We start from the raw sequence: 60,948 nt of genomic DNA, 5'->3' as shown, positions 1-60,948 counted from the left end.
CCTCATCGGTCCTCCTAACTTCACTAAGCCCTATGACACCTCAATTAATACCCTTTAGTCCCTTGAAAAACGTTGCTAGGCTAGCCTCACTGGATAAGGTTCCTTGCTATAGTCAGTGTGTCGCTTATCTGCTTATGTTACTGCTTATTCTTATGTTACTGCTTTTCATGGCTTTAGAAAACAACATAATATATTCTGCAATAATGTTACATATTTGTAGCGAAGCCTTCGAGCAGTGCTTTAATTGCTTTTAGAGTGAAGCAGCTACATTATTTCGGCATGACATAAACTGGTCCCAAAATCGCAGAATACGTTCAGTGGCCGCATGGCAAAGCTCTAATTACCTTCATACAATCAAAAAACAAAGAAGTTAGAGCCTTTGTGTGCCCACGAGAACGATTCCTCTACGTGCCCAATCTCATAATCTGAATGAAAAGCATCTGGCCCCTCTCTTTCCAGCATCCTACAGACTTCTCGCCGGTCAACGCCTTTCATTACTGACTTCCTTCGTAGACCTGTTAGTCTAATTGGCTTCCGTCGCCATGGCTGTCGAAGGCGTTAAAATTTTTCAGGCCGTTGGATGCAAGGAATGAAAAGAATTGATGTGGCTGCAGCAGAGGGCGGAAAGCGCGTATCTCAGCGGTGCATGGCCGCAGATCAACAACATGCTCACCACGAGCAAGAACACGTAGGCAAAAGGCCAGAAGAAGAACAAATAACTCGATACTCCGCGTCTGTTTTTACAAAGATACAGTGGACATCCGTTGTTAACTGCGGGGGCAGAAAAAAGGCAAATCCTGTGATGAAAGAAGATTGTTTTCTTTTGACACGTGCAGGGCCTCGCACTGGTACAAGGTCAGCTTTATAAAGGCAGACCACAGAATACGTATCGCCACTTATCCTGGGGTGTCGGAACGAAAGCTTTGAAGCTGCGAAGATGAAGACCTTTCTTGTCCTGCTGGCAGTTGCGGTTGCGGTATGTTCCGCCGACACAGGTGAGCGAATTCGACTCTGCCAGATGTCGATTTTCATTGCATATGTGTGGGTTCCATTAGTTGAGTCCGGAAACCATAGCGAGTCTATCAGTCCTACATTTGCGATATTGTTTAGCTTTTGTGTTGTAAGAGGAGAATGATAGCAGGGAACAGCCGTCTCTGCGGAGCCCATGGGTAACGTTGAAAATTGCTTTTTCGAGGAAAGAAAATGACGCAGTAATTGTCTGATATATCTCTGTGGACACCCGAACCGCGCCGTAAGATAAGAGATAAAGGAGGTGTGAAAGAAGAATTGAGGAAAGAGGTGTCGTAGTGGAGGTCTCCGGGATAACTCGACCACTTGGGTATCTTTACCGTGCACTGACATCGCACAGCACACGGGCGCCCCTTGCGTTTCACCTCCATCGAAACGCGACCGGCGCGGTCGGGTTCTAGCCAGGGCTCTCCGGCTTAGTAGATGAGTTCCCTAGCCACTGAGCCACCGTGACGGGTGGGTAAAAAATTTAGGTTTTTTTTCCCTTTTCTAAATCGGCGAAGTGAAGGGCTCACGAAAACGCAAAGACGTCGTAACACCATACGAGCTTTATAAGCCCTGAGAAAAGTGCCTTCATTTGTTTCGCTAGAGCCTGTGATGATCGGAATAAACACAAATATTTTAAATCGCTCATTTTCTTCATTACGCTGTAAGTGTACAACTATGTGAACGGTTGTATCGAGCGCTTGAACACTGTCCTCGGGCACAATAGGGAAGTTAACATTTTAAGCACTTCATCATTATCATCATTCTGATTACGCCCGCTGCAGGGTAAAGGCCTCTCTTATGTCTCTCCAATTAACCCGGTCTTTTTCCAGCTTCTACCGCCATATCCCAGTAAACTTCTTAATCTCATCCAGCAACCTAACTCTCGGCCGCCCCCTGCAACGCTTGCCTTCGCTTGGAATCCACTCCGTTACCCTTAAGGACCAGCGGTTATCTTTCCTTTGCATTACATGCGCTGCCCAAGCCAATTTATTCCTCTTAAATTCGACTAGGATGTCATTGACCCGCGTTTGCTTCCTCACCACTCTGCCCGCTTGCGGTCTCTTAGCGTTACACCTAGCATTTTTTTCTTTCCATGGCTCGCTGCATTGTCCTTAATTTAGGCTGAACCCTTTTCGTTAGCCTCCTCGTTTTTTTCCCTATAGGTGAGAGCAGGAAAGATACAGCTTCGATTTATACTTTTCTCTTCCACCATATTCGCAAACCGCCATTCATGATCTGAGAGAATCTGACAGAGGAGAACTAGGTGTGAGATTCTTCATCAATCGGCATATGGACGACAATATAGAGGAATTCTGCAGTATTAACGAGAGGGTGGCAGCTATCCTAATTGGGATTAATAAGAGGTAGAAGCTGAAGGTGGTGCAGGCCTGCGGACCTACTTCCAGCTATGATGACCAGATCGCTGAGAGCTTTTATGAAGGCGTAGAATAATGGGCAATGAACAATGTAAAATCTCGGCATCCACTGGACTGATGAGCGACTTGAATGCGAAGGTAGGACAGATGCAGGCTGGAGACCAAACGGTAGGCGACTATGGCATAGGCTCTAGGAATAGCAGGGGAGAGTTATTAATAGAGTTCACAGAAAGAGCAGCCACTAGGCTCGGAGCATAATTTTATGCGACAGCGTTGAGCTCTCGTTCAGCAGATAAACCACCGTAGTTGTTGGCGTTGACATGTGCAGGAAATCTCGAATTGTCGAGAATGTGTTGATGTCATACTTAGAACTGTGGAACGAAAATCAATTAAACTTGATTGAAATACTGATTACGTACTCATAGCATGACTAAAATGTGGTCATAACATGGAAGCCATGTAAATGATATAACTGCGGTGAAATGAACATTAGGGCAATTGGTTGGGAATCAAACCCATCAACCTATAATTGCTGGTCAGACGTGCTACCCTTACGCCATTCAGGAAAGTTCATTCGACTGTGGTTAAATGGGAGACCCCTTTTGTGCCTTGGGGTGTATCACGTGGTATAATATACCTGCTGATCTACGCTAATAACGGTGTCTAATTAGAAAGAGGTACGAATTGAGAAATTATGCAGCAAATAAATAACCGTTCACGCTGTCGCATCATACCTTAAGGCGGAGCGTAGCTGTCCCTCTAATCTTTTGAGATGGAGCTAAGGCGAATAGACGTAAAAATTACCCTGGCAACGGCACTGCAGCAAAACGGCAGTTGAGTCAAGAGTTTAGGTCTCTTGCTGCCCAGCACAGTTCCCTGGTGCTCTAGAGACGCGTAATCACGGCGGTACATTGGCTTTACGCTCTACTCTTCGTCTAGTCCGGCCATGCCTAACTCTCAGAAACGAGCCTTTAGATGGAATTTTTACAGCTGTGATATTTACGAGCAAATTGAAATTGAAAATTTTTGTTAGGATCTCCATGCCTGGTCTGTATAATTTTCTGAGTGCGCCGATAAGCTTCATTAGGCCGCACAGACTTGTTTTGACACAAATACATCCTATTCAGGAATGTGTCTCTTAGCTTTCATTGACAGCACTAATTTTTCTGCCTTGCCGCATAATTCGCTTTAATCACAACCGAATATTGGGCGAGTTCGTAAATGTCTGCGAAGAAATATGGCACGAAGGAAACAAGAACACGGAAAGCACTCTTCGATGTCTTTCTGTTCGTATGTCGTCTTTCCATCGGCTCCAATTCATCGCGCACAACTGGCTGCTTCTGAGGAGTGTTTGGCGCAAATCTTGAGTTCGTGAAACCGCTTGGGGTGCCAGGTGACAGGGACGTAAACAGTTTGGTCACCACAGCGGTGGCCTAGTGGTTTCAGCATCCGCCTCGCATGGGGGAGGTGCGGGGTTCCATCCCCTGTGCCGTCGGGTACCCACCGGTGATAGAAATGGTACAAAGTTTCCCCTTCCTGGTGTTTGGCTTCTTTAGGGTCAAATGTCTGGGAAATGGGTCTTTGTCCCCACCTTGAGTTCAAGGAGAAACATTGCGCCATGGCGCTCTTTGGCCGCAGGTGCCCTTGTGCCACAAAAAACCATCATCACCATCAGTATGGCCAGAATGGCTGCACATATCATTCAGTTCTACAGGGTGTAGTACTGTAAATGCATTGCTCATAATCACCGACTCCATCTCAATCCCACATTTCTTGACATATACCATTCTTGTTTAGGAGATGCAATCAATTTTGTACTTAAGAAAAGTGTGGTTCAGTTAAGCTTGACATCACGTTTTAGTGAAACGGAGACAAAGTCCAAATTGAAGTTGGCTCGTACAGATAGATTATCGAGTTCAAACGATAAACACTCTATTCTCGCTAAAAACGGTGCTTTCAAAGACTCAAAAATTTAAAAAAATAAAATTCCTTAATCACCGCCACCTCCGCCTGATTATCCAACCAGTGTACTGTGGCATCAAGAAATTTGTCGCACCCGTCTTCTTGGCGGAAAGAGATTCAATGTAGTGGCTGACACACACACATATATATATATATATATATATATATATATATATATATATATATATATATATATATATATATATATATATATAAAACAGGAAAATTTACGATTTTTTTCGCTGTTTTCGGTTTTATCGCAGAACAGTGTGTGACAAAACACGTGTAATAAATACCATGCTGAAAAGAAAAAAATAGTCAGAGCGGGGTGGAAGCGCCCTGTGTCGCATGCCGGAGGCCTGGGTTCCATTGCCAGCTATACAGATATTTTCTTGAGTTTTTTTTTTATCAATTGGGGCCACTTCGAGGTCAAAACTGCTCCGTGAAATGACCTTCAAGGTTTGTACGCGAGAAGTAGAGCGTTGGCTCCAAAACATCATAAAAGAGCATACCCAGTCGCGGAAACGCGCATGAGTTCGCCCGGCTTGTGCAGATGATGCCGAGCGGCCAGTGTTCAAGTTCCCACCCGATCCTCAGCCCTGCGGCACCAACGAGGAATGGAAGCAGTGTGTGAGTGGAAGCTGTGCTGAGACCAAGTGTTGGAAGCGCACCATCGGGCCCGCCTGTACTGCTGACTGCCGTTACGGCTGCTACTGTTCCGAGGGCTTCTACAGGAACGCCGAAGGCAACTGCGTCACACTGGACCTTTGTCCGCCTGCAGAAAGTGAATCAGGTATGTCCCATCACAAAATACGGACGAAAGTTCCAAAATATGTCGGCCATTTAATATCTAATTTCAACAACGCTTCCGCGTTTGTGGACCCGACGTTTCAAATTTATATTTTGACCTTCTAGAACTCTGTTGGCGAATTCAGTGATGCCGCAAACATCCAAACTCCTGTAGTTTTCGTGGCGGAAACAGTTTAGGTTCATAAAGAACATATTAACTCGGCATAAATGTGTTTTCTCGAAATAGTACGGCTGCAATTCCGTGAGCGTGGAAGTGGGCCCCGATCATTTTTTTTTAAGATCTTAAATGAGCCATTGATGTTGTTTTATCAAAACGTGGTTCCAAATATGCGCGCACCAACTTTTAAATTTTCTTTCGACAATATGAAGTAGTGTGTATCTGAAAGGGATATCAATATGCTATTTCTTCACCAACGCCCACTTAGGTTGACAGAGGGGATCCTGTTGCGTTAGCGTGTTAATGATAATGTTATCAGGTTGGAATACAGCAACAACGGTGACAGAACAGTAAGAATTCCCAGCTGAAATAAAGAAGAGGAGATGATCATGTCTGAGAAATTAACGTTGGCGAGAGAACAAATAACAAAGTGTCTCATAGGCTGGCGGAGTGGATTCCACGTGGAAAAAATCGTGGCCGGCTAGCGCGGGAATCAGATGCCACAGGGAAATTTTGCTGTCAAAAAAAGATCGCGGCTGGTTCAGGCTTTACTGGAGATCGCTACAAACCGTTTTTTGTGCTGCAAACGCTATACTGACTGATCCTACTGGTGATGTTTATTCGTATGACGTTGAAGAGCTGAATAATGAGGGCTATCAGCGCAACAGAACGATGGCGGTCTAGGCACCACCTCTGGTATAACGCTTTAGAGTATTAAGATAACATTTCCAAAGTGCCGGCGTGAGCGAATTAGGAACCGTTTTTAGGTGCGCTGTTCCCTGCGGGAAAAAACTGTTCCTTCACTTCATACAAGCAAGTATTTTCTTTTTGTGTGGATATTTTTGAGGTAACGGCCGCACACGCCTACGCCACACCGAGGGCAACAGTAAACGTTTCGGCCGTAGGATTTGAGAACCAGTCGCTTAACATAAAAGCTTTTTTGGCCTTTTGTTTCGCCGATCATTATTAAGCATTTTTTATCCTAAAATCCCAACCACTCTTGCAAACACCACCCAGGTTGATATATTCCTGACCAAGCAATCGATCGTAATTCGAAGAGTGAGAACGACCAGTAGGAATTCGAACCAGCTAATAATACGAAAACTGGACCGTGACCAAATTGTCTACATTCTGCACTCTCGAGGTGAAGGACTCCGGGGGTCACCCTGTGAGGTTCGTGAGCCTTATATTGGTTTTGAAAGTATGATTGAAGAACAGCTATGTCTGCATGTGATATTTCGAAACTGAACATGGCAAAGACCCGCCGCGGTGGCCCAGTGGTTAGGGTGCTCGACTACTGATCCGGAGTTCCCGGGCTCTAACCCGACCGCGGCGGCTGCGTTTTTATGGAGGAAAAACGCTAAGGCGCCCGTGTGCTGTGCTATGTCAGTGCACGTTAGAGATCCACAGGTGGTCGAAATTATTCCGGAGCCCTCCACTACTGCACCTCTTTATTCATTTCTTCCTTCACTACCTCCTTTATCCCTTCCTTTATGGCGCGGTTCAGGTGTCCAACGATATATGAGTCAGATACTGCGTCATTTCCTTTCCCCCAAAACCAATTATTATTATTATTATTACATGGCAGAGATCCGACGGCACAGCTCCTGCGTTTTTTATTGTGAAGTCAGCACAAAATTAAAAATTACTGGGTTCCTGGCACTTCATTAGAGATTGTCAAAAAAGGAATACTCGATTATGTTTTCTGGTTTGTTGTTTAAGATAGGCCCTGCACGCGGGCTCAATGTGAGTTCCTTTTCTGAGAGGATTTAGGAATGTAAAAGATATTAGTGACTCTTTCGACCTTTTCGCCATTAATTGGCACTTGGATTCAGCACGCCTTGACGTTCCTGGCGTCAGCATAAAAACATTCCTTGTGATAAAATACACTCCAAAACGCCTTATATGAGTCATCTAGATGCAGCCACACCAGTAGTCACTAAGAGCCAATTACTCCTTGACGCCTGCACGCATTGATGAGTGAGTGAATCAACAACGTTTATTGACGAGGATGGGGATTGGAGTGCATGTGCATGGGCCCTGCTTCACGTTAAAAACAACATGTCATCCTTTCTAAAAAAAAGTTATGTGCGTATCACTGTTGCGATGTGCTAGATTTCTCAATATCTAACACGTGTGGTTTCTGAAATTCTCCGAAACTGTGTGCCATAAGCTATCTTCGATAAGCAGTGGTAATTATCCCTGAATACGTTAAAGGCGCACGTACAATCATCAAACGAAAACTTATATGCAGCGTCGGAGCGTCGATGATCGGGACAGAAACCTCGTGGAATGCACCACACGGGAACATCCTGACAAATTTTCTGTAATTGGCTTCCCACCGATTCCAATCTACATCGCCTCTTCCACAGAGGGGTCACGCAGACCGTGCGGTACCAACGAGGAGTGGAAAGAGTGCGTGAGCAGCACCTGTGCTGAGACCACCTGCGAGAAGAGGACCCTCGGCCCCGAATGCACCTTCGACTGCCGGCGGGGTTGCTACTGCTCCACCGGTTTCTTCCGCAACTCCGCGGGCAACTGCGTCACAGTGGATCAGTGCCCGGCTTAACTCTGGCACTGCACCTTTTATGGGTGAATATTGCTGAATACCCTGACTCTGCCTCCCCTAAAGCCAATAACCATAGCCTGCAGTCCCCGGCCTCCTGAAAACGGCAGGGCAAATTTTTGTACCAGTTTTTAAACTGATGAGGACGTAACCATATCGATCCGCAAAGAAGAGGGAAATAATTTTTGCTTCTTTAAATAATACGGTTTTGGCTCTGGAATGTCGAATACGGAGGTAATGATCTATGTGAAGCGTACACATAAGTCAGCGCCCTTTCTTTATTTGAATGCCTGCTAGGGACAGCTGCACGGTTACGGAAAGTGCTCGAAAAGGTTTTATCTCCTGTTGAAATGCACGCTAATCACCTTTTTTTTATCGCCATTGTAACACGTGTAGGCTATCTCCAGTTTTTTTTCTTTATCTCCCTAAACAGTTGCGAAGCACAGTTGTTTGGCTCCCTGACTTGATGGTAGCTCATGTTCTGAAAGTAACCAGGAAACTGCTTTTTATGGTGTTAAGCTGCGCCTCTAAACTATCTCAGGAGCAAGCTATCTCAGTAGAAGAAATGTCTGATTAAGAAACACCAATACATGAGGGCGCGTCTAACGCTGCAGACAGAATAGAACTGGCAGAACTATCGAAGTTAATAAAGAGCGCAAGGTAGCTGACATAAGGAATAATAATATGGAGACAATCAAGCATGGTCTAAAGAACGGAGGCAACCTAAAAGCGGTGAAGAGAAAATTAGGCGTAGGCAAATTTCAGATGCATGGGTTAAAAGACAGGGAGGGCAATGTCTTTAGCAATATGGATAAGATAGTTAAAGTAGCGAAGAGTTCTACACAAAACTATACAGTAGTGAATTCAATCAGAACGTTAATGATGGCGACAGTAGCGCAGAGCAATGCGTCATCCCGCCAGAAACGAAGGAGGAAGAAAGCCTCAGGAGCCATGCAATGGGGAAGAGGAGCTGGTGAGGATCAGGTAACAGCAGATCTATTGAAGGACGGGGGAGATTGTGCTAGAAAAACTAGCTACATTGTACACGCACTGCCTTACGACCTCGACCGTACCAGAACCTTGGAAGACGCAAACATTATCTTAATTCATAAGAAAGAAGACGCCAAGGACTTCAAATACTACAGACCGATCAGCTTAATGTCCGTTGCCTACAAGGCATTTGCCAAGGTAATCGTTAATAGAGTTATGGCCACCTTAGACATTAATCAGCCAAATTATCAGGCAGGCTTTCGTAGAGAAGATTGCACTATAGATAATATTCACTTTTAATCAGGTTATACAGAAATTCTCAGAATATAACAATCCCCTATATATAGCCTACACTGAATGTGAGAAAGCATTCGGCTCCGTGGAAACCTCAGCAGTCATACAGGCGTTCTGAATGAGGGTGTAGAAGAGCCTTATGTAAAATTGCTGGAAGATATATATAGGAACTAGACAGCTACCATAGTTCTCTATGAAGTCAGCAATAAAATTCCAATGAGGAAGAGCGTCAGGCAAGGAGACACGATCTCGCCAATGCTATTCACCGCCTGTTTACAGGAGATATTCCGAGGCATGAATTGGGAACAGTTAGAGATAATAGTTAATGAAGAATACATAAGTAATTTGCGATTCGCTGATGACATTGCCTTGCTAAGTCCCTAAGGATATGGGCTTCAAAGAATGATAAATGAGTTAGACAAACAGAGGAGAACGCTGTGCCTAAAAATTAACCAAAGTATGTTCAACAGTCTAGTAAGGGAAGAGCAGTTGACAATTGGCAGCGAGGTGCTGGACTTGGTAAGGGAATACGCCTACTTAGGGAGGGTAGTAGCCGCTGATCCATATCATGACAGTGAAATAACTAGAAGGATAAGAATAGAGTGGAGCACATATGGCAGGTTCTCTGAGATCATGAATGGCAGTGGACTAATATCCCTCAAGAGAAAAGTGTACAAGAGCTGTATCTTACCGGTACACACCTTCGGGGCAGAAACGTGGAGGCTAACGAAAAGGGTTCAGCTTAAGTTAAGGACCACGCAGCGAGCCATGGAAAATAAATTATATGTGTAACATTAAGAGACTGGAAGCGGGCAGAGTGGGTGAGGGAGCAAACGCGTGGTAATGACATCCTAGTCGAAAACTAAAGGACGAAATGGGCTTGGGCAGGGCATGTGATGCGAAGGCAAGATATCCGCTGGTCCTTGAGGGTAACTGAGTGAATTCCAAGAGAAGGCAAGCGTAGCCGCGGGCAGCAGAAGGTTAGGTGGGCGGAAGAGATTAAGAAGTTTGCAGGCATAGATTGGGGGCAACTAGTAAAGGGCATGGTTAATTGGAGTGACATGGGAGAGGCCATTGCCCTGCAGTGGGTGTAGTCTGGCTGATGATGATGTTCATGAAGCTGTGCCTACGATGGCGTTCACCAGTATAATGGACAAATTGTACATGTACTGCAGAGGACATTCATTCACAAGACTCGTGCCTTAATACCAATGAAGATATTGAGTTTCATCTACAATCCACATTTTGAATTGTTTACGCGCTACCAGAACTGTGGGTGAGTATATTCTGCTTATTTTGGCTGTCATGCGCTGAGATAACGCACACTGCTGCCCACGAAATCGTGCTAGAGGGAATTAAGGCGAAACATTAGGCCTAGGCTTGGCATGTACTGAATGCTTGCAGACAACGGCTGGCCCAGTGAAGTAGCAGAATAGAATCCGAGAGAGTGGCAACGTAACCCCAATAATTTTTCGCCAGCTTTTTTTTCACTATGATCAATTTCCAGGGCATGAAGACAGAACTCGCACCTCGCACAAACCGATTTGCTGCCGGCCCAGTCCAAGAAGCCGGGAAGGAAGTGGTACCGCACGCTATCACAAGACGCTGAAGACGGTGATGCACTGAATAAAATTCGAATTTCTTGCCCATGCATCTGAACATTTTGTTTCGTGAGCTGAGAAGAGGCAGGTCTATACAAGGTGTTTTTTTTTTTCGAGGATCCTAATTTTTATGTTGCGTTCTGGCGTTTTTTTTATCTTGGTCGTAACCCCATGCTAGGGGACTATGGTGGGCAAAGAGGAAAGGGTAGAATGTTTAAGTAATTAATTACCGAACCTATTTAAAACGCATTTCTAAAAAAATATTTTCGGCGGCTTGTCGCATCTGCAGAGTTGGAGCACGCTACAACCATCACAATGCAAAAAAGAAGTCCCCATGATTGGCAGCTTCTCAACGCCACAGAGCGGCTGCAAGCGCCTCTGACCTAGTCTGCATCACCGTTGTGTAGAGCCCTCGAGCAGTCTGCACCACACATTCAAAAGTGAAATTAGAAGGCACTCGTTGGCTTATGGGCAAATTGCTTGCACCCGCCTTGCTTGCAGGTTCACTTCGCTCTACTTCCGTGCTAGCGTAGCATTTAAAAATTGAACGCTATTACGAGGCGTCCTCTTTTATTCCGGAGAAGGCACCGCTTGAGCGTTCTACATAAGGGTGACGCAAACAGTACATCGCTCCACCCTGCGCTTTGCGAACAACTGCTGACGCCACCTGAAGCCCAAGAAGGGGGGGGGGGGGGGGGGGGGCGGCGGTTTAGCTCCCAGCTTCGCTTTGCACTGCGGCCTGGCGGTTCACCGCTGCGTTGGAATCTATTGCGCGCCTTTCGGCCTGAAGACGGCCGGGTGTCCTTTGTCGTTTGCAGCAACGGCAAAAAGAAGGACTCGCACGATTCCAACTTTGGCAGCAAATGCCTCGGAATGGAGTTACGGATTGGAGGGAGGTTACCTACCGAAGAAAAAAAAACAAAGAACGGTTGCTACAGGGTTACGCGAGAATCAGCGAAATCTGAGGAGGCATTTTCATTTCGCGATATATTGAGGTAAAGAGTTTGAAAGCGACATGCATGTATGCCTAGGTATAGTACTCGCTTTTTTAGTTTTGCACACATACTCGTTACTATACTAGCGCCCCTTGCTAGTCCGCCTTTAAAAGCTCGCGTCGCCATCTCCGCTGTCCCGCTGCTCGGGCGGCGCATTTCCATCGTAATCAACTTCTGGTTACGCATTCTCACGCTCCTGTCATTCCCTACTTCTTCTAAGGTAGCCGCCGCTAGGATGGTTCCTGTGGCAGCCACCCGTTGGTGGCGGAATACTCCACTGTCACCATACCCCCCTTTTTTACCACCCGAAGACATTCTCATACGTTCTCGCCATACCCTCCTCCTTCCACGGCAACAACCCTACAGGCGGTTCCCGTGGCATTACCCTTCAATTACGCATTACCAAGCTCTCCATATCTTTCTTCTTCCATTGTGAGCCTCCTCCTCTCCTTTGACATTAGCCACCCTCTTGTTTCCGCGGCCAGAAACCTCCGATTAAGAATTCCAACGCTCTCGCCATATCCTCCTTATTCCACGGTGACCCTCCTCCTCCTACTTGAAAAGTAGCTACCCTCCGAGTTGTTTCCGTGGCAACCACCTTTAAATGGCGCATTTCTACACTTTCGCCACACTCTCCTCCTTCTGCTCCTGGCACGGTAATCACCTTCCGCGGGCTGTTCCCACGGCAACCACCCCACGATTAGTCAATTTTACGCTCTAGGCATACCGTTCGCCTTCAACGGTAACCACCCTTCTAACTATTTCTCGATGGCAACCACCCGCCGCTTAAGAGCTACTTGTACTGCGCGAAACCCACGGAACGGGCGCTTAATACCTATCGCGATAAAATGTTGATGGTTGTCGCATGTCTGACTACAGAGAACAAAAGGCGTCTGAGGGCGCAGTCTACCGTGCCAAGTATCCGGGGCACTACCTTCTAGGGGAGACATCGTTTCTGCAAATGTTAAACAACTTCGTTTCTCCAGGTTCGGCGGCGGCATAATAATAATTGGTTTTGGGGGAAAGGAAATGGCGCAGTATCTGTCTCATATATCTTTGGACACCTGAACCGCGCCGTAATGGAAGGGATAAAGGAGAGAGTGAAACACCGATGCCTAAACCGGATATGCTGAACCGAGTTTGAAACAGGCCTGATTACGTTCATAAGAGTGAAGCCATCATTCTACAAATAGAGCAGTGTGCTGGTGCAAACATAGCGTCTGCGAGGCGGCTACTTGCCAAGCACCGCATGTGCCCTTTTCATGTCAGTCTGCAGCAGCAAATCAGTTCGATATACTTTAAAAATAGGCTGAATTTTCGCAACTGTGACCTGAGTAAGACAGACATCCTCACTTATTGCAAAACAAGACTTGGACGGGTAGAGGGCACGTTTGACGGAAATCTACGCCCATTACTGGGCCCATTACTGGGTCGCTGGTGTCGAGCACACTAACACCAGTACCGGCGGTCGGCACATGTTCTATGTAGCAATTTACAAGACCGAATGCTGGGCCTCTCATTGTACTAACAGTCACTGACCTTGAGATAGTACTACGAAGAAATTCTGGAAGCCGAAATTTAGACCACTTGGGGTTCTTTAACTTTCACTGGCATCCCATAGTACACGGGCCTCTAGAATTTTGCCTCCATCGAAATTCGACACCCAACGCCGGGACAGAACCCGCATCTTCCAGGTCAGAGGTCGAACGCCATAACGACTGAGCCATCGCCACTGCCTATACCATATCCGGGTTCCACGATTTCACAACTGCAGTAATCCACATACGTTACGCCGACGGAAGCTCACATTCAGTGTCGGAACCTGAAGACCTCGAAGGGAGCCTCATGGAAAGCATTACACGGGTCCATACACTGAAAGATTCAATTATTGACCTCGCTCCAACTCCACTCTATTTCCGCCTCCAGCGCATAGTGGCCACACCCTCTGTGCGATACCAACGACGACTGGAATGTGTGCATAATTAGCTCTTGCTGTGAGCCCAACAGCGAACAGCAGACCATCGGTCCCGAATTCGTGATTTAATGCCAGCAGGAATGCGTCCCATCCCCAGGAATCTCGCCCATGCGCCTCGAAAAACCGGTCGCGCCATCTCGCGACAGCCGGCGGCGCGACGGCGCGTAACTCAATGGCGATGAAAAATAAAAATTAATACCTAGTCGCGCATAAAAGTTAGAGATTAGCTCTATCGCCTATATGTTAAATGCTTCTTAAAGTTTCTTTTAATAGAGTTTCATCAATGTAGCTTACATATTGCGTTTACCATGCGCAATGAGCTACGATAGCATGGAGACTATAGCGAGGTCTCGAAAAATGCCCCACTTTACTTCACTCTATCGCTCATGAAAGCCCTAATTTAAAATATATAGACAAGCTCTCGGAGTTCCAGGTAGCGTAAAGTCCTATATTTAAAGAAGTATACAGTATTTTACATTTGATTGGAGCAAGAGCGCTGTTTTTCTTTTGATTATGAATCCCACGCACCGGCAAGAAACGCGTGGCGCCCTCTCTCGGTGTGTTGGCAAGGCGCACGTCCCTGCTACAGTGGCCCTGCTAGAGTGTCCCTGCTACAGTGCCCCTGTTTTGGTAGGTTCCTCTGGGAGGTTGAGCCGCGCCGTACGAATGCGCACTTTTATCAAAAGTTCCCCCATCAGTGTAAGGCTACGACCATGGGCTGCTACATAAAGTCATACAAGAAAGCGCGTGCCTAATGTGAAGTGTATAGAGAAAATTATAAAGAGGCTCTTTTGCTTGACAGGTACATTTTTTAAGCGCATATAGTGGCCCACGACACGGGCATAGGTGATAGTGAAATTGCTTGCGCATTACCAGTGCAAAGCAATGAGACTTCCAAGTACTTTCGTTCAAGCAGTGAAATGCGTAATTCCCGGACGCTCATACTTAGAGCTCATACATCGATACTTATATATGGTTCTTGCACTGTGCATTGAAAATTTTAAATCGTGTATTAATGACCACATTTTAACACTCCAGTTATTAGCCTCAACAGCAGACAGCTCTCCGAAAGTTTTGTCGATGTGGTGAAAGTGCAGCACGGACGCGTTTAAGTCACTGAGTGCTGCACTATAATAGGCAGCAAACCTGGTGTTGCATTTTATGGCAGTAGGTGATTTGTGCAATGTAAAAATTAGTGTCTGGTAGTTCACAACATCTTTTTTCTAAGTTGGTATAGTTCCTCTCACGATTCGATTGTTCACTGTCGATAAGGACTTTACCATTGCTGTAATTGATGCTTTTTCGGCAATTATGTCAACGGTGTACGTAAACTATGAACCGCTAATGAAGACTTCATAGATTAGCATGCTGGGAACTTTTCTGAATAATGAGCCATCAGTACGGCAAGCTAGTAACTACGCCGTTACCCAGAGCAGCAATCAAGAATCAAACCCCCGTTAAACATTATGGTTTAAATTTGCTGAGAAATGAACAGAAGTTATTGTCCGATAACACGACGTTTCAAAGCTTAGTGCTTATCTCCAGCGCGGCGGCTGGGCGCTCCATCCAGCGCACTTGTGCAACGTGCCGCTCGCACCAGCGATTAGCGACAGGACGCTACGTGCGCGCGGCTCTGAATATGCATGGAATTTACCGTGTTGCGAATATGTGCAACAGTACTTATAAGCACTGTCGCAAGAGTGGCGCGAACATATTTATTTTTTTTGCATATGGAGTGCAAACCTACCCCCGTTTTTTATTACTTTTTTTTCTGTCACTCTTCTATGTACTTCTCGCTATCCTCTCTATTTGCCTTTATTTCCGCCGGTTGCAGTTCCGATGCTTGAGAGATTAGATAGCAATCGCCGGACCGGTCACATTTTTAGTTTCCTTTTTGTATTTTCGTCAGTTGTTGTTGCCTCTGAAGCGATTAGTAAACTACTACTTCTCCAAGGTGTGGCTCCGGGTAGTTGCAGGGGTTTATAAGCACACAAACCGCGGGAGTAAGAAGAGGGAGCCGTTTCCAGGGAACGATTAACACTATCCGGGGACTTTTAAATGTGCCATAACTTGTTTCCACAGCCTACGACACCAAGCACTCGAAGAAAGGTATATATTGCATCATGACCACGCCTTAGGCATTATCTTTAGGATGACTGTCTTTGAAGGGGCAGAGGAGGCGTCCGATAATGGTGGCCGGCTTGTGTCTAGTTTGTATTCCTTCCTTTCAGAGAATACTGGCCAAGGTTTTGCTGACACCTTCTACGTACGAGCTGCATACGCGATTTTGCCACCGGCTTGTCATTAGCATATAAGCATATACAGTTGTTTTCGTTGCATCCTTTTCGGTTTTGGATGATACATCGAGTGAAGAATGTTGGGTATCCATTTCTTAGAAGCGTTTTCTTTTGCTTTTGATGAGTTAAAATAGTGCAATGGCAACCTCGCACCAAGCGCAATGGGATGAAGTGTTTTCTTCAACACAAGGTTAGGTGAAAGACCATTTTCCGAGCACTTCAGCTGAAAGAAACCAAGCCCCAGGCTTCGAGAGAACTTGTGCCCACTTGAAACCAGTGGATAAACGGCGGCACTGGGGAATGAATCCCACACCGTCCTCGAGCCGCATGCTTAAAGCGATATGCCATTGCTGTTGTCGCTTCTTTTTAAAATAATTAACCAAGAAATGGGAATCGTCTTAACCAAAATTTCCTTGAATTTCCCTCTACCCTTCGGGCAAAATTTTTGCCAGTGTTCCTTCCACAAATGCTACCAGAACAAGACGAACGGCTCGCAGCATCAAACGGTGAAGACGTGGGAGAGGCGGTAACGCGAACGGTCAAGAATGTGAGCAGGGGCTTAGGTATTGCGAAATTCTTTTTCAAAAGGTACACGGGCACCCGGTTGCTGATGGTAAGGGCCCTGCAGGAAGAAAAGGACAATGGGGAGGGGTCTCCTGCTGTGGCTTTGCCTGCCTTTCTTTTTTTCCTCCTTTTATTTTTCCTCGGATCGTGGAGCGCAGTCCGTGGTTGCTAATTGAATGTGCTGTGTTTCTGCCCCTACGGTGTGGAGCATGACGTAGTCGTAGTCGGCGCCTCTATGAAAACAGCCCGGAACAGTCATGGATGCACTTTTGTCTCCAGGCTGTCATAAAAAAAACACAACCGCTTATGTGCTAGTCCTGGCAAAGGGTCTCTCCAGACGCTGACAAAAATCTGCCAGAAAGGACATCTGAGTTTCTGCTGAAGATCAGTTACATTATTTAATGCCTCCAACCAACCTAAGGAATTCCACCAGAATTGTTAAAAGCACAGCGCATGGCACTGGTAAAGAGTGGCAAAAAAACAAATGTCGAATTATTTAGCGTGGTTTCGCCAAATGCAATTAGGAGTGCTAGCACATCGGTTTTCAGTGCTGTTTCGGTGTTCGGTTCCGTTGCGCGCGGATGCAGTTGATGAAGACGATGATATCCAGAACACCGCGCAAAAGACTGGTATTTGAGGAAGCAGAATTTTCGGCTGCGGCGATGTTGCAGTTGTCTAATGCAGTAACCAGCAAACTGATGTGTTCTCGGCGCCCCGGGTTCGAAACTCACTCGCGGCCGTAAAACATTTCCGATTATTTTATTTCAGGTCAAGTAAATTTCAGACATACAAACAGACCACTTCGAAACCCAAAATTGAAGCCTCGTTGCCACACTAAAAAATGCGACCCCGTTAGCCCGCTGTTGTTCTACTAGCGTGTGGAGGCAGCGATTGGTATCAATGCGGCCGCTCGATGAAACCGCATCATTGAGTGGCCGTGGTTCTCATCTGCTCAATCACCGAAAAAGACGGCACGCTGAAAGGCTTTTCCTTAGAGCCTTTACTTCGTTCCTTCTCATGCAACGTGAGTGCACTGTGTTGTTATGGCCTGCGTACTGTACAAAATAAAGCCGACCATTGTGAATGGGCGACACCCTTCTGAGCCACGTAATTGGTGACAGCTTCAAAAAGCATGTGTTTTCGCTTTGTGTGGCAAGAAATGACTCGAATGGAGCAAACTGTCCATTTCACCAGAGATCACTTGGCGACGAAAGGAGTCGAGCACGGTGCATCGAGTCTCCAGCGCAACTATATCAAACACAAAAATACACCGCTATGGAGAGCACTAAAATCAGGAGACTCGGTTAAAAAACTAAACATTTTGACACATTTGCCTGTGTGGTTTTGTTTGAAGACTTAGAATAAACTGCACATCTCAGTCTCATCTGCACAACAAGAACAAAACTTGACAGAAAAAAAGAACATCTCACGATATTCAAAGAACTCATCATAAAAGGCTACCAAAAAAACAGTATTCAAAAAACCATTCGACCTCAAAAACACGACAACATGCGCCAAGAAATCAACACACAAATACCAACGCCACCACCAAAATACGTCACTCTACCTGATGTCGGAGGTGTCAGTGAAATCATCGCCCGATTCCCGAAAAAAGGGTGTCTCCAGGTTGCGCACAAGCCCAAAAACACTGTTGCGCACTGCCTACCTGTTCATAAAGACCGGCCGCGGAGAGAAGGAGCCCAAGGCATTCTCTACAAAATTCCTTGCGCCGACTGCGACGCAAGCTACATCGGCGAAACCAAAAACCGCAAAGAAATAATTTGGCAACCTAAAAACGACGTCTGCAACTTCGCAAGAGATTGCAATCGTGTAGCCGAACATTCCGAGGACTCAGACGACAGAATTAACTTCGAAGAAACTAGCATCCTCGGAACCGAAACAAATTACCAAAAAAGGCTCCTTCTGGAATCCTGGCACATCCAAATCACCCCGAACAACGTCAGCCGCACAAAAGAAAACCTGCTCCCAGTGTATGCATACGGACTTCAACTAAACAAAAGTCCCCATTAACAGCCTCCCCACAGTGCAACAACGTGACTAACAGCCTTAAACACCCTCCCATCCTCCCCCTCCCCCACGCCTTTCGCATCAGTTTTCGTTCCTTTGACCCCTTCCTCCCCTCCATACTTAAAGACGCTGGCTACTGCCCTCAGTCACCCTTGATGCAGGAGCCGAGTCGGCTTTGAAACGTTCGGTTAAAAATGAGATTTTTGGTTGGAGATGTGCAGTTTATTATGAGACTCGCTTACCACGTCAAAACGGCAGATATCTTATTCTTTATTGCAATTTATTTTCATATTGCTTTGAGTACGCATGGCCTCACTATTCTTTTATTCTTTTAGTCGTGATGTCACTGTGCTCGTATACCTCTCAGCGGGGAAACGTGAGCGCGTGCAGTGAGAATGCGGACAACGCTTTTTCAAACACACATGATCTCATCTGCCTCGCGTCACTGCAGCCTAAGGCACCCAAACACAAAGCTTTATCGACAGGGTACTCCCGACGTGCAGCATTAATTTTCTTAGAAGTGAATGGACAACTTGTAGAATTGCCGACTTACAGAAAGGTTGTTTCCAACCAGCAACCCACGTTTGCAAACCGCATTTTCGCTTCCTGCTCTGCTGACTGAAGGGATTAGCATCAGGAGAGATGGTTTTCGGTTGGCGAACTGTAGAGGACGCTCGATATTCTGCAAGTGTGCTCCAAGGGCCGTTTTTTTTTTTGGAGCATGCGCCCAAAGTCGGCCCTCTTAACATACGACAGAAACGGTCTACGCATGCCCACTGGAGGAGACGCCGCCGAACCTCGGCGAGGCGCCGATATCTGCTCGTACTAGACATCGGCGCCAGCTAACAACGGGCGCTTGAGCCCGTGTTGGAAGCTGGGTCCTTTTTACGACAATAGGAGCAAAGCGGCGCTCTTGGTGACTTTTCTTCATGGCTTGAAGCTCTTCCAGGTTCCCAGAACTTTTCTTCGTGGTTTAAGTAGTCCTTTCAGCGCCCCCCAACTTATTTTCTTCACGGCTCGAAATTCTTTCTGTCCGCAGAAAGAAGCACCAGAGTACAATGAAGGTTTTTCCTCCTCCTCCATCTGCTGGAGAGGGGAGCCAGCGAGAACCAAGAACATGGACTGCCAAACATGCCTCTGACGCCGTTCTGGTCTGCTATGGGCCCTGTCACACTAGCCCGACACGCCGCCGACGCCGACCCGACAAAGACACCAAAGATCGGTCAACCCGGTCGGCGGACCTTGTCTGTGGCAGACCAAGCTGTCACACTAGGCCGACAACGACAGCAACGCGTCCGACGACCAGATGTCTTCGTAGTGTGAGATGATTTTACGCCCGCGACGCCGACAAAACCAGTCTGCCGACCGTGTCGTCGCGAAATCGGTAGCCGAGCAAAAACATTCACCAGACACGAACACGATTCCGCTATAGTGATGTTTTTACGTTCATAACAAGCTCTGGGATAGATGAATGTCCAAAAAGGTATCATTACTGAGGATCGTTGGCCAATGCCAAGGTGCTACGTTTACTTCACGTTCGCACCAAAAAAGACAAAACAGTCATGCTATCAGAAAGGCCGCCTGCTATATTCGAGCAACGTTAGCATGCCTGCGCAACAGCCACGCTTTCGGCAACGACGACGACTGCGGGAGCGTCAGGGCAACGAACTGCGCTGCTTCCCAGCTGCCGTGGTCGTCGCTATGCCTAGCTGGTTTCGCATCGCTGCCGCAGCTCAGGGCGCTTTGGAACTAGCCAGCGCCCTAATAAAGGAACCTCTCTAGTCACGCCTTTACTGCCAACATGTCCATTAATAAAATAAAGTTATGCTCGATTTCCGCGACGCCTTCAGCAGCGGATCTAGCCGACGCCAGGCGAGCCGCAGGAAGCAGCAGCAGCAGCAGCAGCAGCAGGCGGCTATAGGATAAAATTTGCTTGTATCTAAACCGAGCCTGCTCGCCGGCAGGCCGGCCTGGTTCCCGTCTGCCGCCGTAATAAAAATCAGCTTGATTGTTTTTGACGTAAGCAATAAACGCTGAGACAGAAAAATGTGACAAATGTATTATTTCTGAGTATCGTTGATCAACACCGAGTTGCTGGTAAAAGCAGCAACCTTGACACGAGCAAAATTTCTCGCCAGAATCGCCTCGCAAGCCGCCGCTGGCCCGCCGTTGCGGTCCGGCTCGCCTGTCGCCCGCAGCGGTCCGCTAGCTCCGCAGCCAAATATGTCGCGGAAATGGACTACAATTTTAGTACATTTTGCGATTATACTTTTAACAGCAAGGAGATATTAAGAGATATTATAGCGCTGGCTACTTGCGAAGCGGCGTCCGCTGCACCAGGCAGCAGCGCAGTTCGTCGCCTGGCGGGACCGCGGGCGGTGCCGTTGCCGAAAGCTCGCTACTAGCGCAAGCATGCTTTGTCGCTGCTCGTGTATAGCAGGCGGCATTTCTGATAATATAGCTATTTTGTCTTTTCTAGTGCGAACTTCAACACCAAGCCTAGCAGTAATCAGACCACTGCGGGTGGCAAAGCGTACGTTTTGAGCTTTAGTGCTCAAGTCGAACGGCACAGCGATGCTTGCTGCTTCGTGTGTCCCTGCTTGCAGTGGGGCTGCGATTCTCAAGCAGCGACCGGTGCAGCGCGCCTTCCGAAATTTCGCACATGGGTCGCCTACTTTACTTCAGTCGCGAGTGTCACACTGGGTAGTGCTTATCAGCATCTCTGAAGGCAGCGAATTGCTCTGTTCTCCATGGCGCCGTGGGTATAGCAGTAGTTTCACATTCCACAGGTTCCTAGTTCAAATCGGCGTGGGCTGGAATTTGTTTTTTTTTTGTTTATAATTTTACGGAAGAGTTTATATAAATCTTCCGTCCTGTTTACCCGCGAGTGACTGGATTTATTTTTCGAGCCATGCATTTCTGACCCAGCAAGAAGTGCCGCTCACTACTGGGCTGCACTCAACCTAGCTTCATAATCACGATTGTTAATGAGTTTGTTTTACTATGGTGGGATTTATTCAAAAGAGTTAATAATGAAGCGTCCCGGCCCATGAATTTCGCATATCAGGAAATCACAAAACAAGAGTGAGAACGAGAAAGGGCCAAGTCGGCGGGAGGTCTCGCACGTTGTCTCGCTAGTGTGACATGGGAGTTGGCGGACCATCGGCCAACTGCCGTCTCGTAGTTGACCTGGCGCCGACGTCGACAGTGGGCCGAATGTTTTAGTCGGCGCAGTGAGACATAGAGCTAGACATCACGACGACATGGTTTTGGCAGACCAAATCGGCCGACTGTTGGCCTAGTGTGACAGGCCCGTAATACTCGATCCACGTGGTCTCGGCCGCCCTTCACAGGGCATATGGCGCCTGAGAGGCTAGGCAAGGACTGAATTTGCTTTAATAAAAATGGCTGTTGGGCAAACTAAGAGAGGAGGCTTACAAAATAAGCGAGATACTTTTGTTCTTCTTGAGCAAGAACCTTAGGATGCGCGAGTATCAAATTATTGCTTGCGAACTGAATATTTTCAAACCATTTCAAATATAGGCAAACAAAAATACATGTTGCTGGTAACGGCTGAAATGCGCTAACAGACGGGATAGAAAAGAACACATACACATGCGCTGGTGTCTCTGTTCTCTTCCATGCCGTTGGCGCTGTCAAGTCGTTTGCATCAACATCCAGCAACCAGCCCGACTTAGCCATCCTCATTGAACACAATATCGACAGTCTTAAAAAAGTTTTCCCACAACGTAACCACGAAAGGAAATATGTATCAGACCATAACTTTACTTCACTCGTTATTGCGGCGGGGGAATACACTCGCTTGGCTTTACGGGGTTTAACGTCCCAAAGCGACTCAGGCTATGAGGGACGTCGTAGTAGAGAGCTCCGAATATTTTGGAGCATCTGGGATTTTTTAAGTGCACTGATATTGCACAGTACACAGGCCTCCAGAATTTCGTGTCCATCGAAATGCGACCAACGCATCCGGGATCGAAGCCTCGTTTTTCTGGCAAGCTGCCGAGCACCACAACTACTAAGATACCGCGGCGGCTCCGGAATGGTTTGAGTAATGGCAGCAATAAACTTTAATTTGTATGGCAGTGCTATGAAAAACAACTCATTGGATAAAATTACTCGGTTGAGTTTAAAATTTAAACCGCCCCGTTCAAATAATGCCTACATCGCAAAGCTTACGGAATGCTGACCTATACTATTATGGACTGAATGTTGAGAAAGCATTGTGAGGTGCTGAAATAATTTCTTACTGGCGGAGCGACGTCAAATGGTGGTACCTGAAGAGCACGACAAAACTCAAAAACATGCCTCTGAAAATAAAGAGAACAAAATTGCGGTTGCAACGCGGACAGAACCATTCCCTCGACGCTCCCCCACAACCCCTATCTATAATAGACCACCTCCGCGCCTGCGACAAAAGTGAAAAAGCAAACCGCGCAACTACGATGCCCAATTTCTTTTTGGCTCACCTCCCAACTCCAATATATATCACTTCCGGCATTTACTTTCTCTGGCCTGTTATCTATCCACTGACAGCGGCTCAATGTTCTGCCAGTTGTCATGGCCTCAGAGGGACGAAACTACATGTTTCCAAAACATCAGATTTAAAGAGAAAATTATTTGAAAAGTTACTTGTTGCATAGCTTGAGCTACTTCTGGGAATTTTAGCATTGAATGAGTATCTACAAATTCAATCAGGCGTGACTTCGCGCAGGCATGACACATACCCGTGTGGCGGCACGTCGCATGCGACCTTACACATCAGGTGACAGGTGAGGACCACCGAGACAACACATTTTGTACAGCGTCCAGTCTAAGCGGGATTTTCGAGACACACCACATTAACGGTGTTGTGCATATCGCCAGCCACTTCACCGACCCAAGTAGATTCTTTTGAAGAAACGAAAGCAAACGCCATTTGTCCAGGTTAAGTAACAAGCGGTCACGTATGCCTTGCAATCACGAAGTGCTATGTATAAGCTATGGTTTAGGTAAAGTTAAATTACTCTTTCTGTCTGAGGTAGGTGTGAATTCTAGTAGCTGGTTAGCTGTGAGAATGTGAATGTGGAACTCAGGCATAGAAGCTGTCGTGCTCGATAGAGAAAAGGATGAAATAAAGGTTGCTCAGCATTGCAGGTAACGTCGGATTAACGAAATTTATCGAACAAATACACAGGAGATCAAGAAAGCCGCCAAACGACTTCGTTAAAATTGACATGAAGATCTTTTCAAAAGTCAGCAAAACATAGCAAACGGTTAGAAACTATTTTATGCTAAGCAATAATTCGAAACGCCTGGCGATGTCCAGCCTACAGCTGACAAGAAAAATCTGCAGAGATTGTTTACATCCCCCTCATTGCGAAAGCAAGGATTTGTGCTACGCAGAAGACGACAATGAGCGGGCAGTGCCGCGGGACGGAGCGGATAGAAGTTGGCGAAGACGGCGCTCTGCAATGTACAGAGCAAGAGTGCGGTGGAGTTTAATACGAGGCGCGTTCAACCGTGGCGATAGCCTCAGTTGTAGCATCACAGGCTACATCTTAGGACGTTTATAACAGAACAGACTTTTTACCGGACTGGTTTCAGCTCTTGAGGCCTTGTCTATCTTTGCCGCCCTTTTAGTTGTGTTGCCTTTTATCAAACTAGTGCTGGGAAGCCAATAGCTGAGTGCGTAGCAAATAATCTGTATATAGCCCCTTTCTATACATGCATAACCTCGTGCAGTATGTGCCATGATGAAAAAAAAGCTGTGATCGATATCCACATATTCCTGCGAAGCGGCCTCTGCTCGCGTCACCGCGGGCTCTACTCCCATTCTTATATATTTTTTTCGTTTTCTTCCCCTTTTTTTATGCTTGGGACAGAGTAGACAAATATCAGCAAGAGACGGTCCTTCTAGCCTCTGCATATCCGGATTAGTGCTTTTGCAGTTATACATGCCGACGGAATAATTTTAGACAGCCCAAAGGACAGCTCAAACTAAGCATGCATTTGTAACAAAGTACCTTAATTCCCTGCTTCTTATGGGCGATAGAGTTATATATGCTGCATTAGTTTTTAATAAAATCTAGTTGTAACGAGGCTGAAAACGATCGAGGCACCTGTGGTTGACTGCAAGCGAAGTTAAACTGGTTTCTTTTAGAGTTGATCGATTCACGAATAACTTGTCGCCACGTATGATTTAATCGAAACAAACTGCTGATGTAGCCATAACATTTCTTTTTATTTTAAAGTTCTATAATTTAGCTCCTAATGAGCGTAGTTCATTACGACGCGGTTGCGTCTGAGCCCTGCCAACCTGAATGTGTTCGGCGGAAAAAGGGAAGACAAATTATTACAGGTTTCAGTATATTTCAGTTTCTTGCAGGATTGCTATGACTCACAGTGTCAAAGAAAACTATTACCAAGATGTGACATCCATTTGATCAAGAGCCGACCAAAATTGATAGTTACAGATGAAATTTTTTCATCTGTTCGAGTGAAGACACGGAGCGGGTGGTAGGCCCTCGGTTAAGATCTAGATCTTCAGTAAGCAGCAGCAAGCAAACCATTCAAAAATATTGAAATAATTCATAGTGTTACATGACGGCCAGCCGAAGTATGAGACGAGATGGCTGATGACAATGAGATGGTGTAATGGCCGCCGGCCTAGCGCGAGCGCCCCGTCTCAGGCAACTGCCAACTTCGTCTTCTTCGTCACACTACCCGGAGCCACCGAGCGATCTTCCCGATCGGTGACAAAGAGACGCGCGAAGGGGCGATGGGGTTCAGAGGATGGCGGGACAGGAAGCAGAAAGTGGTGAGGTGCTGGCCGCCACGATGAATGAGATGGCTGAATGATTCGTGTCCCGCGAAGCTTTCTGGCCGTAGGTCACCAGGAACCGACGGCCGGGGCCCCAGGATGCGCCGAACGGCATGGCCAGGGGAACGGTGTCATCACGTGTGGGCAGCGTCTGGGGTCGATGGGATCGGGTCCTTGAGTCAGGTTCAGTTCATCGTGTCGAGTGGTCTGGGCGTTGGGCGGGGCGGAGGAACAAAGGCGAGATCGGTTCGGTTCTGAAAGGCTGGGGCACAGCCGGGTGACGCACACCAAGAACTCACGGCCGACGACCACGGCACCCGCATGCGCCGAAGCTCCCGGACCAGGATGGGGATGAACTCCGCACCTCAGACCAAGTGTTACATGACGGCCAGCCGAAGTAAGAGACGAGATGGCTGATGGCAATGAGAAGGTTTAATGGCAGCCGGCCTAGCGCGAGCGCTCCGTCTCAGGCCACTGCCAACTTCGTCTTCATCGTCTTTCCCGCAACAATAGCAACCGTTTTGATGGCTGGTGGTTACTGGAAAGCAAACCAGTAAAAAGAAACCGGTTTTCGTTTTTCAGATTTAGTAGGAATCTAAGCGCATACTAAACCGTAAGCACAGACCTGAAAGACATGTAACCAGTAACGTTTTATTGTTCTCACGTTTTCCGCTTCGGTTCTATTTTATATATTATATGGACGTGGTATTTGTTTTCTTTTTTGTCAGTGTTACTGCGCGTTTCTCCTAGTTTTCTGGCACGGCTCTGCCTTGAGGCTCCTACTTTATCACCACCGTTTTCTTTTCTTGACGCGTCGGGCATTCTCCCGGGCGTTTGCATGGAGCATGCCTCGGTTGCGTCGTTTATCGTTTGTAGAAATTTATTTTGGTCTTCTTAATGTTGTATTTTCACCTCTTCAGTGCACACGGCCGTGACGGTTAGGGGCCTTCTCATCTGTGCATAATTTTGACCGAGAGCTTGTGCTGATGTTGATTCGTATCTGCTGAGCTGCTGTTTTTTGTAAATCGTCCCTGACTCCTATGTGTTTTATTGAAAAGCCTCTGATCTATACGGCAGTCCTGCAATAAAGGAAGTTGGCGCTGCTTGTGTGCTGTCTATAGTCTTCACTGAAGCATGTCTCTACGGTGACGAAGCTATAGCACGCGAAGATAAAAATCTAGCATGTGTTCTAGAGCTCTTCGAGGACAATTGGTAATTCAGGAAGAGTTCTGTTGGGGTTCAAGCCACAGATTTAAAACTTGGACCTAAGTCTTACTTTGTTATCTGGGCTAGTTTAATGAACTCACAAAAAAAATTATTCGCTGATCCCAAACATCTTCCTGGAAATCAGCGTCGAAGGCGCAGCTATGGAGTCTGCGTCGGTAGAAGGGAGGCAATTTTCTCATCTTTTTTTTCCATTCTAAGAAAATAAGAATGGTTGGCTGGGGCGCACGAACATGTGCATGGAACTATACTGAGAGAAGTGTTAACAACTTATAAATCCACGCTAACATAACCGAGAGGTGAGACCCCATCGCTTTCGCTTGTACTGGAATACTTGGAAACAGACTATGCCTGCCATCTTCAAATTTTCACGGATGGTTCTGTGGACAAGGTCAAGCAAGCTAGCGCAGCGGCTTTTTACATTCCTTCTTTGGACTGTAAGTGGTCCGTACGCTGTACTGCTGTCGTATCCTCCACAACGGCTGAAAGTGTTGCTATTGAGGCGGCTTTACGGAAGTTAGGGTCTTGTCCGGCTCAACCCGTTGTCATCCTAACTGATTCAAAATCTGCCCTTCAGAGGTTAGAGCGCGGATTCCCTACTGACGCCTTGTCTCTAAGCTCTCTGCGCTTGGTGCAGAATCTGCACAGCAGAGGCTTTACTCTACATTTCCAGTGGGTGCCCTCTCACATAGGAGTCAACGGTAATGAGGTGGCAGACAGTCTCGCCCATAAAGCTTTCCCAAGGATTCCATAAAAAAAGTACCTCAAGATGAGAAAAGTCTCTGCAGGAAAACGGTGCTCGATCACTTTAGTACCCTGTGGAGTGCGTCCCACAAGCCATGTGTGACCAAGGGACTGAGAAGATCTCAGGCGACCCTTCTACGTCGAATTCGCACGGCCTCTGCTCGCACTCCTGCATGGATGCATAAGACCGGCATAGCATCGTCTCCGCTCTGCTCTTTGTGTGGTGTGGGGGGTATCGAACATTATATTACGTACTGCCCAGAGTACAACGCGGAAAGGCATGTGATGTTCGCTTCCTTCAAGAAGACAGGAACCCGTCACAGCACAGTGCAGGACATTGTCTACCCGAGTGGAAACCAGACATGCAGAAGGGAGGCTGCACGCCTTCTTTTAAGATTTCCGGAGAACACGGATCTTGTTTTTAAATGGTTACAGCAGGAACGGGCTATGTTCTACTGTGATTGACTGTGTGCGTAGATGGTGTCTTCCGGAGTGGACTACTTTATACTGTGAGTGAATGTGTGTATGGAGTGTGGCACTACAATGGCCAATGTTCTACTGTGACTGAATATGTGCATAGATGGTGACTTCTGGAGTGGACTGTGATGTGAACTGTGTGGATTGATTGTGTGCATAGATGGTGACTGCGGGAGAGAATGTGTGCTATTATAAGAGACTGTGCACTTAGCGGGGTAGATGCGGCATTGTTAATATCGAAGGGACGCTGCGGTGGAGCAATTGCTGGCATACAAAGCAAGGCTAACTGCACCTGTAGCATTCAACACCTCAACCTCAACCTCAAGGCAAGATAACCGCTCGTCCTTAAGGATAACGGAGCGGGCTCTGATAGAAGGCAAGCGTAGCAGGGTGCGGCAGAAAGTTAGGTGGGTGGATGAGATTAAGATGTTTTCAGGGGTACGGTGGCCGCAGTTGGCAAATGGTAAGATTAATCGGAGAGTAATTGGAGAGGCATTTGCCCTGCAGTGGGCGTAATCAGGCCGGTGATGATGGAGATGATGCGACCAAATCTAAATATTTATCCCAAAGCAAAGTTTTTTTTCTCTTTATTATTTCACGAAAAAAAGAAAGAAAAAACAGCTACAGCGAATGGTTACGCGGAGGTGAAACCTGGGTTCAGACGCGCCCTCCTGGGTCGAGCTCTGAATGATTTTACTGCTGTCCAGCCAGAAGAAGAGGCAACTGAAAAAAAAAACCCACCCCTGACCACTCACTGTGGTCTCCGCGCTCCCTTGACCATCTGGACGCGCTCAGAAAGCCTTGCTAGCACCCGAAAAGTCGAGAGCTGACTCTGGACAACGAGCTGTGGTGAACTCGAGATGCTGCTCTTTTTCCTCGCCCTAATCATGAAGCTGCCCTACCCTTTTCTCGTGGACGCGCAGGAAATGCCTGCATGCATGGTCTCTGTTACCGATCCCTGCGCTCGCATACTCAAAGTTCTACGTAGCCAAGCAACTCCTGAGCTTGGCCGCCTTTCCTTTTTTCTTACTGCCTTTTTTTCAGGACGGCGTGGTGTGGGTCTTCCTCCAGGCCGAAGTCTTCTCAAAGACCTCGCTCCGGTTCTGCTTGGAAGATGCTCGCTTTCCTTTCCTTTACTGCGGCCAGCTTCAGAACCACCTGCGAGTCTACCCAGACCAGCGCCCGCGTGTAACATGAGCAGCGGTCAGCACGACTGAATTTAAGGCCTGATATTTTATTCGTTTCTTCTTGGTCTTTGAACTTTTCCTGTTTAGGTTAGAGCTTTCCGCGCACGTCGCATGAACGAAAACCATTTGCTCCGGTCTTTGACATGCCTGACGTGATCGTTCAAGTTCGAAATTGAGCTCTTTGCCTTCGGATAAGAATGTCCTCTCCATACAGCTCTAATTCTTCTAATTACTCTAATGAAACATAATTCCTCTAATGAAACAATTGAGAGTCCACATGCCGGTGCACTGCCCAATGATTCGCGCAGTTTTCCTTTGCATTAATTCAAATATTTCAACGTTCCCTGCAGCGAAAGAAAGTCAGGCTGTGTTGAGTGTCCTGACAATAAGCGCATGAATGTGACATAGGCAGGGCCGGATTTATGGATCACCCTTTGAGCAGGCGGTGCCGTCTGAAGCATGTATTTGACTTTTTCGCCCAAATATGAGGGTTGGCATGCTTTTCGTACGCAAAATTTCTCTCTTAGAGGACCCCTCGGTCCCCGCCTCATCATATAAATACGCTGCTGCATGTAGGCTAGGAATCGTGTGTTGCACGTTAGCTTCGGTAGCTCGAGGTTTTCCGGCATAAAGCCCACGTATGCGCTGAATCCGTCCTTAGGCAGCGCGGCAGGGTATCGATGTTGGCAGGATGAAGGTATGTACTGACATTGTAAGCAATCACCCTAATGGCCCTTTCAGGTAACTTGGCTTTTGATGGTGTTTCCAGTGCGGTGTGCGTATGAGGGAGGTGGGGGAGGGGGCTGCGCAATTTGTGCAGGTCCATTTAGAGCTTCGCTGACATGTTTCTCACGCGGGCGGATGTTGGCGTTAGAAAGGCAGCCTCAGCTCCAGGTGCCTACGTCGGGACCTACAGTAGCTCAACATTGCTTGCTGTACCTTTGTGCGCTTTCGTTGACTTTCCGGAGATGCGCCCACGTGAACTTGATGTCAATGAATCATTTTTATTGCTCGGCAAGAGTTATGAACGGTGCAGAACGCTGAGAGAGCCTCATGCAGCTGCGCTCAGGTGGAGCCGACATCTGGAATACTCACAATGCAGAAGTGCTCCGGCTCTCTGAAAGCAAGAGAGGCCAGTCTCCATTAATATGGGCAACATTGCTACACATCACTCGACTCCACGACCTAAACGGCCACGGAAATAAATTTTTTTGTGGGGTGAGTTGCTCCGAAGCAAACGTATATGTCGTAGCCTGCCACTGCACGGTAAGCCTTTGGCAACATCAGATAGAAGGGGCCTGTGCCATGAGGGATATCTCAGCAGATAACTTGGCTTCGCTTAGAGGCGGCCTCTCTCATCGGGCAATCAAAGGGGGCCTGAAAGCTGTGCGCCCGCCTTTGCTTCGCACCACGGCTATAGGCGTATCTATAGGCGTTTCGCCGTTGCCGAAGTGCACCCTTATAAAAATCGAATATAGACATTTCATAGCACTTTCCTTTTGCCTGTGGACAATCTATAGCCTATCTATAGACTCAAGGCTATATAGACCCTTAATTTCATTTGGTTATAGACAGTCTATAAACAATGTATAGGCTTAAGTCTGTGGTGGGAGGTCCACATTTATTTGATGTCCCGGTAGCCGCGGCTGGTGAGCCGGCGGAGCGGGCTGTTGACGTTGCTGGCAAGGGCGGTTGCCGAGAGCGATGGCAAAACAGCCATCTGGAATTTTAGAAAGGGTAGGATCACGCCGGAAGCGGCAAAGATTCTGGCCGGTAGACGCCTCAACAGAAAAATCAGTCTAATTGGACCCCCGCACACGCCTCCGTTCCTGGAACCGAGGCGGCCCAAGAGTTATCCCAAGCTCTCTACTTCCGGGTGGCTGTGGAGCCGCCCGACTGCCGGAATATGTACGAGCGTCTGCAAAATTACACGGAGATTGTTGAAAATTATAGGTTATGCTGGAGACTGGTGCCACCAGCGGACAAAAATCTAAAAGATAGGGAAGCAGTCGCATGGCGGCGCCTTCAAGCTGGGAACTTCGTAAACCCGGTCTGGGCTTATCATATTCAGACTGGTGATAGAAAAAACGATAGGTGCAAGCACTGTGGGGAGAGAGGAACCCTCGACCACATAATCTGGGAATGCGCTAGCTCCCCAGAGGCTAAAGCAAACATAAATTGTAGAGAAGCCTGGGAAGCCCTGCTGCGGAGCAAAGGTCTCTGCTCAACAGCAACAAGCCATCCACCTGGCGACAGAAGCCGCGAAGAGTCAAGACCTCTTTGCCTGGTTGTGATCGCGGAGGTCCCCGCCCCCGTCCTCTACGCCTGCGTGCCGGGGTCAGGGAGTAGGGGGCCTCCTTATCTGGTGGAATATTAAAGTTGTTATCATCATCATCATCATCATCGGTTGCCGAGAGCGTTCTCGTCTGCGCGAGGCAGGCCGCACCAACTTCATCTTCATCGGCGCCGCTGGCGATGCCAGCGCCGCTACAAATCTATAACATCCTTGATTGGTTGTTGTCTTCAGACAGTCTAAGGACTCTCTATAGACCAATAGTTTAACAATGATTTTTTATCTATAGACATTATAGAGACTTCCTTTAGACTAAAGTCTGCAACCATTTCAATTTCCTTTGTCTATAGAAAGTCTACAGACCGCTTTTAAACTGAAGGTAATAGCAATATCAATTTCTTTTTGTCTATTCAAGGCCTACACATAGTAGAACATAGTCTCAAGTTGATAAGAGGCCAGTTGGCGAAATCAGTGGTGTCTCTTCCACCTGTCTTCGGGGTAATGTGCTAAATTTGCATTTTGCGACCATGCCTCAAAGGCTTTGCATTCCTGGAAAACCAGCGTCCAATCGTTTCAACGTCCGCAGGCTAAGTAACTTGGTCCCTTGTAAAATCTGGTTACCTGCTCGGTCAGTGGTTTAATCTAACTTTATTGTCCGTTTACGGAAGTCTAAGTGATGCTGTTTTATTGATTTGGCCTCTTATAGTACTGTAAGCAGAGCGGCACATGTGTGTGAAGAACAGATTATTTGCGCAGCGACAAACTTGTCCTCCTTTTTAAGCCTCCTATATTTTCCGTGCCTGGTAATCGGCGCCAAGGTCAAAGGGTGCCGACCATTGCATTTTTCTTGAAGGCTGCGAGCGCCACTTCTTGGCGATCGGCGAAAGCAATCGTGTGGCGGTGAATGAGGCGCTCGCAACGAAGAGGTGCTCGCATCGGAAAATACCTCATACTATATCTGAAACTGTTCTTCGCCTGGTTTATCGCGACTCGCCTAGTTTTGCCGCTGGCCGTGATGAAGCGTTCGCATCGCGGGCAACTCGCTCGCAGCAGAGTAGTAGTGGTTTATTAAAATAATAATAAAAAAGATAGATAAGATTTCTGCTAGCCCCGGCATCTGCTATCGGTACTGAAGCACCTGAGCTGGGGCAGCGGAAATAAAGGAGAGCAGGCAGGTTGCGCGAGTGATTAGTTCATGATGGTAGAGAGAGTGAAGTTCTCACGAACGAGCAGCACGCGCCCATTGGCGCGTAGTGAAACCCTCTCCTGACCTCATCACAGTTCGCCCGCAAGGAGCGCTGGTAGCCTTGATTTTGCTTGAACGGCCGCTTCTGAGCCAATGCCCGGACATGGAAAATATAGGAGGCTATGCACTGACTCGGGCAACGTGCCCGCCTCTCAATTTTACGACGAATGTACAGGCGTGATGAAAAAAGATTATCGCGACTGACGCCACTGGAGCCACGAAATTCCACTTCATGGCTGACGCGCCGCGGCGGATCGGGATAACGCCTGACACTCTTAAGCTTCTGTTATCGGCGTTTACGTAACAGCAGCGCTCAGCGTTATCATCTGCCACACCTGTGGCACGTCGCTTGTTTGCTTTTTGTAGCGCGAGCTACACTACGCTACCCAGTCGAGCACTTCGCCGTGAGCCTGGGAGGCCAATAGTGCGCATGCGCGAAACCAGAGAGGAGCAGCAGGTGCGCGGCGCATGACGTCATAGTTCGCCGCCGCGCGAGGAGCCGCGAAGGCCCGACTAGGCCCGCCGGCGCCGCGCGTGAATGCGCATGCGCGGACACCAGAGAAGGGCAGCAGGTGCGCGGCGCATGACGTCAGAGCTCGGCCGCCACCGCGGCCTCGTGTGGGGTCGTGTGGATAAAGTGCGTATGTGCGGCTGTGTGTATGAAAGCTAAGGTGATACGACTCGGTGTGTCACAATCGCTTCGTATAGGGGACGAAAAGGTGACTCCAGCCGCCGCTATGCGGTGGTATCGTCAGTACAGGAACAATTCTTCGGACCCAGAAGTCGTCGCCTGGCACTTGGCTGCTCTGCAGAGAAAGACTGAAGATCAGAAGGCTAAACGAACAGGGGAGACGTCTGAGCAAAGAAAAGAACGTCTTTTCAAGCGGAGACGACAAGAGACGGAGCGTAATAAGCCGCGCATAGCAGCACGCATGGTTCCTTTGCTAGAACGTCAAGGCGAAGCAATGGCAACAACATCATCATCATCAACAACTGAAGAGAAGGATAAAAAGGCTCGTCGTATATCTGAACACGCTATTTGACCAGGGGGGAACCGAAGCTCTCGCTACATATATACTAGCACAGCTCAGCTAAGCCACTGCCATTTTTTTTCTCGCGCCCATATACAAATGTTTCAGTGCATTTCAGAGACACTAGAGGGGGTTCAAGTGTCAGCAGCAATCCGCTAATCTGAACGAATTCGGTGGTAGCGCATAGCTGGAAAGATAGCCAGCACAGACATTGAGACGAATGACCCGCAAAACAGGAACAGAAAGAGTACTGTACATCGGCATTCACAATACTATAATCGAAATTACTGAAGGCCATTCGATATCGCAGAGGATACGGCTGTCAGGAAGCAGGACAGGAAGGGACGTACTGGATAGACAGGGCTCCCATGCATTTGGTCTAGGGAGGACAAAGGGAACTTGGGAGGTCAGCTTAGAAGCAAGATCGAGGTGCAGCCCATTCCGAGAAATATGCACCGGAATATCACAAGAAAAGGAAGGCTAGGGCGAACGCCATCAGGAGAACACGGGGCGCGATGGAAGAGGCAATGAACGTGGACGCGGCAGGACTGGTAAACGGGGTATCAATGATAGCATGCACGGATGCGCAAGAGAAATTAGCTAATGGGGCATCATTTCGATGCAATAAGGGGTCGCCCAGGCTGAGAAAGCGGCAATAGCTTTGGGTATGGTTTCCAGGAAGGTCTCGTAATTACGGATTTCCAGACTGCATGTCGAAACTATACAAAAGGAAGGGTTGGTAAACGCTCATACAGAATACTCAGAACTAAAGAAGATCGAGACTTTAAATCCACAATCATATGGACTCCAGGACACTCTGGGAATATTGGAACCGAAGGTGCTTACGCCGCTGCCCGCGCGCTATAACCCCGGGTGCCCCAACATTACCAGGAACATGATTATTCTGGAACACTATTAAGCTACCGGGATTTACTCCAACATTCGATATTAATGAGGAAAGTATGCGCCGAACCGCACAAAAATCTAAAAAAAGAAGCAGGTAACCATTTTAAGAAAATTGCAATCGAATACTATATAAATCCTGTCAAACTCAGCTACATGTTTCCAAATTCGTACGATTTGCACTCAGAAGTGGCTGACTCATACCATACGGTATGAGCATGCCAGAAAAACCCAGCTATACTAAGAAAAAGTAACCCAAATCCGAGAACTCGGAGGCGGCGCTATCCAGCTAATTACCGGACGACCAGCTTTCGCTGGTGAACCGGGCAATAGAATGGGCTTCAGGAATGAGGGCCCACCCAAACATTCTATGCATTTAAAGTTCTCTCTCTCTCTCGCAATGGTTGAGCAAGAAGAAACAAGTGGGGAACTTCAAGTAACGAATCCCCTTTCACGGACGCTAAAAACGTAACAGACGCAAATATTTTCTTTCAGAGGAATGAAAGGCCAACTCGCCCATCAACATATCATCTTAAGTCGAAAGATTGCGATTTCATAATGCATAGTGAGCGCCTTTGACGCCTGTACTGATGATAAGTAAGACACGATTTTTGCTCAGTGCAGTTTGAAAAAAGAGCTGCGCTGCCTTCTACATCAGTGTAAAAAAAACAGGAGCCGAATACCTGATACCAATCTTTTAACGCTCAAATCAGGAAAAAAAATTGAAGGATGGCGTCACGCTTGGCGCGTCCAGTTGCGCGCTTTCGACGCCGTGAGCGCATATATTCGCGAGAGGCATACTTGTCGCGCACACTTCAGGCTCGGACCACGAAGGGCCTAGCATTAGAAGCGCTCAATCGCTGTCACGTCATGTTGCTCAAGCTTGTCCGGCAGAGATCTGCAAGGCGTACAGCTGCATCTCCCGCATCACCCCCGGAAAATGCCGGAGCTTCTGCGGCCGGAAACGACATGGACGTCGACGTAGAAGAGCAGTCAGGCTTGCCGATCGCGCGTCCTTGCACAGCCGGAAACGACGGCAGCGAAGAAGTGTGCCACGTCTTTCAAGAGCTGTCCAGCTGGAATCGCTGTCTGTGGTACGTGGGATTGCAGCTGCGGGAACTCACGGCCCCCGGAGAACTGTCGCTTGTGCAAGTGCGTGACCAAGGCTGCGGTCACGAACAGGAAGAGCGAAGTCGCCAAGGGCGACTTCTGTTCCGCCTGCTGATCACTCTGCATCACTGCGTGGTGAGTCTAGACCTGTGCCAGGCCATCATCGAAGACTGCAGTTTTGGCGAGTTTCACTACTTCGTCGCGGAACCGATTCAACGTAACTCTACTCTGCGAAAGTTGACCCTCGGTGGATTCCGCGGCTACGACTTCATACGGCCAGCATTATTCGCGGCCATCGCCACAAAGACTGACTTGCAGGAGTTTGATTTCGTGGACAGCGGGGTGTTTCTAGACATGATCAACCCGCTTCGGGTACTCCTGGAGAACGCTACGGCGAACATTTCCAAGCTGTCGATACCGGGTCTACACTTCGACGCAGAGCATGCGAATCGGCTGGTCGCGTCGTTGGGAAGGAACGGCACAATACAGGAGCTTTCTGTGCACGTCAGCATCCTCTCCTCGCTATTTCCTAGCGGTACAGCGAGGTTCTTAGTTTACGTGGGCAACTGCGAGCGGTTGCAGGCCCTCACAGTGACGGACGACCGAGACGTAATAGCCACTGTCGAAGTGAGGTCGATAGTCGAAGCGCTGCTGCTACCAAGCAGCAATATACTGAGGCTGAAGTTCCTGGGCTTCCTGTTAGATGAGGACTGCGCCTATCAGTTCTCTCGCCTCCTGGCACGCAATGGCCCTTTGGAAAGCCTCGATATAATCGAATGCCGCTGGATACGCGTTGCACCGCTCAGTCCCTATTCGATTATAACACAGGAGGTAGAACACGGCCTGGGGCTCGTGGGACCGCACATCTCTGGACATGTTCGAACATGGGCTGAGGCATTCATTCAGAACACGACCCTCAGGTTCCTTGCGCTCGACTTGTTCCTCCTGACTGCAGTGGACTTCGGGATATTCTTTGAGGCCCTCTCGTCCGTGCGGTCCCTCCGCACGGTCCTCTTGGGTGGCGTAGCTGTGAAAGATTTGCCACAGCTAGGTCAAATCATCCGGGACACTGGCATGTGCCAGAGAGTGTCTGTCGATGCAGAATACCTCGTCTACCCGGCGCTTCTCTACGCTCTCGAAGACTGTCCACAAGTGCTACGTCATGCCTCTGTTAATTCCTCCAGAGAACCCAGCCCAGCCGTCTGCCGTGAAACGTTGCTGAACTTGACGACGGCTCGCTGGTGCCAACTAACTACGCTTCGACTGTGTCTGTCTCAAGAATTCTTCGACGACTCCTTGGCTGGAGCAATGGACCAGTGCCTGAATGAGGCGACCTCGCTGAAGGAGCTCGAGTTGAGTGGCTGCGAGGAACCCGACCTGAGCCGCCTGACGGGGGAAGGGTCGCTCAACCCTGTTCTGCGGGCACTGTTCAGCAGCCCAAGCATGCGGACACTGAAAGTCTGCAGGTTTCGTTTCGGCCTGGCCAATTTGCGGTACCTGGCCGAAGCTGTGCTGACAAACAGGACGCTGTGCGAGTTTTTGTTCTCATCATGTGACCCCATCGAAAACACAAAGCTCCTCCAATTCATCGCTCAAGACTTTGCAGATAATGATACCATGATAGACTTGCGTGTGCCAAAATATGGGGAAGTAGAGACGCAAGCAGAGAGAGCAGTCATCCAAGGCGTCCTCGGCCGTAACATGGGATTCGTCACTTGCGCAGCGCACTTCGTGGTTTACGAGGAGCGGAGCGGGCGCTGTGAGGACTCATTGGGCAGAGTCCATCAGAGCTCGGCTCTGACTTCGAAAGTTCAAGAACTGGCCACGGCGGAAGAAGGTGAAGCGACAGAAATGATTCGAAGCATGTTTCCTACGACGTGAAGCCACTGAATCGCAAAAACCCCAACGAGCGCCGGCTACCTAGCGTCTACACACCATTTGTGGTTGTCTTGTGTTTAGCATATCGTTGTCTGTACAGCCTGATCTTAGTGGCACCTCCGTGTTTTTATACCGTGACCGCCTTTTAGTTGCGCCTACGAGACCACGTATTTTAGCAATGACGATGGAGCTGCCTTTTCGTTCAGAAAATAAACTTCTTTTTTCTTTCTGAATACCCCATTTCTGCTGTCAACACTTCTAGGCTTGAGCGTGACAAGGCGTAGGCTGCTATATGCCCTAGGAATGACTGCGATCTTGACTATAACTACCGCAGTTAATTCATTTCAGCATACATCACACTTCCCCCGCCCGGACCACGTGCACCTGTTCACCATGGAGCGGGTGTCAGGCGAGAGGGTGCTTGTTCGCATTCAGCACAAGGCAACTGAAATGTTCATCTATGTTAACACTATGCAGTTGCATATATCAGTGCGTGTGGACGTGGTTATGTTTTGCAGTGTTTCATTCCGCGTTATTAATCGCGCATGTGCTCAAAATGCGCGAACTGTGCGCGCAAGGCAGATCTCTTTCGGTGCTTCGTTACAAACGCGAGAAAGATTAGCGCTATTTTTCCAGCCAGCTATAACTGCTTAAAACAAGAAAAAATAGCGTCAGCACACTTTCGGTGTTGTTATCAAGTGAGGAGTTATATCTAATAAAGAAACGATGGAGCGTGCGACACAGCCGCTGGCAATGAATTGATTGTTTCAGCATGTGAAGGAATGTGTCCATGTAGACTCGTACAAGAATGAACCTCAGTTGTTAGTTCGCGCTTGTCCTGTGTCCCCCGTTCTTCCAGCTGTCGTTTTGTTCGTGTGCAGCGCGTAATTCACACCAAGTGCACATCCGACTAGCCAGCATTGCTGCCTTGCTTATGAAAAGGAGTACGGAAGGTAGAAAGGAGCTTTCCTACGTGTTGCAGGCAGTCACATTACGAATACTTAAGGCGCCTCTATGTTCCGACGTATAACGCGCGTGGCAGGGCGATGTCACGTGGGCCAAAGCGACATCCCCTACACTACCACGGCGCTTGATCGGCGGCACGTCCAGCGGCTTCGGCGCACCCCGACCACACCGGCGGTGACATTGAGCAAGTGTATTTTGCGGTTGATTTCGCGCCGAGCGCGTCAGCCTCCGCCGGCCCGGCCAGACCGCTTCCGCCCCTCGTTCGGGGCGGCGCTCCTTCGCAAATGTGCGACAAATGGCGCGTTGAACGTTCTGCGCATGCGCTTCTCCTGGCGCAGCCGCTGCGCCGTGTCGGAGTGTTCGGACTGTAGGAGGGCTGAATTCGCGCCTGGCGTGGCGTCGCCAGCCTGACGAGAATGACCACCACCGGCGCTCGCCAGCGCGCCGATGACGTCGGAATATGAACGCGCTTTAGACAGACGGCAGTGTGTAATCTGCGCTGAAATTTCTCTTGTTGATTGCAGCGCCGTAATCCACAGCCTATAGCGAGAGGATGGAGCAGATGTATGGGAACCAACGGAAAAGGGCAACGGACAAGAACGAAGAAGGACGACCCGGACAGAAGCGTTGAACTTTCAACTTTATTTCGGAAGAAAATAGTGCAACATAGTTTCCTGTCAGGGACCATGACGCGCCAGCAGAGCACTTGAAGCACTCCGGCACGAGTTGGCCCGGTATTGCACAGCCTCCGGGATCAGTCCCGGACATAATAGCCCGCGTCTTTTCTTATCTTCGATCTCCTATCTTTCAACTCGCCTACTTTCAGCACGTGGCAGCGATTATGGCTCAGCTTGAGCCAGTGGGCAGGGCCGTGCACTTTCACGTTCATTCTTCCTGACAACAGCAGCAGCAGAGCAAGACCATTTAGATATGACAATCGGGATATAAAAAGAGCGGCACAAGCAAGCAGAGACCTACACAGCTCTTTACTATAACATCAAGGAAAGAAATTAAGGGATGCGAAGACGAACGGCCAACAAGGAGCACGACATTAACCAACGGTGATAAAAACATGGTCTTGAAAGCTAAAAACGATAAAAGATATATAAAGTTAACAGACTAATAAGTAAGACAGCAAAAAAATTGAAAGATTAAAGGATCAATGAAGATCAAAGCCAAGGTTCATGCAGAGATCAACCGATCTCTCAAGTGGTGAAAATGCGAAAAACAGTAGACATGGTAGGAGGGTTGCATGGCTAATGACTCAAATTCCGGGTCAGATCGATAAGTTCTTTTTCTGGTAGTGAAACAGAAGGCTTGCTTACGCAATTGTCTTTCAGCGATGGTATGTTCACTGCCTCAATGATTTCACAGGGCCTCATCCCCAGCAGCACAACTAATAACATTGGAAATATATTGGGTAAGACAGGTATTACAATGAACCGGAAAGAAACGAACTTTCCAAATTTGGGCTGATTACCTGGGCTGTTCGGGGTGTGTCTGTTCCTCGATTTTGCGATTTTTTTTTCAAATTGGGGACTATCCTGTTTTCACAGCTTTACAGTCCCTACAACGGATATCCTCGTTTTTCTGAGATCTTAGCTTACCAACTGGCTCAACAAGTGTTGCCCAGATATATTGGGCACCCGTCGTAGCGTATCCACACCTCGTATACCTGCGTTTACAGACATGAGTTTCCACGTTCTGTCGAAGCCACACGCGACGTGGGCCAGCAATCTTCCAAGCGGCACAGGAAATCGGCCCAATATTGGATATGAAGGTTTTACTCAGGCACTTCGTAGGACCGGCATTGCCAATGTATATCCAACATTGTGCGAATTATCTGTCCCAGACTTAGTAACCAAATTGCTGCTGAATTATTAACGTCATTGTTTACTGCCTAGACAAGCAGTGCATTGAAGAGAACGAAGGACCGATCAGAACGTGCCAACCAGCCCGACAGCTCGTGCCCGAACGTCTTTCGTCGGCCCTAGACATCCCGCTAAGCAGCCGGAGTGCAAGGTCTTCGACGTCACCGCTACCCGGTCTTGTTCCATGTCCAGCGACCTGTCATGAAGCCCGACTTAGCGCCGCAGCAGCAGCCCGGTGCGGCGAAACCCCCTGCAGCGGATGCAGGTGGACCCAAGGCGGCTTCCAGGTGACCTGGCGCTGCGCAGCTCTTGTGGCCATGGCTGTGGACGTGCAGAGCCATGGTCACACAACTGGCTCTCTGGTGTGACCATGTGTGACCATGGCTGGGCTGTACTGGCGTCGTCCTCAGTATATTATGTCGCACCTGAGGATTCCCGTGTTCAGCTGGCTTGCTGTTAGGGTTGCCCAGATGGGAGATTAAGCCTGGTACGTGCCCAGGCTGCTGGTACAAACTAAGCTCGAATGCGTCTATACGAGAGTAAAAAGAGAGTAAGCTGTCCTCCAACGAACTCCCTTTTATAAAAAGAGAGGCCGCTAGACGACAGCTTACTCCCATTGGTACTCTTTTCTTTTTAGAGTGGAGGTGTAAGGGTCCTCCAACGCCACAAACGTACCCAACAATTCTGGACGGAAGCATTTTTGACCGGAAAACCGTTTATGAACGCAATTTTTTTCCTATAATGTAAGATTACACTACAACAGTCAATATATCCGCAGACCACCTGACGGCAGTTGCATTTTTTGTATTAACGTTTTCGCTGACATCAAAAGCGTTCGCCATAGGTTTCCTAAGGCAGTCTTAACTGTTCGATGCGATCGATAGAAACGTTTAAAAAGAAAAATTTTGCTACATATCAGAAGAATAGATCATGAGCTTCAATATTTGCCTAACAGTATCTTCTTCAAGCCCCGCCACGGTGGCTCAGTGGCTATGGCGCTCGCCTGCTGACCCGAAAGACGCGGGTTCGGTCCTGGCCACGGTGGTCGAAATTTCAGGAGGCCCTCACTACGGCGTCCCTAATAGCCCGAGTCGCTTTGGGACGTTGAACCCGCCATAAATTTTTCAGATTTTCAGTTTTTTTTCTCGACAATTTAGGCATGGGCATGACAACAGGTTGACGCCATTAGATGGAGGGCCACCTTAGTGGAAAATTTTCCGCTGTTGTCTTGAAATGTGTCCTTGCGCATTAATAATTTATATGATGGTGATTGTGACGGTGTCTGTCTTGGTTTGTGCTACTGCCCTCTCGGCAGTCTCAAGCGGCGCACCGCGGTGGAAGGCAGCAAGAGGAAGCAGCGGGAAGCGAGCGAGAAGATGACCAAGACTACCAGCTTCTACCTGTCAGCCGAGCAGAACCACATCGCCGCCGAGGAGCGGGACAAGAAGAAGAGGGCACCGACGGCAAAGGGCATCGTCGCCACGTTGCTCAGCTTGAAGAAGGTATGCGCGTATGCATATAGCACGTTGTTTAGTAAGAAGCGAAAAAAAAACGGATGTGGGAAGGAGTAGGGGACACAAAAACACGTTCACGAGCGCTACTACCAACTGTTTATTCATAATTTACTGATGTTGCTGAGGGGAAGAAGGAAAAGGAAAGTGCACGGGCCTGCCTACTGGCTCAAGCAGAGCCACGCTCGCTACCGCGTGCTCAAGGTAGGAGGGGTAAAGGATAGCAGAGCAAACAGTGAAAAAAACACGCGCTGCGCTTATGTGCTCCGGGCCGATCCCGGAGGCAGTGCAATACCGGGCCGACCCGTGCCTGAGTGCTTCAAGCCAAGCACTCCGCCATATCCCAAAATAACTTTAATGTCTTAGGTCCAAGGACCCGCTGCAGATATTAAACCAGGTACCAGGTAACAACCATAGCATGAGCCATATAGCATATTCATGCTGTAATACAGGGAATATATACGAACAGAATGTCGAGCATGCGCGTACAGAAGGCACAAAGACGGCACATCAGTCAAGCGCACAAGTTAATAAAAGCCAATCCAAAAAAGCACATTCAGCTGAATATACGTGCACAGACGTGTCACTGACACAACGTTCGGACAGCTTTCTTATATAATAAGACTCTAGAACGAGCCTTGCCTTATAATTACCGCTCTTGCCAAGAATCGTTGTCATCTCCAATCTTGCTCTATACACGTGCAGGAAGCAAGGTGCCGCACGAGATTCGCACTATAGTGTCATTATTTTCTGTTCCTGGCATGCTCCCGTAGCCGGTCATTAATACAGTGGCCAATTTGGCCAACGTATGAAGCGCCACATGAGAGGGGAATGCAGTACACCTCCTAGTGCACATTCAGCGTAGGAGCTCCCATGTTTTTTGTTGCAGCTCCTGCCGACACAACCAGTGATGCGAGGGCATAATTTAGACAGCTTGTTGGTTGCTGAGAACACCAAGGGCACATTATGCCTGCTAGCCACTTTTTTCAGGTTGTGGGAGAATTGGTGTACATAAGGGACCACCACCGGCTTTGAAGAAGCGGGTTCAGATCTTTTCTGGGCGTCTTTATGCTTATGAAGAGGATTTAAGCGACAGCTGATATAACAGGGCCAGGGAAGCCTACTGATAAATGTCGCGAAACCTGATCATTCAAACTCTGTTGCATTTTATGTGGGCAAGATTTTTGAAGCGCGGATTTTTGAAGTGCAGGTGCCATCATTGCATCATGTGCAGTGTTTTGTCGGAAGAGGAGGAAAAACCTTTATTAACTATAGTGTGCTTGTCTTTCTGAGCGGAGCCCTCAGTTCAGGCCTCCACGTGCAGCCGCCTTCATGCGTGCCCGCCAGAGCAGCTGTCGCTGGTCTTGCGAGTTCGTGCCGTCTCAGGTAGAAGGGCTCTCAGTCCACGATCCCGTTCACCATCGCTATCTTCTTGGCACACTCAGTGACGCTGGCGCTGGTCGGTCGACTCTGTGCTGGGCAAGGCATCTTCCCAAGGGGAAAGGGGGGGGGTGGTATTGTGCCGGGTATTGGGGTAGTATTGTGCCACCGGGTGGTATTGTGCAAGCCCAAACAGAATGATAAAGTGTAGGTCAGTGTTCTTGGCAGCTCGGGAATTTGTCTGGGTAGAGGGCAGGGAAGAAGTGTAGAAGTGTTTTTGATACAGATTAGGATATGTGTGAGCCGGAAGTTGACGCCATGCCACAGCTTCGGCCTTGGTGAGTGTTGTGTGCGGTGGTGGCATTGTTCTTCTTGGTGTACTGTAATATTCTGTGATGTGGGGGTAGGTGTGCAGAGCCGCGAAGGCGCCCTCTGTGTTTGATTCCCCCTCCACTTCCGTCGCTTCCGGAAGGTTGCTGCTCGGGTGAGCGCGTGGCGGTCTCCTCAGACGCAGTGCTCGAGCTCATGCCCCGAATGGAGCCCATATTTCAATTGAACCAGTGGCAGTTATAACGACTAGTCCCAAAGTGTCTGTGCCGGGCGGGTATTTAGCCGTATCGACATGTAGGGCCTTTTGGTCAGAGCCGTATTGGCGCAGGAGTGCCTTGACTCTGGCTGTTCTACGACACGCGTGGAGCATGTTCTTTGGAACTGGCTCGACTCTGATCTTAGCTGCGAGTTTTTGGCGGGATGGCGTGGTGACTGCTGCAAAGGAGTGGTCGGCTGCGGGTAGCCAGTCGGCGCAGAACGGTCCGGCCTATCCTCGTGTCTCGAAGACTCGTGAGCTGGCCGGTCCTTTGGGCTTCCATTAGCTCTTTTGCCCTGCTGTAAGAACTGCAGTCTTATAAGAAAATGGGTAAGAGCTCGTGCCTCGATAGTCATTAGTGTTCGATTTTGTTATCATTACATAAGCTGCCACCTCAAGCTTGTCCAAAAATTTAGTTACCTTGAAAATGGCGTTACCACATCAGATGAGACGCATGGCGCTGACAACTGGCAAGCACTGTCAGACAGGGCTGTGACAACTAGTGGTCAGAGCATAAATGTTCGTCGGCTCTCGTATGATTGTTTTCACTTTTGCTCTAAATCTCTGGGCAAAAAGTAGCCAACTTGCCTAGAAAGATATATCACTGAAGGCGCTTCGGGACTCGCCATATGTTCCATGCTTTCCAAAACCGCTTTTATTATTCTTGTACAAATCAGTCGTGATTGCATGTGTGAGGCATTGGAACGTGGGGAGTGCAGAGAAGGCGGCATTCGAAGTTAGCTAAAGAATTTTCAAGATGGTAGCTGTACCATCGGGGGCAAAAGTAACCGACCTTCTCTTTAAGTTCCGGCCCATCCCGCTAGAGGCGCCAGCTGACAAAGCACTTCCGATGTCGAAACGGGCCCCCTGCGCCGGTCTCAACACCGGCAGTATTTCATCAGGTGGCACCTCCGCGCGGAGCGGCAGGGATGGGAACTTGGAGGGAGGTCTGTTACTTTTGCACCCTACATATCGAAGTCCACACAGCACCACAACGTAACTATAATATAGTGCAACATCGACATTGCTTATTACCAAAGTAGCCGGAGTACCCGGGCTCGATCCCGAACATGGCAGTCTTATTTCGACGGAGGCGCATACTAAAGGCCCATGTACTGTGCGATGTCAGTGCATGGTAAAGAACCCCAGATGGTCGAAATTTTCAGGAGCCCTTCACTATGGTGTCTATTATAGCCTGAGTCGCTTTGGGACGTTAAACCACCATAGACCAAATAATTATTACCAAAGCGGCGATCATTGGCTAACCAGGAGCTACTAAATGACTACTCGATGGCACTGGCATTCGCCTTCTGGCATAAGGCCTGCGAAGACCTGCGAACTCTATGCAGAAGGCTTCTGCATAGGAGTTCGCAGGTCCAGTCCCGCCCGCGGCAGCCGCATTTCTGCGTCGGTGAAATCCGAAAGCTTCATGTGCTGAGGTTTCACTGCGCGTTAAAGAACCGTCGATGGTGAATATGAATTTGGAACCCTCCGCTACGACGTTCTTCATATATAGCCCACGTGCATCGTACCAAACGGCACTAGCACGCACTTCCTTTGGCACATAAACATTCATTAAGCTTTAGCAATTCGGGGACAGAAAGCATTGCACACAGCGAAAAGATGAAAAAAAAATCTGTCTAGACGATTCAATGCTGCAGTTTCGTAAACCACAGCTTGGATTCGTAACGAGCATTAATGTGCCTCGATGGTACGTTCAATTAAGGCGGCACAAAAAGATTGACGATTTTTCTTCTTGTGGTCATGTGGCTTCGGCTTTTGATGACATGCCGATCACTGTTGGCCTGGCTTTGACTGCGTTCTAGTACCCTGTTAATTACTCCGCACACAAACAGGCTGCATGTAAATGAGCTGCCTTTCATGTCACACTTGGAATTGATTCTCACAAGGAACCGTCTCGTAATACTCTGCTCAACAATCCTGCATGCGTTTCAACTGATGTCTGGGAAGCAAAGCTGCATCAGCAGTTTCCCTCAAATTGAAGTGCTCATATTCACGTCAACGTCAGTCTGATTTGTATTGTTCTACCTCCTCAAGAAGCCTAATCAGCGCGCTATCTAATGAGAGCTGCGCATCTATTATCGCAAACGTTTCGTCTTCTTACGCAGCAAGCGAATCCAGGTGAAGGAGGAACCGCCCCGCCCGTTCCCTCTGCAGACGACCCTCGGCGTCTGCCTCACCGTATTCCTCCATGGTGTTCCTGGTCGCCTACTTGGCCATCGGAATGTGTGAGCCACTACTCGCTTAGGCTTAGAGACACCGCAACGGTGATCTCATCATCATCATCAGCAGCAGCATCAGCCTGACTACATCCACTGCAGGGCAAAGGCCGCTCCCATGAACCTCCTTGTTAACCCTGTCCTTTGTCAGCTGCGCCCACCCAATGCCTGCAAACTACCTAATGTCATCCGCCCACCTAACCTTCTGCCGTCCCCTGCTACGCTTGGCTTCTCTTGGAATCCACTCCGTTACCCTTAAGGACCAGAGGTTATCTTGCCTTTGCATTACATGCATTGCCCAAGTCCATTTCTTCCTCTTGATTTCAACTAGGATGTCCTTAACACGCGTTTGTTCCCTCACCCACTCTGCCCACTCCCGGTCTTTTAACGTTACACCTATCGTTTTTCTTTCGATGGCTCGCTGCGTTGTGTCCTTAACTTAAGCTGAACCCTTTTCGTGATAGGCAATGACGAGTTAATGAATTCGCCTAGCTTGCGGGAGGTGCGGGGTTCTATCCCCAGTGCCGCCGTGTATACGCACCGGCATCATAAATAAACAACCTTTCACCCTAAATAAGCCGGTGCTCGACTTATTTAGGGTGAAATGCTAGGGAAACTGGTCTTTGACCCAACTTTGAGAGGAATAAAAGTACCTTGGGCCATAGCGCTCTTTGGCAACAGATGCCCTTGCGCCATAAAAATCCATCATCGTCATAGGCTTTCATGTGTCGCTGCTGTTGGCCAGGTCAGGCAAGCAAACATTTCGAACGAACCCGTTCAGTCGCGAAGTGTGAATCATAAGGATAAAAAAATTGAGATTGCCAAGTATTATATCAAAGAATTATGATAGGAATTATGTCAAGGTTGCACCGAAGAAATTATCAACCTTTATAGATCATCAAATCTGCAATTGCTGTCGAATTATCAAATTTACACAGTGCTATTACTTGCGAGGTGGCAAGTGTACTTATTTCGACTCATTTATGGCAATAAGTCGTTGTGTAAACAAGTAATGATATTTCAGGTTTTTAGGCGCTTATGCTTTACAAAACAAGCAGTTGAAGATATATCGAATCCCCCAGTCAAAGTAAAAAATATGCCAAGTTCCGCGTAATATTATTTCTCCTCAGGCGCATTCGCTGATAGGAATTGTCTTTATTTTGTAAAAAAGAGCTGGTCCCTAACAAAATACAACAGCAATTTTTATCGTCCTCTCTTTACGACATACTTTTTTAGTATTGCGAACTTGTCTGTGTTTGCGGCAGAACTTACTCCGTCGTTACGACAGAAGGTAAGCTGAAGAATTATCGAAACCTATCGAAACTGAAGAAATATACCGAAACTGAAGAATTATCGATCTCTGTTTCTGGAGCGCGCTGGAAAAATAATGCGAACTGTCGGCAAGCTGAAGATTTGATGCAGCAGTTAGAGGGTTAAGCGAATCCGGACATTATATTCCTTTGCTGCTGTCGGTAACAGAAACTGTTGCAATAAGCAGGTTGTTCTGAACGAATCCTTCCCGAAAACACAAGGAAGGTGTTGTGTTCTAGCGTATTCATACATTTTTCATAATCTAAAAAAGTAAGCTTTCGAATAAATATTCGCATGGTGCCTTCGGCCACGATTATGATAGCCAAACTCCGTAACTGACCACGCGCAGCACAAGCTGCACATCTCCAATGCAGTTTCACCGACAACTTCTTCATCTCACATGCTTAAAAAATGACCCTGATGTACACGGCTACAGAGCTGCACCTTTCTTTTTATTGTGTAGTGCCCGCCAGCAGCTAAACGCCTCATAGATAGAACGGTGCATGCAGTTAATAATGGAGCAAATAACTAATGCAAAGAACTGCAGCAAAATAAATGTAGAATTGGGGTCAGGCGCATGCTAATGAGTACAGCCAGGTACAACTCCATAACGAATCGGAAAATGTTCCCCAATATAGACCTCCAGCCTGTGGCGTCTATCGATTTTCATCACATAAATCGCACTTAATCCGATTCGGTTGTGGTTAATTACCTTGCCTCTGGTATATCACCATAGCAAGTCCAAAAGGGTGACGCAATGGTTCATCCACTTCGATGTGCTTGCGCGACCATAAAGGGCTCTGGTAGATGCGAGCTAGGTAGTTAAGCACGGCCTAACCAGATTAACCGTTATGTGTTTCACGAAAATTGGTCCACACATTTGCTGGAGGGCCTCCTTTGGGAGGGGCATTTACCGATTCGTTTTTTGGTTGTTTCCGACTGTCGTGACTTCGCTAATCAAAAGCCCTCTGCACAGTGGCGGGAGTTTTATAAACACATTGGACTGATATCGAAAGGCCTTGCGCCTTCCACCTCTTCAAATGCACTCACTGCTCTAGTGTGGTACAACTAAGAACAAAGCAGCAAGTGCCCCTATTGTCACAATGTCCTGGTCAACCACATTGGACCTGCTTGCATCTGTCACAGCAGCTAGCGGCTCTGGCAGATGCAAGGTGGTTGACCGCGACGTCTTAACAATAGGTCAATGCCATTGGTTGTAGGGACTTCCTTGAGGTCATTTTCTGCTTCACTCTTGAGTTGTGTATTCTTATAACCGCACCTGAATCACAAGACCATTTGAAATGGCGCATACTCATATGGTTACACAATCTTTCACACCGCCGTCTCCCTGGCCCATGTCGGGCAGGGCTTGAATGCCGATGGTTCCTGCCACATCATAACACTGCGAATGCGCCGTTTAATCCGAATTTATTTTCCAAGCTTAATCTACATGTGATACTCTCATTATTCACGAAGTGAACACGCGATATTTTATAGTTCCGGCATCCTACGACACCGTGGACGAGCAGACAAGGGAAGAAAAAAGAGGGGCTCGTTAGAACAATGGTGATGGAACTTCTCGGCATAACTTAAGAGTCTGGGCGGTGGCTAGCGCAACTTTTTCTAGCAGATGTAAGCTGCAATCTTATTGTTATTCATTCCTCATAAATTCCCCTCTGCTGATATCATTGCTGAAAATTGTGCCCTTCATTATGATTTAGGTGTAAGGTATCTTAGGCGAGTTGGGGCTGTTCCATGGCTTGAGAAAGCACAGAAGACGAGACTAAGATTAAGAAATCCACACTATAAAGACATGCAGGAAACAGTGCTGGTCCTGTGTTTCTTGCGTCCTGTCTCAGTCGTATTTTCCGTTCTTTTCTTACAAAAAATGGTCTATAGACACTCTATAGACGTCTTATAGACTCTATTGCCTTGCTATAGATATTTCTTTTTTGTCTATTCATGGTCTATACTGTCTACCAACAAAAGTCTACTAAAAGTGTATGGCCATAAATCTATAGATTGTTTATAGAATGTATAGAGAATTTGTATTGCCTATAGACTGAAAAACTAACTCGCACCAATATGCACACACTCTCCCCACAGGCCGTTATACCTATAGACGGTTCTCTAGGATTCGTCTAAAGACAGTCTATAGACTATAGACTTATATGGACAGTCTATAGACGGTCTAAAAATTTGTTAGGGTTGTTTTGTTCTTTGTCAAGAGAGTCTCACCCAAAATACACTCCTGGTTGTGCTGCGATCGCAGGATTGGCCGCTGCTTGAAACTGGCACCGGCGACGCCGTAGAGCCGGAGCAGCTGCCCAGGAAAGATGGCGGCAGCGGTGCGCAGGCGACCTATGAAGCGGAGGCCTTCTCACCAGGCCTCGCCAAAGGAAGCGCCTTGGAGATATTTTAGCGCAATATTGCAGTTTAATTCGTTACGTGCATGTGATCTTTTCAAGCGTTCTTGTATCTTTAGTTCGACCTATCGTAGGTGGGCAGTGCTCGGTTCAATTATCTTTTATTCAAAACACGGTGAAAAGTTTACTTGGCGGTCTCCTCGTTTGACTGAGTGTCTCAATCTATTCCTTGGAGGACCTTGAAACGAGCCAGCCAGGAGATTGCATTGTTTGTACAATACCTCGTCATCGTGTGGCGAACGGTGCAGCTGGGACAGCGGCAGAATGACTTCACAAAGTACACAGCGCCGAACGCGGCCGAACAGTTTGACAGCTGTGTACGAGCCGGTCGCGTTATGCTTATGTACTCGGGTCTTTGATTAGGAACCTCTTAAGAGCGTGCGCTCTTTGTTCCTCAGCCGCTCAGTTTTTCGTCATCTTCGTCGGCGGCGGCCGCACCACCATCAGCAGTGCAAAATCTATTATGCTGTGCGATGAAACTGCTCAACCAAACTCAATTAACACAGCGTACGGCGATCAAGTTAGACAGAATTTTAATAGGTTTTTGGGGAAAGGAAATGGCGCAGTATCTTTCACACATATCGTTGGACACCTGAACCACGCCGTAAGGGAAGGAATAAAGGAGTGAAAGAAGAAAGGAAGAAAGAAGAGCCGAAGTGGAGGGCTATTATTGTGTACCCAGGTGGTCGAAATTATTCCGGAGCCCTCCACTACGGCACCTCTTTCTTCCTTTCTTCTTTCACTCCCTCCTTTATCCCTTCCCTTACGGCGTTGTTCAGGTGTCCAAAGATATATGAGACAGATATTGCGCCATTTCGTTTCCCGAAAAACTATTAAAATTCTGTCTAACTTGATCGCCGTACGCTGTTAATTTTGTTTGGTTGAGCCGCCCCCAAGCCCAATCCCTGTACAGGACGCAGTGCGACCCCTGGTCCCCCGCTGCCCGGAAACGCGGCCCAATGAGTTGCGCAGTGAAGTCGGCGCCACACCCGCGAGTTTCGTGCGAAATTGTGGGGCCGTTGCCTCACCTGTGCGAAGTAGGCACCTGCGGGAGCGGCGAATGACCCGCTGGGTGAGGGGATCCCCAGGAAAGAGGAGCCAACAAGGATACACGTTCGACGCATGTGCGGCAGAAGACGGAGAACGAATCCGCGGGTGCCCGTATTCAGAAAGACCACTTCCAGCTTAAAGATTCATTCGTATGCGCTGCCACATAAATTCTGTGGTTTGGGCGGCCAGCATCTTGTGCCCTCGGAAGCGGCGTTCTCCTTGCGACGGGTTAGCGCGGCGTTTTCTGTAATCTATGCAGTATCCTAGCCAAAGAACTTAATTTTGTCGCAAGACTTTCGACTCGAGTGCCTTCGTCATTCTTCGCGCATGGTCTCAAGCCGCTCAATAATTGTGAGCATGAGCTTGAGTTCAGAGGGCACGATCGATATCTTTCGTATGTGGCTGTGTGACAAGTATATATCCTTAACTTTCAGGCCGTGTAGGCGGTACGATTAAAACTTATGATATGATCCATGATATTCGGCATCCAACAATTCACTTAGCAATCGCAAGGCCGTCATCGCTGCATTAAAAATTGGAACTGAAGTCTGAAAAATCGTTTGATCCCCGGTGGCTCAGTGGTTAGGGCGCTCGACTACTGATACGGAGTTCCCGGGTTCGAATCCGAACGCGGCGGCTGCGTTTTTATGAAGGAAAAACGCTAAGGTGCCCGTGTGCTGTGCGATGTCAGTGCACGTTAAAGATCCCCAGGTGGTCGAAATTATTCCGGAGCCCTCCATTACGGCACCTCTTCTTCCTTTCTTCTTTCACTCCCTCCTTTATCCCTTCCCTTACGGTGCGGTTCAGGTGTCCAACGATATATGAGACAGATACTGCTCCATTTCCTTTCCCCAAAAAAACCAATTATTATTAAAATCGTTTGCTCCCACTGCAGCGAACGCCCGAATATTCGGTCACTTTACACAAGCGAAACTGTCCTCTAAGTTTTTTATTTACTCCGTGCAAACTTTTCATGCTGCTGTATGGCGCCTAAGTCATTTTGCTGCTCCTCGTCATGCCCTATAAAGACAAGATTTGCTTGGATACGACCACTGGTGCATTTTGTGCTCCTCTTCTTGCCGTGATCGCTTATATAAGCTCATCCGTTTTAAGTTCGCAAGCCATCTTCGCGCGTCCCGGCATTGCTTCATGATCGGGGCGCCCTTTTGTCCTCTTAGCATGACATGTTTACTGCACTGTTAAGAAAAGTGGATGAGTAATATGTATTCCATTACTCTTCACCCACCGGAAATTTATTTTGTATACAAATTTTTGGAAGCCATGGGCAAATATTATGAAAGTGTCTTAGGTAAGCACTGTTGGAAATCTTGTGGCAAAGCCTATAGGTTGTTCGTTCTGCAAAATTACTTTCAATCATAAGCCGGCCTTGGTGGAACTATTGCCCCGTTCATCCCAAATACTGTCTACTTGACAATATCACGCTTTCAACGATTGCAGCGTCCCCACTACTTCAGCCATGAGCCTCTCCTTGCTGCAGCGGATTTTCAATTCCTGGCGTTTCTTTGGAGTGTGCGTGGTAATCGAATTGGAATAGTGAGTGCAGTTCAGACGTCGGGAGTTATTTTTCAATGAGCGTATGCGTCGGGATAGCCATATCGATATGTTACGAATTAAATTAGCTCGAGCCGTAGCAATAATCAGGAGATGCCAATGGATTCTTCCTGACAAAGTAAAGCTTATTCTGTATCAGGCTCGATTCGAATCACATTCCAGGTATTGAAAATTTGCGTGGGAGGGTAAGATTACATACATTGATATCAAGAAACCTTTTTAAGTTCAAGAAAATAGGCCCTTAAAGTTATAGCTAATGTAGATTACTTATCTCCTACACAAATATTATTTTCCACGCAGAGGATAATGCCAATAAGTTCTCTACACGAGTTTCGGACTTTACATATTTATAAATCACAGGTTCACGATCAGGCCAATGACTTAATAAATATGACTACCCTACACGTCAACCCAGTGCCCCGGATAACAAGACACCATGAATACTGGCACGTACCGCGTCCAAAAACTAGTTACGGCCTGCAGTCTCTAAGATATGTGCTACTTTCTCTACTGAATAAGTTTTCGTTTGCAAATGGTTCGATTTGCTCCATAAAGGTCAACTACATCCGAAATCTGTTCCTTTAGCGGTCTGTTTTTCAGTGTGTGCAGTGTACTGTGTGAAATGTTTTGTTCTTTATCCATTATCAGATTATGATTTCTTAAAGTTAGTTTTAATTAGTTGCTGGTTTGTGAATTACTCTCGAGTGTGTGTATTGTAAGGAGCGAAGAGTGCTGACCATTGTATTTTTGCGCAATGTCCGCTTTTTCTTCTTTTTGGGGGTGGGGGTGAGGGTTACCAATATTTCTTTCCACCTAGCTGCTACCGAGGCAACATAGTGGTTGGGAGCTTCGTCAAGCCGCCATTGCGGCTTTTTTTCCCTTCTCCTCAGCCATGTATTCGACGGAAAAATAAACCTTGAACCTTAAGTAGCCTCGCGTACTGAAAAGAACAAGAGTATTCGTTAAAAACAATCCTTACTCGTTAAAATAGAAAGAAAGGCTAGTCGGTTTTGGTATGTAGGGTGCCTTTTTTTCAGCGCGAAATAGTCAGGACAAAGAAGGAGACGCACGCAGGACGAACGCTGACTTGAAACTTTATTCAGGTGTCTGAATATGGAAAAAACGAGCACGAAGATGGGAAGTGGGCGCTGGCGGAAATCGGGGCACGGGGCTCGCAGGCTCTTCAAAACGTCGTCCCTAGAATAATTTTGTCAGTGCAGTCTAGCGTACTTTCAAATTGGTGCGCAGGACCGAGGTAGGTAACGAGTTTGGGGGACCTTTCGCTCCAACTTCTGCAATATAGTGAAAAAGCTGATACTGTAGAAGCTTGGGCAAGTTGGTGTGACATTGCTTTTCAGCAGCGCAGGGGACAAAGGACGTGACAAGTGCACAGACACGGCGCAAACCATAGCGAAAAAGGTCGAGCAAAGGAAAAAAAACACCATCGATAATCCTAACCAGAACAGGAGTATTTTTAAAACTTTCACTGAAACAGAGAAGTTCGTGACACGCAGGCACCAGGGACCACACACGGCCCCACGAGACTCAAACGTTCATACGACTAAGCCACAAATACGATTGGGGCACCACAGTTCCAGCGCGTCACATTTCCTCCGCTAACTAGCGGCCAGCTCACGAATGCCACGAGCAATCGCATGCCTTACTCGGGGCCGGTGGAGTAGGGTGCCTTGATGCCCGCTCGCCTCCGCTGGTCCATCGAGGCACCCTACGAAGGAGTAGTGTTCCTGTATATGCTCCCGCTGTTGTATATGCTCCCGTTCCTTTATATGCTCCCGCTCCTTTATATGCTGCCGTTCATGTATATGCTCCGGCGGGAGCATATACAGGAACACTACGGAGGAGGTGGACACACCGCCTTCTCAGCTCCTGTTTCTGAAAGCCACCGCTACGCCTCTATGGCGCTCTGGCTGTTGAAGAAACCGGAAAGGAGGCAAGGACTCCCACGCGAGAGGGCGAACGATTACTTTCGGCGGGAACTCGTCTCTCGCTGCAGACCGCCGAGCAGTCCACTTCGTCAACGCCTGATCGGCAGGCTCTAGTCGGGACTCTCGAACTCCGAAGACTAAGATAAGTCTCCCGCCATTATTTCTGGACTGCTTGCACTGGCAGCGCTGCAAGCCAGCTTTGTGTGTGTGTGTGTGTGTGTGTGTGTGTGTGTGTGTGTGTGTGTGTGTGTGTGTGTGTGTGTGTGTGTGTGTGTGTGTGTGTGTGTGTGTGTGTGTGTGTGTGTGTGTGTGTGTGTGTGTGTGTGTGTGTGTGTGTGTGTGTGTGTGTGTGTGTGTGTGTGTGTGTGTGTGTGTGTGTGTGTGTGTGTGTGCGCACACTAGTGGACGCTGTGCTCAAGATTACATTTTTTTCTGGCATGGGCAGATTATGCGGCCTCTTTTGCTCGCTACGCGCAGTAGCAATGGCGAGAATGAACAGTCGATTGAACGCATTCAGACATCCTTTCAACTTAACCCCTCCTAATTACAGATGTAATCATGGGCCTATTACAAATCCAACAGACAGCCCTATTGTCACATTATGTACAGTCGGAGACAAAAAGTCTCTGGACCACGCGTTCCTCAAATGAAGCCGATAGCTCTACTATTAGCCGACATCTGGAGCCGACTTGTGGAGATGAAAGAACAAAATTTTGTTATCTCATCTCCACAAGTCTGGTCTCCAACCGCCGCCTAATAGGAGAGTGTTATAGTATTGTAAGGGGGGCGAGCTTGGAAGCGAATGCCGAAACGGGTCACCGACGTGCCCTGAGGAGGGCGCGGGAAGAGGCGCCCCTTAAAGTGACAGTGCACGTTGCTGGCGGGAGTCGGACTGGCTCCTCTCCTTGAAATGCGGGGGAGCCTTTGTTATCTTTCTCCTTTCCCTTTTTCCACATGCAGCTGGTTGCCGCTGAGAAGGCACCTGCGGTGCCTTTCGCGTCTGCTGCTTTGGGGAATGGTCACACCCCTCCCTTTGTTGTGAAGCCTGCTGCACGGCACTGGGAACGAGCCGTGTCTTGTTTGCGGCTCTGCAGTCCGTAGTAGATAAGAGGCTTCCGGACCCGGGTAGACCGACAAAGTTGGGGGTGCAAAGGTGCCGCACTCAACTGCTGTTGCCGCGCCGAGGCTGTTGTAGACGGCTCGGTGCTTAATGAGCAGCGAGGTGGGGACAGCTGTTCCGTGTCCGTTGTCGCTGCTAGTGCAGGAAGAGGCTCCTCGTCGTCTGAGAGAACGCCGGGCGTCCTTCGCGGTCGCACGTGATCCGCGTGCCTATTCCACAGCGTTCCGTCTTCGAGTTTTATTTGACGCGACGAAGAACCTGTGGGATGGCGACCCGTTCCGGCAACCCAAGCTGGGCGTGGTCGGATGTTTCGAACAAGGACGGTCTCGCCGGACGAAGGCAAACAGCTTTTGCGTGCGTTGCTGTCGCTGCGGATCTTTTGCTTCAATTGCTAGAAGTCCACGTGCGCCCTTAGGCCGGGGTGCTTTCGTTGAATGGGCGTTTGCAGCTGCCTGTCCTTGAGGAGCTCAGCGGGAGGGGACCCAGTAACAGAGGTGGGCAAATGCCTTAGTTTTTACTTTTCCTCCCTCACGCTCACTTTTGAATCCATGACCCTCCCTCACCTTCGCCCTCATTTTGAAAAGCTATCCAGCTCTTCCTCACACACCCGCCGCGGTGGCTCAGTGGTTAGGGCGCTCGACTACTGATCCGGAGTTCCCGGGTTCGAACCCGACCGCGGCGGCTGCGTTTTTATGGAGGAAAAACGCTAAGGCACCCGTGTTCTGTGCGATGCCAGTGCACGGTAAAGATCTCCAGGCGGTCGAAATTATTCCGGAGCCCTCCACTGCGGCACCTCTCCCTTCCTTTCCTCTTTCACTCCCTCCCTTATCCCTTCCCTTATGGCGCGGTTCAGGTTTCCAACGATATATGAGACAGATACTGCGGCATTTCCTTTCCCCAAAAAAACAATTTTCTTCCTCACACTCATCCTCACTTCGAAAAAACCTGCTGGCCCTCCCTCGCCCTCGTCCTCACATCGTCGGCCCTCCCTCACTCTCATGAAAAGTCGTTTTAAAACTCGAGGTATTTTTTGTAGTCTTCAACTTCTGGCGATATTACGGAGTAATAAATACATAATACAAACCCTCAGAGCACTACTCGATGAGTGGCCAGATTCTTATATTGTTGGGTGCGTCCGTGTACGTGTGTGTGTGGTTTGAGTAATACGTGAGTCAACACCAAAACATTTAAGAGTTGAGCCCCAAATATCGCTGCCTTTACTTCTGGCACGCACTTTGTGCATACATGTGCCTTGGATTTATAACATTTCATTGTTATTTATATGCACCGCTGAAATGAGTCAGCGCGTTCTTGTGCCTGTGTACAAAAACTAATGTACGCCAAGAATATTCTGAAAAAAATGCAGTAGTGTTTACCACGACAATTACAATAAGCGCTAAGCACAGAATAGACTTACAACAAGGAAAGTTTGTTGGTCGCTTAATTATCATTACCCGATGACACGCTTCCAACCTACAGCGTGAGGGACTGGCAGCTTAACACGCGTGAACGCGGGTACTTGTCGAAGACGACCACATTGTAAGCACAGCTCGAGAGCTTGGCAGTTCATACAGGCAGGATGTTAAGATTTCTCCCAACTGATCGTTCATCTGAGGGAAGTGTATGAACCGACCGACTTTATTGGAGTGGCATTCAGTCTTGGTGATGTGTTCAGCCTAACCTCGCGGCTAGTACTCTGCTGCTCAGTCTTGTTAGAATGTATTTCGTGGCGTTTCTTAAAAGCTTTGTAAATAACTTAGTGTAACTAGAATATATTTTCTCAAAATAAAACATTTGACAGAAGTCTGTCTGGCAGGGAAATTTAATCTAGGAGAAAGATGACTGACGCCAACATTTTCAATCCAATAAATATATGCATAAAGAAAGCTGTGGGTGATGGCGCAGGAGTCTGATGCAGCGGCCAGCGGAACTGGTTTTTAGCGCCACCGCGGGTTCGGATCCCGCTCCCCCAGCTATGAAGATTTTTTATTTCTTTAGTGCCTTCTCCCATTGCGATGCCGTCTTTCCGCTGCAGTGAGGCTCTCATTCTGTCGTTTAAAATAAAACATCATTCACGCCACTTGAAAATCAAGGTTGCCGCTAAAATGCAGCATTTCGGCTCAATAATGATCATAACTAACTCCCAGAGTCTGGAGTGAACGATTCCTGCGGTGGCCATTCTACTCCACCGAAAAGCGGTTGTCTGTCTGTCCGAAGCCTGCTTCCAGCACGTAGGCCACCTTGGTCACCTGACGTGACGTCATCACAAGCTGCCCACCGGATGGCGAGCAAACTGACCACCGTGTCAGTTCAATTAATGATTGGTCGCGAGAGATTCCTCAGGAACAACTCGGGTCTCATAAGCTCCACCGAAAGCATAGAAATTCAAGTTAAACCATGCAAACCCATAGCCATTGGTGCTAGCGCACGATAATTGGTGGATAACCCCCTGCTAAACCGCCCGGGAATTTTTCGCTTGCACGTCTACGCATTACCCAAAAGCTAAGTGCCAATTCCCTACCGTGTCTGAAAGAAATTCAATTCATAAAATCAGGCGCGCGATTATGTGGTCACACGTCTCTTCAGGGACAGAAGTAAACCAAGAGTCGTTTGCGTTATTTGGAGAGCAGGACAACTTTTTTCTTGTTTAGCGCCTCGTGCTACGGCGTTTCCATTGAGCGGCCGCGCTCGTACAATGCAAGGCGGAGCGAGCGATGATGCAGACGAAAGCTGGTTAAGCTTGTGCTTTATTTCCATGGTAAGACTACTCTGGCTGGCTTTGGCCAGCACGTTGCGGTACCGCTTTCCTATACCGCAATTTCAGCGAAAATAGAAATATACGACTGTACTGACCTACTCACAGTTTGAATGAAAAACCAACGCCGCCAACATGCTTTGATTTGGCAGTGTAATTTCGTAGTATTTTTACACTGCTGCCAGTTCTTTGAAACCTCACTAAGCTGAAATCGAACTTTGTTCCGGGAGACAAGGCTTAGAACTTGGGAGCTGAATAGCCTTACTAGGTATAATTTATACATGCTTTACCTACACTCTGATGATCTGACAGACTCAGGGCTGATAATGAAAATGCTAACAGCAGTACCACGGTTCCCGTTTGACCAGCGGGAACACGCACGGTCCGACCACTGCCTCCCTGTTAGCGCACTGTACAGGATGTTTCGCCCAAATTTTTACACAATTTTTAAAAATAGGCTTTTCAGTTAAAAGAGCGCTTTTTTCGGCATAGTATTGCCAGCGGTGTTGTACATCGCGGCGACGTTCCGCAGAAACTACGTCTTCCCCGGTAACCTTCATCCTTACGGACTGACGCTCTAAAACCGGAATTCATAACTGTCCGCACAGAAAAAAAGCTTTAGCCCGGAGTACGGCTCAAGCCATCAACCTCACCCTCAGACTGTGCATCTTGCCCTCCCTCGCCCTCACCTCATCATGTCTTTCCTACCTCGCCCTCACCTCACCATGTGTTTCCTCCCTCACCCTCGTCCTCACGAATTTTCATGCTGCCATCCTCCCTCACCCTCACCTCACCGAATGAAATCCTCATGAGGGCTCGCCCTCGTGAGGATGCCCATCTCTGCCCAGTGAACGCGTGCGGCGTTGTTCTGTAGGATTAGAAAGCCGGATCCTGTCGATGTTTGTTTGGAAATCTCCAGGCGCTGCCTTCTTGAGTTTCCCGAGGTCCTCGACTCGCGGCGCAGGATATTTTTCCAGCACTGGGGCGCCGTTAATTGTGACCTTGAATCTGCCACATGTGCGCCCGCGGCCGTCTTGCTTGAGCACAGGAACAATCGGGGCTGCCCACTCAGACGTTCTGACGGGTGTAAGTACCCCTTCTCGTTGAATTCTTTGCAATTCTTCTGCAACTTTGTCTTGCAGTGCGAAAGGAATTTTTCGCAGTTCGAAGAATTTAGGAGCTGAATTTTCCTTGACAATAGTTTTGGCTTTCACACCTTTGAATGCTAATGTTCCCTCTGAAAATACTTCTTTGAAGCAAGTCAGCAGCTCGTCGACGCTTGTGAGTCAACGGATCTGGCGTCAATTAGGTCGAGCTGAAGCGCACTGATCCAGTTTCGTCCGAGAAGGGTAGGACACTGGTCCAGAGCTACAAACAAAGGCAGTGTTGCCTCTCTTCGTCCGCACTGGACTGAAATGGTAACCTTGCCCCTAACGGGTCAAGCTCTTCCGCAATAACTCTTCAGAATTACGTCTGATGGGTCTACTGAGAGCTCGGGAAAACGCTGTTGGAATGCAGTCTCCCCCTTACGGAGAAACTGGCCCCCGTGTCTAGCTCCATTCTATGAGGCCTGCCTGCGACTCGCAAAACTGCTACAAACGGAGGAAATGTTTGCTCGCTGTTCATCTGCCACGTCTCGTAGACCCGTGACTGGATTGTAGGAAGATCTCCACTGTCCGCAAGGCTGTGAACTGGCTGCTTTTGTTGCCTTTGATTCTTGGGTTTCCTTAACAGGTTCTTTTGCTTTGTGTCGGTAGCCTTTGAGCGCCATACTCTGGCCAGTTTCCCGATCTCACCGCATGCGTTGCACCGGGATTTGGCGTGCTGGCATATTGTTGCGTTGTGCGACTCTCCACAGCGATAAGTTATCGTCTGTTTCATTTGCGCTCGCATCGCAGTGTGAAGTGGCTGCGCTTCGGCCATACCCTGAGTTTGCATGCACATGCTGGAGTTTTTTTTTCGCCCTGTCCATCGCAACTAGGAGCTTGACTGCTGACTCTTAACTTCAGGTTTGGCTCTTCAAGCATGCGCCGTTGCATTAGCGCGTCATTAATGCCACAAACGAGTCTGTCCCGCAGCATGTCAGGAAGGAAGGTGCCGTACTCACAGTTTGCTGAAAGCTTTTTCAGTGATGCGGTGTAGTTGCTGACAGACTCCTCCGGTTGGCGAGGGCGACTATTGAATCTGAAGCGGCAGACCACCACGGAAGGCTTCGGAATGCAGTGGCCCGAAATCACGGAGAATATCTCGTCGATAGAGACTTGATCTGGAGTTTTAGGCGTCAGCAGGCTCCGTAGTAAGGAGTAGGTGCTGGACCCGCAACATGTCAGAAACACGGACCTTTTCTTCTCCTCTGGAACGCTGTTGGCGTCGAAGAAGAGCTTGAATCGCTCTAAGTACTCCGCCCAGGCCCCTCCTTCCCCGTGGAATGGCTCCAATGCTCCGTAGGTCGGCATGGTTGCAGATGATGCGGTGTCGGAAAACTTTTACGGGAAGAGGCGCCCCCCGTAAAGCGACAGTACATGTTGCTGGCAGGAGTCAGACTGACTCCTCTCCCTGAGAAGCGGGGGAGCGTTTATTATCTTTTCCCTTTCCCTTTTTCCCCGTGCAGCTGGGTGCCGCTGAGAAGGTGCCTGCGGTGTCCTTCGCCTCTGCCAACACCCTCTAAA

General features: G+C 48.2%; 1 protein-coding gene across 1 annotated transcript; it reads left to right on the top strand.

The window, feature by feature from the left end:
* The first annotated feature begins 843 nt into the window (after nucleotides 1-843).
* Nucleotides 844-10,711, top strand: LOC144100398 (ixochymostatin-like). Its single transcript, XM_077633358.1, has 4 exons — nucleotides 844-995; nucleotides 4,909-5,148; nucleotides 7,695-7,914; nucleotides 10,680-10,711. The coding sequence occupies exons 1-3, from the start codon at nucleotides 938-940 to the stop codon at nucleotides 7,889-7,891; spliced, it is 495 nt and encodes a 164-aa protein (XP_077489484.1). The 5' UTR covers nucleotides 844-937; the 3' UTR covers nucleotides 7,892-7,914; nucleotides 10,680-10,711.
* The last annotated feature ends 50,237 nt before the right edge of the window (nucleotides 10,712-60,948 follow it).

Source organism: Amblyomma americanum, chromosome 8, assembly GCF_052857255.1.
Source record: "Amblyomma americanum isolate KBUSLIRL-KWMA chromosome 8, ASM5285725v1, whole genome shotgun sequence".
Taxonomy (NCBI): Eukaryota; Metazoa; Arthropoda; class Arachnida; order Ixodida; family Ixodidae; genus Amblyomma; species Amblyomma americanum.
This window is presented reverse-complemented; position numbering and strand designations above follow the sequence as displayed.

Excerpts from the sequence above, each read along its gene's own strand:
- LOC144100398 (XM_077633358.1), top strand. The coding sequence starts at position 938 with ATGAAGACCTTTCTTGTCCTGCTGGCAGTTGCGGTTGCGGTATGTTCC. Across the intron at positions 996-4,908 it reads GGTATGTTCCGCCGACACAG|ATGATGCCGAGCGGCCAGTG; the intron begins GTGAGCGAATTC and ends CGGCTTGTGCAG. Across the intron at positions 5,149-7,694 it reads GCCTGCAGAAAGTGAATCAG|AGGGGTCACGCAGACCGTGC; the intron begins GTATGTCCCATC and ends CCTCTTCCACAG.